Source organism: Molothrus ater, chromosome 7 (assembly GCF_012460135.2).
Source record: "Molothrus ater isolate BHLD 08-10-18 breed brown headed cowbird chromosome 7, BPBGC_Mater_1.1, whole genome shotgun sequence".
NCBI lineage: Eukaryota > Metazoa > Chordata > Aves > Passeriformes > Icteridae > Molothrus > Molothrus ater.
This window is the reverse complement of record NC_050484.2, coordinates 18,903,834-18,967,704: the sequence shown is the minus strand read 5'-3', so window position 1 is coordinate 18,967,704 and position 63,871 is coordinate 18,903,834. Positions and strand designations below refer to the sequence as shown.

The window sequence follows — 63,871 nt, the reverse complement described above, 5'->3', positions numbered from 1 at the left end:
AAAATAAGTTCACTTTCTATGTCTCTTGGTTCATTTATTTCAGAAGCACCAGTGCTATCACAGACAAGTCGAATTTGATTGGGGGAGTACCACTAAATCTAACAGAGAAATAGGCAAGCTATGCACATGTTTGCAAAATACTGCAAAACAGAGTTTTCATTATTCTCCCTCAAAGACATCAGCTATTATGATTTTGTCCTTGCACGGTTCCTAAACCATGTCTTCACTACAAAAACATGTTATACTGCACTGAAGGTGTCACAAAGCTCTTGTGAATACTTAAGCATTAAAAAACCCAGCCTCTTTCTCTCAGCTTCACGCTGCAGACTATACTCCCTCACTCCTGCACAGTATTTTATGGCTATCTCAGATGCTTAAGCAACTTTCTAAGTCATCTGCAATAGGAACCAGGTCTGTCCTTCAGAAAGCCACTAGCCATTTATTGTCTCCACTCCTGGAAAAACATTCCTCTCAGCTTAATTGGACTTCAGCCTTCCGAGTTCAGGAGGCTGGCTGGACGCAGAGACGCCGCAGCACTTTCAGCCCTCCGTACTGCCAGCAGCAGCTGGCAATCAATCAAACGCTGCCTCTGAGCAGCCGCAGCCACCGAGGCACGGCCGGCACAGCCCGCGCGTCCCGGCAGCGCGGCCGGTCCCCACCGCGGGGCCGCCTACTCGCCTCGCTCGGCAGCTCCACCGCAATTCAGCTCCCACCGAGCGTCATTTTAGCACCCACGTATCTTAAAGCGCCTTCTTAACCACCTTCTGCTAAAAAGAATAATTCAGCAGGCTTGGTGCTACACATATTTAAGTATAAAGATGATTAAACACTGCCTACTGCCATCAGTTATACCTGTGCAATTACATTCAGTAATAATTGCATGTCTTTAAGCTCTTAGCTCACCAAACCATACTGCAGACTGCCTCAGCTAATGCGTGCCTACACAGAAAAACCGACTGTGCTACAGGTGCACCAAAAGGAAAGAGTTATTTGAACACCACAAAAATTAATAGATAAGATTTCACCCTAACACAACTCCACAAAAATGTGTTTACATTCTACAAGTTTTCATTTAGAAATCATACAATAGTTTGCATTGGAAAGGACCTTTAAAAGTCCCCTAGTCCAACCCCCCTGCAGTGCAAAGGGATACCTTCAACCAGATCAGGTTGTTCAAAACTCCATCCAACCTCCTTTGAATGTCTCCCGGCATGATATCTCTACCACCTCTCTGAACAATCTGGCCCAGTGTTTTATCATCCTCATTGCAAAGAACATCTTCCTTATAGCTAATCTAACCTCTTTTAGTCTAAAACCATTACCCCTTGGCCCATTCCAACAAGCCCTGCTAAAAAGTCTATGCCCATTTTCCTCATAGGCCCTCTCAAGTACTGGAAGGCCACCATGAGGTCTCCCTTGAGCCTGCTGTTCTCCAGACTGAACAACCTCAACTCTCTCAGCCTTTAAACATATACTTACACATACCTTTTTTAAAAGCTCTGAATGAGGTAGAGGTTTACTAGTTTATGAGTGTGAAGACCTACCTCTGTCTCCACTAGCACAGCATTTCACCACAAGCAAATGTTGCTAAATAGGGCTGATATTTCACTGAGGGCTCTCTGAGGGGTTTGTGAAGAGCTGTAGATACCCACCAGCACTCATGATGACCTGTAAATAATGGCACCAATTCTGTCAGGAACAGCAGAACAGCTGCATCCCCAGGGCAGGGAGAATTGGGAGTTCCAAATGGGACAGCAGAGCTGGGCTTCTAATCCCACTGCCCACAGCAAGGGACATGGGCTGGGAGCAGCCCCTAGCCCAGGCTATCAGGCACCAATATAGGACAGGGCAGTATGGGACACCAGCATACCCAGACAAGGCTGTGGCAGAGCCAGTGACCCACCTGCCCTCACACCACTATGGGCAAGGTGGATGGCCTCAGGCTGAGCTGAAATGGTGCCGGGGTGGGGGTGTCAGCTGAGGCTGGTCAGGATCACTAAAGGCTCTGAGAGCTAGTTTACAAGCACAATTACTGCTCTGAGCTCAGAGGCTAATGTGTATTACAAGCAGTTTAAAAATAGGTCAAAAGAACTAATTCTAACATTTATGCAAGTTTAGAGTTATATTGACAGTGGTTGTAAGATAAATGCGTGACTCTTTACAACACTATAAATAATCACCTCTCTGAAAATCTGTTCCCAGCATGAAAAGGATCACAACTTTAGAACTGTATAGAACGTGACTTTTTCTACCAAAACTCTGTCATTTGCTAATATGGTGTACCACATACAGCAACATGCTTTAACTACCTGATTATGTTTCCAGCAGAGTTATTCCACTTAAAATTATTGGAAAAGATCTCAAAATGTGCTAGGTGAGATTAATGCATCTGTTATTTATTGCACCTTCCTTAAAAACATGAGTTTCTACTCCTTAAAAATGAAATTATTGTATTTTAAAAAGAGTTTTGCATTGCTAATTACAGTTACCAACATGAAAATCAGGCAGGTGGAAGATAATTATGCAAATTGTACTGTACAATAAGAAGTAACTGGCGCGTAACAGCAAATTCAAAATAATTTTTGAATTTTTGAATATTTGTCAAATACATTTTCATTGGCACCAATGTAGCAAATCAAATTAAATCTTTAAGAAATAATGTTTTTAAAAGTATTCTTGATCTAGTTAAATGTTCATGTTTGTACCATCAAATTTTAAGTCAAATATTTTGTATGTTAAAACTGTAGCTGTACTATTTTATTAGCATGCTTTCATTCTCTTGTTAGGCTAAATGCTTCAAATATGTTTGAAAATAACTTGCTTATGTATAGATATGCTTACATACTTAGGCTGTAAGATGAAAAATATCTCTTGGTGAGGGAAACTGAAAATGAAAGGAGAATTATTAAAATAAAAGCAGAAATAAATAAATACCTTAAAAACAGAACAAAAGTTTTGATATTGATTGATGCTGCATGCAGACTATGAGTATTTAATTACCACTAAAATGCTCAAAGTGACTTTTTGCCTATATTGTCTCTAGATAAAAAAGAAAAATACTGAAGACAGCCTCCTCCCTTTTATGCCTTGTTAGAGTCTTTTTCTTGCCACACCTCCTGAAAAAACATTGCAGAAGAGCAGTACTTAAAAAGAGGAAAATGGAGAGCCACATTCATACCAGCTGCAAAAGAAAAAGACATGTTGACTACTCCAGTCTCAATCACTAAAATCTGTTGGGAACTATACAAAGAGTAAGTCTCTGCCATCAAAGCCTTTGCTTACAGCATTTTCTGTGTCAGTGGGGTCAGAGAAAAACAGCTGATTTGCTTTGACAAACCATTTGCATTTGCAGAATGTAAGTCCATATTTTAAAAAAAATTTAAACTGTAGCCTCAAGAGTCGACAAACAGAAGTCAATTTGTCAAGACTTAACCATGATTAACTGACTGCTGAGTTGAATCCTGGGCTGTCAAATTCACTAGAACACATTTCACTAGTAGTCAAAAGGTGAAATACAAGTTTTTATCTTTCTTGACATATAATCCTATGTAAAGTTCTAATTTTTAAAAATTTTCTTGTTCAATTACTTCAAGTATTTGAACTTTCAAACTATTTTTCCCAAAATTTGCCTATGTGATACAACTTACAGGACTGTGAATTCTTTATAACATTCTTCTTTAGTAACAGGATACAAAATGTTGTAAATTATGTGCTTTCATTATTTTACAAGTTCAAGTCAGGTAGGTTTTTGTTTCTTCTGGACACTTTGGTCATGTACTAACATGTATAATATAATGAAATAAATACACTTGAAATACCATTACACCATGATGCAGTCAGGTTAAATGGTCAAGACTTTCTTGAGGCCATGAAACACCAGAAGAAGTTTGTGTGAAGTGTGTGTATTTTTAACAGTTGATAGCAAACTTGATATGTGAATTATTCACACTGAAGTAGCAAAAAAGTGCAAACATATTTCAGGTACATCATGTCAAACTCTTTGGGACAAAAAAATTACCATCAGAGCAGAGAAAAATCAAAGGCATGGTTTGTCTGCTTCATGCTACTCCCACAAACTGGCCTCCCTGGTGGTTCAGTATTCCTTTAGCACGTGGAAATATTCAGATGGTATTTTGCCAGCTAAGCTGGCTCATGATTACTCCATATCCAGTGATGTTGCAGGCTTGTAGGGACAGCTGAAGGGCTAGTCAGGACTTTATCACATTCTTGTGACATGATATCATGCTAGAAGACATTAGTTACTCTATCTTAAGAGAAATTACTCAAGGCTTCTCAATAATGTATTGAATTTTGTTAAACAGTGGATGAAGGAGTCACAATTGAGCCAGACCAGGCTCAAGAGTCTGTGTAAAGGAGGTACCCACAGACAGATGGGAGGGGCAGACAAAGAAGAGAGCCCTGGGGAAGAAGTTTTGAACTGTCAGGCTTGCTGCTTCTTCTGCCCATTAGGAAGCAATAGTGAGGGCTGCTGCTGACACAGGAGGTCATGCTACACCACAGCAAGTGGCATCTGAGCCCCAATTCTTCATTCAGTGTCCCTTCAAAGTGCCCTTGCAACCTCATGCAGCTCTGAAGCTGTCATCACCTTGCAATGGTAATGCCACCAACAAAAGGGTATAAATATCACCTTTTTTTTTTTCCTTTCCTAAAAGTGCTTAAACACTCTCACTTGCAAAAAGGTCTTGCAGATCTTTCTTCACTATGCCTTTCCTCATGGTTCTAAAATGATAAGGAATTCCTTTTGATTGAGTATAACCTACTTAGATGTGATTTTAATTAGCTCTCATATACCCCTCTATTCTTTGAAAAAAAGTGTTAGACCTCATTTCAAAGATTTGAAATACTGGGATCAGACAGCTGAGAACTCTTGGATTTCAAACAGTGATGGAAAAAATTCAGAGATCTGAATATGCAGCTATATCTGTGATCTCAGCTTCACTTGGTGCAACCATAACATAGCCTTATATTCATGTCAGTCTTTGACTCCTGCAAAGAGCACCAGTCTTAATGTAGGAAGCATATATGAGGTAAGATAGCTGGGCCCAACTTAGTCAACTAAGTACAGAAGTCTGTAGTGTCACCTCCCAGAGATGTAAAAGATACTTAAAAATATTTCAATATGAGTGGAATGGAAATGCAATTAATTGTGTGCAGAAGCATCCAATGTCTTGATTCCTCAAGAAAAAATACAACACTTTTTTACTCCTTTACCAAAAAAAATTAAAATTCAGTAATAAATTTATAACACTTAAATGACAGCATGAATGTTCCTTAGCATAGGTTTTAAGGCATTTATTTTATTTTAAAAATACGTACAGAATAATGCCATTAAAATATTAAATAAGCACTTAGTAAAGTTTGTTGTGCATGAGGCAAGAAATCTTGCTGTTAATTTTTAGTTTTAAGAGTTATTTCAGATGTATCAGAGCATACATATTTTACATTGGTATCATTCAGGTTTTGATAAGCTGTCACTATAAGAATAGTGTAGGTATTGAGAACTTCCAAGTTCAGCAGACTGGAAGTCTAGAAGTGTGCTTTGTTATGTCACATAGCTGGAATTTGGACAGAATAATACCATGCAAACAGATTTAAAAATGTGGAGGCCTCACTAAGCTTTTAAACTAGCACCTGGCCAAGATAAAAAGATAAAAACATGTCCCGAAGGTAAACATTATTCACCAATAAAAGGAAATAGCCTGAAGCCAGGAACTTGCCACTAAACATGCAAGCAGAATAGTTATTTAATTAAGAAAATATTTGCCAGCTATGTTTTGAGGTAGGAATTAGAAGTGAAAATGAAAGAAGTTCAATTTTTTGCTTATGGGAAGCATATAATCCCAACCGTAAATAACATGCTTTTTCTTGCTAAAATTAGAATTTTTTTCTCATTAAGATTTAGGGGCTAGGGGAGATTTATTATACCTATTTCAGTTAAACACCATATAATTTGTGTTCCTAAATGGGAAGATATTGCCTTTTCGTTCCTTGCCTTAATCAAAATCTGATTATGACAGTCTAAGCACAGAAAAATCTAAGTGGCTGGAGAGAAATAAACATAAATTCATTCCAGTCCTGAAAGAAGATTCTTTCTTACCTGTAATTGTGGCACAAATAGCTGTAGCTAAGTTAGTTTCAGCTTAGGTAAGGATAAGCAGCCATACAATATGTAGAGTTGCATTCAGCCATCCTAGTTCACCAGTTTTGGACTAACTACTGGCAAATAGAGAAAGCAGAAGATGGGGTTAGAACCATGGCAAATGGCTTCAGCATCCAGCTGCATTGTCCTGCCAGTGTCTCTCATGTATCTAAACTGGAGCCAAAGCTGCACTCTTTCTCCACAATCTCCTCAGCTGCCTTGGCTGTGCCTGTGATAAGTGGGCTGAGTTGGCTGGACACTGAAGATGGAAAGGAGGACAGCAGTTAGCACTGGGTCCTCTTTGTGTGCCTGTTGATGGAAAATTATGAGTCCACAGTAAAAGAAAAAGGTATTTCTGTGAAAAAAGCTACTTGTTTAATATGTTAATTTGGAATGCAAAGTTTTCAGAGGATCTTTGAGGAATTAGGTGACAAGCTGCAATCGCTGGTAAAAGAGATAGCCTTCAGGATCCTTAGCCACTCAGCTTAGATTTTGAAGGCATCATACTATGTGTCAGTCATTGATCCCTATTACAGTCTTTAAAAGGAGATATGGGACAAAGACAAATCTCCAGAAACTGCAACTGGCTTTCAGATTGGCCTGCCTTATTTGACCACCTCATGCTGGAGAGTTTCACCAGGAACTGAAATTTCAGTTGGCCAAGTTCATGGGACAGTAAATATCTTTTTCATTCAGTAGTAACAGTAATCACTCATTATGAGGAGATCCTTTTAGGTTTGAAAGGGATCCTACAGCCATCAGCTGCTAAGATGATGTTGACAACATGATGCCCACTACAAAAAGCTGCCTAGTCAAACATGAGAGATGTGCAAAGTATGAGGGTAAAGTGTGTATGGTAGTGATGGGAGAAGAGAGTGAACAGCATTGGGCTGGTGTATAGGGAAGCATGCTGGGGTAAGAACAGCCCTCTTCCATTCATGTCCCAGCTACGGATGAGCATTTTCGTGTGTAAACGGCTGTGGGGGCTGAACTCGAATATATACGCATAGCCTCGGGGGGAGCAGAGGAGCGGCTGGCTGCGGAGGAGGGGGAGCCAGGCTTGCTGTTCTCTGCCTTACTCCATTCTGCTGGCCCCTCCTGACATATGACACCGATTCTCACACGAGCTTGCCGCCCGGCTTCTCCCTCCTTTCCTCACAGAGCATCCATCACAGGGAGGGCAACGCAGCTGCCAGCGAGCCCCGAGCAGCATCCTGCATCCCTGCACAGCCTTTGGCTTTGGAGCATTGAGGTAAGGACCCCCTGCCCTCTCTGCCTGTGTCTGTGGGCACAGGAATTCCCACCCTAAACTATCAGAAGCCAAGAAACGCTGCAGTCAAGGCTGTGTTAGGGAATCCTATGAGCCAGGTGACTTACGCTCTGTCCTGGGAGGTTGATCCTTGCCACCAAACTGCCCTTTTGGTATGCACTGTAGCTACCTGGGGAGAGTTTGCAGGGAGATGGCCATGAAACCAAAGTGCAGTAGGAATGATTTATCAGACCCTGAGCAGGCTGTGAGCTACTCTGGGTGTGCATGTGAGGGCAGGACAAACAGTTATAATCCCTTCTGAAGGAAAAAGTCCTATCAGTAGGTAGCTGTTGAGCCTAGGCTCTGCACTCCAGGCACATCCCCAGGATTGCACAGCAGGTACATTCATGCCTTGATAGCACCCTCAGGCCATGACTGTTCTCCATAGGACTGTCGAGGCCAGGGGACTGAGATAGCAGGAAGAAATGTGCAGTTCTTAAGTAAAGAGAGCAGAGAAAAACTAAGGTTTGCCTCAGTACCTCCTTCTCTCCATGTCAGCCATGGAAAAAGCCGGTTTAGAAAAAAACACCTCTGTGAATTACACTTGGGGTTCACAGTGCATCCACACAGGTACAGCCATGGATTGTACAAACAATACCAGGCAATGAGAGAGAACTGAAGTGTGTTTGTAAAAGTCTGTCTCCAGTGTAGAGAGATGTATGTGCTAGAACGATATGTACTATGCTTGAAAAAATTCCAGTATGTCTCCATTTATTATTTATTGTGTGGTTTTGAAAGGATTTTACCCAAAGAAAGCAATATCAGCTTGTTTTTTGGGATGGTAGTCTAAAATACAAGACTGCTAAGCAACCTGTTGAAGCAAAATCGAATCATGTTTTATCATCCTTGTGCTGCTGTGCTTCTGTATTTTTGTTGTTTAGGAAACAAACAAATGATGTTCCTCAGATTCTGGTGGCTTTTGTGGATACTTGAACACCATGAGATTTTAGCAGAAAATCTCAGGGAAGAGAAGATATATGGATTGAGAAGATTAAAACCTAAACACATTCTGTCAAATATTGTAGAAAAATATCCCAGCTCAAGTGATCAAGGTGAATATTGTAATTCTAAAACAGGTGTGATTTTAAACATCCTGATTTATTTGGATTCTGGACTATATAGTTAACTTGCCTTCCAGATGCTTATAATCAGCCAGGTTTGCCTCATCCTACATTTGCACATGCCTAATTTTGGCACTTTTATCTTTTTACTCTCATCTTTTCTCTCCCTTTTTGTGTATTTGAGAAAAGGAGACAGCATCTGTGTTTTGTTATGATGTGGCTGAGAGCCTCTTACTGTCATAAGAATAATAGCCCATATAACTCTATTTTCATAGAATTAATGTCATTAGTAGTTCAGAAAATTAATTCAGATCCTGGTTTTGGAAATTTTTGTCACTGGATGCAAGTGTTAGTACTAGGGACAGTACTAACACTCACTCAAAATCCAGCTCTGTCAAATCACATTCCAGTGTCTTGTTCAGTAAGCCTCATTTTCTTATACATGACTTCCAGCTATGTTGGTAGGGACAGTGAAGTACCAGGCAAGATGACAAAATGAAATTTAAAAACCACTACAACATTTCTCATTTCATACTACATGACATCAACACACCTTCAGGTTTTTATTCCTTGGGGCATCTGTTTTGGAGCAAATCCCTCAGCCTCTATCAGCTCTATCTTCATGAAGGGCTCACACTTGTGAACACAGATGTCATCAAAAGTTTCCACAATTCCAATGCCATTCTTCAATCCTAAAATACATGTAAGGGTAGAATGAGATTTAGTATGTAGTCACTCCACTCACCTACATACCTATTTATTCTAGATGAAGATTGCATTCTGGAAATTGCTTTTTTACTGGACAGCTCTGAAAGTGCTAAGGACTATAACCATGAACAACAGAAAAGATTTGTGCTGCAAACAGTAGACAGAATGAAAAGTCTACAGCTTAGTTCTGGACGTACCCTGCGCTGGAGGATGGCCTTACTTCAGTACAGCAGCACTGTTTTCATTGAGCAGACTTTCCATGACTGGAAAGGTCCTGAAGCATTCAAATCCCACATTGCTCCCATCACCCACATAGGTCATGGCACCTACACAACTTATGCTATAACTAATCTTACCCAGCTCTACATGTCTGAAGGGACTTTGGGTAGTGTCAAAGTAGCCGTGCTTTTCACTGATGGAGTGGATCATCCAAGAAACCCAGACATTTTTGCAGCTGCAGCTGATGCTAAACACCAAGGAATTGTATTTTTCACAATGGGAATGACCAGAGTGGCTGAGGAGGTTAGCAATGCTGCCAAGCTCCGGCTCCTGGCCAGTGTCCCAGCATCCAGATTCGTTTTCAACCTCCAGGAGAAAGGAACTGTGGAGAAGGTTCTCAAAGAAATGGTATGTATGAGAAAGAATTTGAAATAGTGTTAGGAACGTGTGTAAATCTTATATCCAATATTTTGAAAATACATTTCTTCAATATACCATTGAAGAAACTTGTACATTTTACATGTTAAAGTAGCACAATTATTAATGAGATCACTGTGCCGAAATACAGGTTTCCTTTCTCTTCCCACCATTCAGGTCTTGTCATCCAAAGGATTTGACATTGCAAACTGAATTAGATTTTAAAATTATTTTTATCTTTGTTTTTCCTCCTAAGAAAGGTATTTCAAATCTCTTGTCTTAAAAAACACTTTTTTTTTTTACATCCTAGTGCTTTATTCTGTAGCAAGTAGGAAAGTGAAGCTGCCTTTTGTATCAGAAAAAGATGCAGCTCTTGTAGAAGTGAAAATAAATTTGCAGACCATGGAGATAGCTCAATTTAGACAAAATTTGAACTTGGTGATAGACATCTCTAAATTTCCATGGAAAATCTACCACATAATCAAGAGGAAATATGTAAATTGAGCTTGAAGCTTTGTTTGGATGCCTTTCTTCTCCATTTAAACTTTATATATAAAAACATTCCCTGCCAAGTATGGAGAATAGAGCCATATTCTAGCCTATAACCCTGGTGACACAAGCTGTGGATGGAGTCCTTATCTGAGCATGCACAGAGATATAAACTAGAATTATGAATAACAACCAGGAGACTTCTGCAATGAAATGGACACCAAAGTGATCTCACACAGGCCTTGAAATTGCACCTGTGTTGGTTTGCCTGTCTCCCTGTCCTTCACTTTGTTTGCACTGGTTCCCTGAAGAGCGCACTTCCCATCTTCTCTGGTACTATCCCTTTTTCCTGTGTCACAGTAACCACCTCTCAAGGAACAAAACACACTTTATTTTACTTCTTCTAAACAGGCAGTCATCCTCAGGTGCTGTCTTTCAATAGCACGGCTGCTGTTTGGCTTTGTCATAACTATACGCGCATGCATGAAAATTTTAGAGATCTGTATTGCACTGCTGCTCATCAACACATTTATGTCCTCTCAAGAGACTGCATTAGTTGTGGAAAATGGGAGGAATGCATTGCATGTGGGTGTCTCAGCTCTACAGATCTTCTCAAAAATAACAGCTAAATCAATGATGATAACTTTATGTGATCATTGGCAAAGTCAAATCTTTTCTAGGGTGTACTTCCTGTTCTCATTTTGTGTGTGCTTAACAGTATGAATACAAGAGCTTCTGATTTTACAAGTGTAGAACATTCATCCTTCACTCCTACTAAAGAGCTGCTGCTATTCAGCAGTTTGTAAACAATGCAATTTGTGGGTGCATTGTTCCCATATATCTAGCTAACCTGTTTACTATTGTAATTTTAGAAAATTATGGCTGAATATGAAGAGTCAGTGATTTCAGTCAACAATCTATAAAAACAATTGAAAATCTTGAGATTTTTTTTTGAGTGGAGAGATTGCTAGAATGTTTCTTAGAAATTAAAATTTAATTGTTATTCAATATATTAATTGTATAATTTAATTAGCTAGTTGGTGAATCTATTTATTGTCACATCTTGCAGTGTCTTTTCTGCAGAGTTGGATTAAGACTTTAAGTTTCTAATGTTGTTTTCAATATCTGTCTTTACAGAAAGACCTGTCTGAGGAGGAGGTAAATCTTTTAAGTTTTTGGTTTTTCTTTTCCTCTGTAGACTTACTGCTTAATATATATATTTACAATTATATGGAAACATAATTCAGGAAAACTGATAGCTCAGGAAGCTGGTTAAATGCTGAGTCTAATGGAATTGTCTTCAAGTTAAACATGTTTTTGAATTTGCAGGACAGAGCTTTAATTTGCTATCCTAAGGTAATTTACTAACGTATTTAGTAATTAATAATTTGTTAATTTCCTAACTACAAATGTAATTTGCTAACCTAAAGTATTTTCAAAAAAAAAGAAACAATGTGTGAGTATTCAGGCTAGCTGCTACATCTTGACATATCCTCTGACAGACTCAGTGAAAAAGAAAACATGATGCAGAGCTGAAGACAGGGCAGTTCTAGCCCTTAACCCTCTTCCTATGTGAGAGGGTTTGAAAAGGGTAAGATCTCAAAACTCTACCACTGAGTTCTTCCACTTTGTCCATGCTGTGTCACCCTGACTGCAGGCATTGACAGGTCTGGCTGGCATTTTGTGGGGAATAAAGTTAGTTTTCCTTTTAAAGATGTTAATGATATTTAAGGCACAGTTATCAGACAAAAAATGTTCTCCTAAGCAGCTCAGGCAAACTGCTAAATAGTGTGAGTGTTCATAAAACTTTGAAAGATTTCCTTTTTTACTAATTTCCACTGACATGTTGATTTTTCTCTATCTATATAGAAGTAGTAAGACAGTCAATGTTAGCCTTGGAAAACATATTGTGACTAATTTGGATATTCAGATAAGAATGATTTTTGAACCCCTCAGTTCTAGACATCTTCAAGATGAGCAGAGATTTAATAAATAACTAAACAAAAAATTAAAATTACATTCCTTATCCTTCCTTCAAAAATAACTCCAGTATCTATGATAGCTCTGTCATGATCTTAAAGATTCAAGAAGATCTTAAAAATCACATAAATACATACCATAATGAGGTTTGACTGCAACACCTGATGGCAGAGATAACAGAAGAGAAAGAAAGATTATAAAGTATTATAATGAGTTGCATTAACAAAAAGTATACATCCATTCATATTTTGTTTATAGATCTAGCTAGAGCTAAACTATGAACTATCCTGCATACAATGGAATTAAGTAAAGGGATGTAAGATGCTTTTTTACTCCATCTTCCTGACTATCTCTACCGTGCCTAGTAATGAAAACAAAACAGACACAGCATACCCATAAACTGACCTTGTGAAGAGTTTGGAGGTAAAGCCATTATCAAGATGATTGAAATTTTAGGAGTAGGAATGATACACAATTTTGGATGGAGTGTAGGAGGTCACATTCCAGATGAGTAGTAAACTGATAGTTAAAAGATTTCTGTAAAACATTTAAATATAATTTCTGGTCATTCCAGGTGTAAAATTTAAACTAGCCATACAGTAACTTATGCAAATGTCTGTGTGTTTTCTATCTCTTCCATTAAAATGTGCTGATTTGTACTATTTTCATCCAAAGTGTCCCCCGGTTGACACATGTAACTGTGAGAAGGGGGAAAGAGGCCTTCCTGGTCCTGCTGTAAGTAGCTGTCACTCAAATAACTGATCTACAGTAGAAGTTAAAATGTAATTCACTGTTAAAATTTTAAAAGAAATTGTTTGAACCCAAATCCTGAGATCACAGAAGTTCAAGGGTCAATACACACTCCTCCATGAAGATGCCCCAGCAGCAGGAAGTGCACAGAGTCCTGAGAATGCCATGAGACACATCCTCGGTGTGGGGACAGACAGGAGGATGAACAGCAACGTGTAGTGAGGCTCTCCTGTGTGCCACAGCAGTATGAAAGGCTGAAAGGAACACATTTCCTGTTCAATCAGACAAGGCCAGCTGGATCTAACTAGCCTCAAATCAAACATTAATATCCAAAAAGCTCTTTGAAAGCAAGAGAGAGAGCAAAATACCGAAGCATCAGGAACAACTGAGACAAGAATAAAGTGGGCTGGACTTCTTTCAGAATAGTCTAGGGGGTTGCTTCATACAAGGCTTGGTGATCTAAACTGCAGGGCTTGCATTTCAAAAACAACTGAATGATCTGCTATTTTATCCCTGACATTGAACTAGAAGCACTATAGTACCCTATAGCCCTTGCTCAAGGTGAAGGGACAGTCTCAGAGTTTGAAAGAGAACCCTAGATTTGCCCATCCTCATCCTTTTGACCTGAACATCCTACACATACACAAACAGAAAGACACCCTGGTTTATGCAGCACAGTACAATGCACTTTAACTGAAAACGTACCCTCTACTGTGTGCAAACAGTAGTTTAATATCTGCTGTTTTCACTTGGAAAGTGCAGCTATTGCTTACACAGAAGCATACACCCCAAAGAGTTGAGAAGAAAACTAAACATCCACTTAGCAAGCTGGGTAGTTACAAAAACAGCTGATTACCTCTTCAGAGAGAACTGAACAAACTAGTTCTGTTTATAACAAAGTCAAAGGAGAAACATGACTGCCTATTGAGTTGGTCCTGCTGTTCCCACATATTAAATTTCAATGATATTAAAATTCAGAGATTTTGAGAAATAAATCTATAGGAAGCAAATATTTTAAGTTTGAGAAAAACAGCATATGTATTGTAAAACCAAATTATGTTTACTAACATATATCATAAGAATTGTATTTTGTTGTTTCTAGGGAAAAAAGGGTCGCACTGGGGACGATGGAGCTCCAGGCCTGAAAGGAGCAAAGGTGATTGGTTTTTCACATTTAGGAGAAAGATCTGTCTTGTCTTTACTTCACTGATCTTGATGTTGAATTATGCATAGGGGGACCCAGGTCTTAATGGAACCCCAGGACGAGATGGAATAGAGGTAAAAAAATACTTTTTTTCCCCCTTCTTCTCCAGCGAGCAGTGCTCCTTTAAGGCAAAATAGCACCTTTTTTTTATTGTTATAAGAGCAAATTTCAATTCTGGTTTACCATCTAATGATTCATTAACATAAGAAGAACTGAAAACATTCTCATTGCTTAATGAAAAGGAATCATTCCTTCGTATATGTGTAATCTAGAAAATACTCTCCAATAATACATAGTGCCTCCAAAACATTGAAATGCTCTGATGTGATAATCTAAGAACATTACAGAAATTGACACTCTGCCTGCATCATTCTGGGCTTATTTAAATTTGACAAATAAAGGACCCCGTGTATAACAGCAGTGAAAAATTTGAATGAAATACATATAGGAAGTAAGTGTAGGACCAGTCTCTTAGTGTGTAATTCTGAATGCATTCACATATGAATCCCTCTGCTTTTGCTTTCTTATTTATTCAGTACATCCTCTTTAATTAGTATCTTTTTCTTGTTTTCTTATTTTAGCATGTTTTTCACTAAGCTGGAAATATCAAATCTATTTGATCTGCTTTTACAACACCAGAATCCCAGTCTAAAATGATACATTCATACAATTTATTTACCCATACAACAGCATCTACCATGACTAAAAGGCACAGTACTTCGAATCATATTGCCATTTATCAGTCATCTTTTCTATTTGAAATGCTATTTTTCTGAAGAGAGTAGAATATTAAGGAAGCCAATACTCATGTTCCTACTTTTGGGTTATGTATTGTCACAACCTGCTTTGCTTTTTTGTTTTCCCAGGGGAAATCTGGATATAAAGGAGAAAAGGTATGTCTTTTAGTCAGAATTGATTCCTATATCTTTGTGGTTATTTATTATATATAGTCCTGTATTTCACTTAAATACTGGTAAGGAACAATAACATCATCTTAGCAGCTGCTCCACAAGCTGTAATAGAAGATGTAACTGTTCCTTAATGAACTTGCAGCAAAATTGCTATAATATGTCCTGAATAGAATAACATTTAGGTTTTCAACTAAAGCACCTAGAGAATAAGGATGATATGCCAATGTAACTCATAAGTATTTATTCTATTCCTTTCCAGGGTGAAAGAGGTGAATGTGGAATCCCAGGAATAAAAGGAGAAAGAGTAAGTAGCTACAAAGTTATGTTTCCAAGAAACACAGTTAAACCACAAAAAAAATTTCCCTGAATAACAACCATGATGATAGATTTAAGGCATATATTAGTTCTAAGGCTGAGGGAAATTGACATCTGACAGTTTTGAAATATGTAGTGAGCAAGGACACCATTTTTACTAATTTTCTGAGCTCTTTCTACATTTTCGTATGATTCCTCTTATGGCCCAAGGCTGAGCCTGTTTAAAACAATGGTAAAACTCTACTTTAACAGAGGCAGAAGAAATAGTAAGAAAAGACATAAATGAGACATAAAAATGAAAATAAGGTTTCTTACTCTAATCTTTAAGATTTGGTGCATAATTGCTTTAAATATTTCAAATAGAGCAAATAGAGTTTAATCCTGGATTACTGGTCCTTGATAATGAACTCTGTTCATCATCATGCTGTATTTTGATTATCAGTCAATTTTAAAATATTTATCTAATACTTTGTGGCTGCTGAGCTTCTCTTAAATCTAGTTTTGATTTTTAATGTAAAGATATCTAAACAAGATACCTTAGTAAAAAGTTACCTAAAAGTGGTTTTGACAAAATCTAAAAATACAGCAATATATCATTTTTTTCACTTATCTTTCAGGGCCCTGAAGGTCCAGTAGGCCCCAGAGGAGTAAGAGGGATACAGGTAAAAGAAAAAGAAAAACTAACTATGAAAACAACAATACCTGGTTCCCTGGGATTCAATGATCTGAAATAATATCATACCCCTACTGACATGGAATCTTTGAGTTGCTGAGTTCAAGGCACCCAAAACCTATCTTCTTATATAGCAAAATTAATAAGAATTTGGAGAAGCAATCTAGACAAATAAATCATCCTTATAATTCATTCAGTCTCAAAGACCACAGCAAATACATTTCCATAAAAACCAAAATCATTCATTTCTCTTTCAGTGTCTTAACTATTTCATTTCCTCAAGAAGTACATGAAGAATATTTAGTCTCTTGTCATCCCGATACTCTCAGTCTAATGGGCAAGAAGCTTAGCCCATCGTAGGTGTTTCAGTACATCTTGACTGTAGATTACCTTTAATTGTATTCAAAAAAAGGGAGAGCAAATTTCTCTCCCCAAATACCAGAACCAGCTCCAACTGGATTGAGTAACTAAAAATGTACACGCATCAGAAAACAAAGCTTCAGTTCTGCTGTGTTTAAAACTCTTATTTTCATGCAGACTTCATCAGATAATAAATTGTTTTTCAAGATGTCATTTTTTATGAAAGCTTGAAAAATCTCATTGAAACCACTCCTATTTTAACAGGGTCTGCCAGGGCAATCTGGAGATCAGGGGCCTGAAGGCCTGCAAGGATCAAAGGCAAGAACTGCTCTATTTCTTCTCTTAATTAATGTTAAAATGTATTACTATAACCTCACAGCAATTATGATTTTATCCTTATATTCTATACCCTTCTTAGAGTGGATGGTTTAACTTGACACAGATAGAAAATTGTGTACTTTTTGTATTCTACAAGGTTCTTAAGAAAGGTATTTATTACTTTGCTCTTTGTATTGAATTCAGGTCCAAATCACACTCCCATCCTTATTAATCAACAGTTAAAATATGGTTGAGTCACAGAATACTACTTAGCATTGAACTTCCTCAGTTTTCAATTTAAAACTTTTTTTTTCCTTAAGTGCCAAATTCTGTTTGTCATCTCAATCAAGCCTTTTCTAGAAACAGAACATTCTCAAGAGAATTCTGTAGTTCAAAAGGAATATTGTCCTGAAAAAAAACTTGAAAATAAGCATATAAGGGACATTATTTCTTATCTCTCTTGATATCTTCTTTGCACCAGCTGGCCAACAGTGATACACAGAACAGCTGAGTGTCCAAACTTATATGATATGAAACATTTTTCCTTTTATTTAATCTCATCTTTGTACAAGATAAATTATTACCAGGGAATTGTAAAGCTTTGAAAGGATGAACAGATGAAGTACTGTGTGAGACAATTCCAATGGGCTGAAATTCAGGATGCACTAAAAATTAATCTACAATGTGAGTTTAACTGATTTTCCTAGACACCAATTTATAAGCAAAGTTGTTTTCTTTTCATTCTTTTAAAGGGTGAAAGAGGTCTCCCTGGGCCACCTGGCTTGCCTGGAGAGACTGGAGTAGGACTGCCAGGCCCAAAGGTACAAAAATCTCATCTTCTGAATTGCATGTATTGTAGCATAAGGATCAAGACAGCTGAGCTAACAGACTTACTGATTCACAAGAAAATTCAAGACCATAAATGCTGGTTTTGTGGTACTGGAAAGGTATTTTGTATGTTATCAAAACTGTTTACAAACTGTTGCAAACAAAAGGTACATTTTAAGTATATACTTTAAAGGATTTTTTTACAGTAATTGTTATGCTTGACATAAACTCAACCCAAGAAGAGTATGATTAGATAAAAACAAATTCATAGTCTTAAACAGAAATTAATCTGTGCAAAACAGGCTTGTTGGTTTAGATGACTGGCATAAAAAGAACAGAAAATGCATGATAGAAATACTGACTTCTTGGGAAAGGACAGTAAGAGATACATGACTGGGTGCATGAAGGGAATAATGAATCTTTTAGACTTTTTAGACTCAACATTGTCTTCTGTCAAATGCAGAACTGACCTCTCCCCTAAAGCTGTGACACTGCCCCAGTTCAAAGCCTGCTGGGCCTTGTGTGGTGGATGACTCTGAGGACACAGATTGTCTCTGCAGTTCCTGTATTCTCCTACATCCAATTTTTCCAGCACAGAATGCCTGATGAGTTGTTATATGCTGCACACGTAAAAATTCCTAAATCAGGTGTATTCAAAGTACATCTTTCTTTGAAGGGTGACACTGGTTTGACAGGAAGACCGGGCCCTGTGGGCCCACCTGGAGTTGGTGAGCCAGGATTTATGGTATGTCTGTTTTTTATTTGGTGAGAGGAAAGCAGGACAAAAAGCAAAAATTCTCCATGCTTTCCCATAAAAATGTGTGCTAAGTTATACCATCTCTTTTCTTTCTTCTACCATTTCTCACTCTTACACATATTACATTGTCTGACTCTCATTTCCCCCAATAAACTGGAAATGTTTCTAATTTCTTAACTTTTCTAATTATCATATCTCCAAAACGGGTATGAAAATATAACAGCTGATGCAAAACCACACAAATATATAAATAAATCTGTCCCCTGATAGATTTAATAGTGTCAAGTCCCTATGTGATAACTTTGAAGTTGACTGCTTTTCACTATCACTAGAACCTTAACATCAGCATGGCTTTGAGGCTTTGAGGAGGAGACTTTCAGAATTTACAGTAGGTTTGGCTCTGAAGTCTCTTCCTGCTTTTCCTTCCCTTCCTCTTCCTGGCCATTGTAAATGCCATCTCTTTGTGGCAATTCAGAAAACCACCAGGTCAATTTTATGGTCCTTTTTTTCCAAATATCAGGCAGGACCTTTTTAGAAGCTATTTACAATACAGCAGACTTAAATTCATTCCTCTTCACCTGGATGAAAGATTTCTAGTGCAACCACAAGGCAAATTTTGTTCAGTTTTTTTACAAGTACCTTTTTCCCATTGACAAGGCAAAATTTGGAATAAACATTTCATAAGAGGTGGTCCCATGAAAAAGGGAATCATCGTTTGGTAGGTGAACTGACTGATTTCAAACCTGCTTGAAAATACACAACTGGAGAGCAATGAGTTCTTGCTGAGAGCCCAAGGAGAAGAGCATTACAAATAAGGCTGGTGGTGGCCATCAGTCCAAGCAGAGCAGTAACACTTCCAGTCCCTTCAGTAACACCACAGAGCTAAGACCCACTCTGTAGGGGAAGAGGTCCCTGTGATGTGAATCTTTCCGAGGCAAAAAAATATTGCTATAACAAGAGATTCTGATTTTTTTAAAAAATATTCTAAATATGCTTCTTTTATTTATTTTAAAGTTTATTGGCTTCGAAAGAAATTCATTTTAATGGCTTGAGTCCAAATATCTATACCTTATGAATAACTCTAAAGCTCTGTGCAGGAGAAGCATATTTAGGTTATGCAGAGACAAATCTACCAGCATTCTGTGATGTATGTGTAACCCCAAGCAATAAATCTGAGAAAAGATCTTTAAAAAACAGATACAAGAAAACACTGTGAAGTAGGCTTAATATGCACAGGTGTTGGACATGCTTTTTTTTTTGTTATTTCCCCCTTGTGCTTCTATCAGATCTTTTTTCAAAAAGAGAAGGGTATGCTATTTCTCTCTTTGCCAATTACAGTCAAATCTTTCTACAGCATTGTTTCTTTCAGCATTACTCTGCGTGGGCTTTAATCTGGCTCTGTCTCTCATGATTATACTGATACATTATTAAGGATTAGCAAGAATTTGTAAAATGGAAATTTAGGGAGTGAAGATTTCCAAAATGTAAGGAATAGAAATTTCATCTATATAATCTGTGATTCCTTAGTAACGAGAAGGGTATTGTTACTGCTACAGGCCAGAATGCTCATCACTTATTCACTGGGAATGCTGTGTTACTGCATTATCTGTAACAGATTATAACTACACCAACGTCTGAAGACATGCTTATAACAATGACATAGAATACACTGCTGTTCATCTGAGTGATTAATACATTTTCTAGGTAATTTTAAACTTCTGTTAACAGGGGCCTCAAGGACCACAAGGTGTTCAAGGAGAAAGAGGTTCACCAGGAGAAGGGCTTCCAGGAGCAAAGGTACAACAGTCAAAGGGTTCTAAGACCAGAGCATCACCATTAAATGAGTGCATGCCAAAACAAGTTCATAGAAGGCACAGGAATCCGAGAAATTTTACCTTGTAAATTAATATTAAGATTTTCCATCAAACAATCCAATATATTTTGATGGAATTCACTTGGTTCAAACATGACTTGTAGGCATAGCTAGCCTTTGGGGCCTGTAAAGCCAATATTTAATTTACCTGATGCTTGATTTGTGGGATCTAAGCCTGGAATGAATTCCATAATTTTAAAACAGCCTAAAGCATTTGACTCTAAATAAAATACCATTAAAAGGTTCCTAGATGAAAAATTTAGCATTTTGTTCTTGGGTTTTTTCTTAATCCTTATATAGAGATCTTTACTGTCACTATAAAGACAGGCTAAGCTTCTTACATACCTCAGCCACTGGCTTATGCATTTTAGCAGAAGACTGAATTCAATTTGTTGGAAAAGAAAGGTGCTGTTACTAATGTGCAGATCCAGTGGCAGTAATGAGAGTGGCAGTTGTACCTACATGGATGGACTTAGTAGAAGATTCTTTTGCTGCCCACTGAAAACCAGTTCCTAGGCTGAGTTGTTGCTTTGGCCTTTGGTTACAAATAACAAAGTGACACAGATTGTACATGAACTGAATGAGTAACTAATCAGTTTTCTCATTTTTATGCAAGCACCAATTCTGCTTGAGAAAACAAAAAAAAATGGTTTCACAGATGCAGAGCCCAACTAAAAATCAGATTTTCTCTGAGAGTAGCCCTTTACTAAAAAACTTAGGATTTCTGCTTAGTACAATACTATTGTCAGCTAGGTGGAAATTTAACTGCTGCTAGCAACATAATATCTTCAAACATCCAGTGTGTATTTTTTGATGATGAATTATATACATTATTTAAGCTCATTGTTGATGGCTTGTATCTGCTTAGCAGATCTCATGAATGAAAACTAACAAAAATACAGTTTGAAGAAAATGCATTTCAAAATCACTCAATTGCTGAAATACCAATTCATGTGGGAAGAAAAACTACAACTAATAACTAAAACACAGCAACAGGGCACAGTGGGAACAAGTACAGATGAATGCATAATCTAACCAAAACTATTAAGCAGTTGAGATGGATAGGCAGAATAAAATTATCAAAGTGAAATTCTGTCAGCATTATTGGAACTCTTCATTCTATAAAAAATGTACTACTTTTTATTGCCAAGTCTGACCTGGAGCCAAGCATGTATCAACAGAGTCCAGATGTATCTCTAGTCCAATCTATGGCTGCCAAGCATGTCAGTTCTTTGGTTTTAAAGACATTTTAAACTGGTGATTTGTTAATCTAAGTAAATTTTACAGTTGTTTTCTTCATGACTTTTTACTACAAGCTCACAGTTTAGTAAAAAGGATAATGAAGACAGATGTTCTAAAGCATCAGGAGTAAAGAATGTTATTTTAAATACAAATCCTCATAAGGAATTTCTGTCAAAGTTTAAATTATGGAATTGGTTACTAAGGATAGAAAAGATCTGTCTGGGGTGTAATTTTATTGTTTTGGATGATTTTTTTACTATTTAAACAAGCTAACATCTGCCTCTACGTGTTTTAGTAAGAGAAGTACAGGAAAGCACAATATTTGTACCTTTTTTAGTAGCTGGCACTTTCCCCAAGACCACTATTTTGTAAATGAACATCTAGAAAGACAATGACATTTACAAATAGACTTCTATAACAATACAGTCAACCTGGTCTTCATTCTGGCAAATGCTTAGTGGGAGCCAGAGCCTAATTACCCCACTTCAATGAGATTAACCCACACTTTAATGAGATTAACCCATGAAAAAAAATAAGCAGAATTCAGTTTTTAGTTAGTCTCAGTACTCATCCCTGCAGGCCTTTAAATCAGCTGTGGTTTTGCCATTGATTTGAGAGGAAGCAGAACAGGACCTTAAGTAATTGAGGTGGGCAGAAAGATAAAAAAGAAGCTTGTTCAGCTCTTTCATCAGCAATTCAGCAATTTCAAATTGCAGGGCAAACTCTTTTGAAAAGATAATCTCTTCGGTATCCTGGAACACAGATCCAGGAGCAGCTTTCTGGTTCTTTTCATTTTGGTTTTCATTATGACAGAGAAAACAATGTCTCTAGTTACTTCAGAGAGAACAGCTGTGTGTCTCCACAGTTAACAACTTATTATTTTTTCATGTAGGGAGATCGTGGCTTTGATGGACCAAAAGGCCCTCGTGGACTTCCAGGCATCAGCATAAAAGGTGAAAAGGTGAGCAATAAATACACCAGGGGATTAATGGAGTGCAAATAAATCTAATACAGGGAATACAGGGTTGATACTCACTACAGAAGGTACAATGAGGCAAGGAACCCATAAAAGACACTGGATAATGTGGTATTTAGCTGAGATTTATGCCCAATAAATTCTCCCAACCCTCATATTAAAATAGAGGATGTTAGAAAAAGCATCTGATTCTGTGTGAAAGTTAAGGTTTAAAAAGGGGAAAAGGGACTAGAGGTTGTTTGCAACTGAACCAGTGGGGAATAAATGCATGTGTGAAAGATAAAAGGTCAGATCCCCAGCTTTACTGACTTCAGAAGTCAGCATGTACTGACTAGCAAGGGAGTTGTCCCAGATTGTTAATGTATCTTTGCACAACTAAGCTACTGTACTTTGTTTGCCAGGGTGAGTGTGGTCCCCCTGGTTTACCAGGATCAGTTGGATTACCTGGAATTGGAATTCAAGGAGAAAAGGTACAATTTTCCCCTCACCCCACACTTCAGTGTATAGTAACAGAGACTATTTTATTTTTTAATAATCACTTAACTACTCTTCTCAGGGAGTGGAGGGCCCAAAAGGACCACCTGGCTCTAGAGGGCTACCAGGACAGGGGATACCTGGACCAAAGGTCAGGGAATTTTCTGAAGTAAAAGCTACTGTGCTGCTTTTATCATTATGCTTCATGATCAAGAAATGGTCTATCTCTGTAAATATTTACATTAAACTGGATTGCTGAAAACCAATCTAAGTATTGACATAGATGCAGGAAAATATTTTCTTTATTGATATTATAAACCATACAGCAGATCCTACTCCACTGAAAAGCCTTGGTAAACTAAAGCCATGGTTACTTATTTAGGTTTTTGTTTGACTCACACAGAGGCTTTCAGGTACCACATACCAGACAGTGAGCTGCACTTTGCCTGAAACACTTCCACTGAGAGGGTTGTCTGCCTTGAGCTTGTGGTTTCTTCATGGCACATGGAGTTGCAGTAAACCTGTTACAAAAACTAGTTGCCCTTAAAAGAGAGAACTATCTCAATTTCCATATCATCTTTTATTCTCACTGTTCGGTTTCCATTCCAGCAAAATACCTACATAGATACATTAGAGATTGACTGCCTTCCTTGCAACTTCTTCTACCTATTGTCTCACCTGAATTTGTGTACCTACGTATCTGGACATAAAAAATGGTCCATGGTGCAAGGAAGACTACTTTTTCAGAAGAAAATCTCTCAGAATAATTTAGCCTTAACTGATTCACAAAATACAGAACTGTTAATGAAAGACATCACCCTAGAGGTGTTTGGAATGGAGATTTAAAGTAATTTTCTGAAAGATGTGACCAAGTTCTGAATGACTGAAGGCTATTAAAGCATGGTATAAAGGAACTAGAGGTATAAGTGGGTCAAGTGTCCATGACAAGTAAAGAACTTTGCAGAATCAAGTATCACCTCTTACACTTTAAGTGACTGTGCAGGGATATGATTACCACTACTTAAAAGTTAAAAAACCATTTGTCTTTGGATGTCATATATGCTCCTGAAATACCAGCTCTTTGGCAGGAAGGATTCCCAGGGACATACAAGTGTAGATTTACAGCAGTAATAATTTCCACTAACAGCTCCTTGGTGACAGCTCAAAACATGTGGCAAATTGCCAATCTTTGTGACCAAGGGTTTAACACTTCTTACTACAGACAAGATTACACTAATCTTTCTTAAAATTTATGCAATGAACCATATGCTCTTATATTTTTCATAATAATGCTGTTAAAAACTAATATCTGTTTAAGGGTGAGCAAGGTTTGCCAGGAGAGACTGGAGTGCCAGGAGAAAGAGGTATTGGAGAACCTGGTTCTAAGGTACATTGTTAATAGAGGAATTATTCAATCTATTTATTTATTTGGATTATAAATTTATATTTCCTGAGTATGCTTTATGAAGCCACATAAAAACAGGCTTAGAAATAACTTTTAGGTTCTTAGTATTTTGAATTTTTAACACAGACTTTCAATAACCTCAATAAAGGCAGCATTTTAAATACCCCCGTTCTGTAAAAAATAGTAAGACTTATAGTGACTGGAAACTTCCACCTGCCTGGCTCATGTTCAAGTCATCATTGCACAGAGCTCACCTACAGCTCTGTGCAGAAAACCATCCAGAATATTAAACAGCTGCCAGAACTTGCAGCCCCAAGTGTAAGCTAAGCTGTAGCCAGAGAGGCGAAAAAAAGCCCTGAACAGTGGTTATTGTGCTCCCTTTCCACACAGAATAGGGTGGAAACAGAGCAGCTGCTACATCCTCACACCTTCGTAGGAGAAACCAGCTGTGCTGGGGACAGAAAGAACAGTTAAGTTGCTAAGAGGAGAGGAAGCTGTAGCCAGATTATTTTAGTGCTGAAGTGCCCAACCAGTAACCAGTCCCTATGGCATTAACAGCCAGATTAACATAGGATAGGGGAATCAATGAAAAAGTACTTTTGTGACAGTGGAAAGGCACAAGGCTATCCTGGTTTTGGTCTTGTTTGTTAGGGATTTGTGACAGGGGCTGGAAAAGAAAATAAATTATTCAATGTCTCTCTTTAATTTCACAAAATACAGTAATGCTGATTGAACCCATTTGACCCCAAATTCATCTAAAACCAGGTCAGGCTCCTGAATCTTACATAATAGGGCCATGGTAATTCCACTAACATTAATTGATTTGCATTGCTATTCATCAGCAAGATGTCAGTCATTGTGCCACAGTCAGTTATATCTGATATTTCCTTCAATATTGCCACTTAATGAAATGATTGCATTATTTTTTAAGACTAAGTTGAATCATTAACAGCTAATAATTTTAATTGCATAGATAAAATGCACGCTTCAGAACAATCAGACAGTAGGATAGTACAAAGTAATGAGAACTGTCATCATAAAAAAAGACAGGACTTCATATGCATAAATGTTTTCTACAAATATATTTAAAGTTCAAAACAATTAAATTGATTTCCTTAATTCAGAGAAGGAATAGTACTGAGTCTGCATTTAACAGAAGAACTTACTTTTTACTGATGTCAGGGTGATCCAGGGCCTTCAGGACTGGCAGGGCTGCCTGGTCTTCCAGGAGAAGATGGAGCCCCTGGACAAAAGGTTGGTTCATCTGTCTCTGCAGTCCATCTACTTCACCCCAAGCATTGCTATTCTCCCTCTGCTGACACCCAAACCTAGAAGAGAGAGTGTTCCTGGACAAGGGGAAAAGTACCATTTTTTTTTCAGAAAAAAAAATCTCTTTTGAATATACTTTTTTAGGAAAAACTTCACTTTTTCTAATTTTTTGGGGTGGGACATTGCCTTATCTTGTTTACTCTTGTGTGCTTTGTGTAACTCATTAAATGCCCTGCAGCTCAGGAGGGAAACCACTAAAATGGCTATGGGCAAGCTTTCATGGCCTTCTGACTGCATTTTTTAATAGATTCAGAATTTAAGGTTATATACTCAGTGTTCAGCTGTCTCTAAGGAAATGTGCTACTTCTCATATTCCACATGGAGTTGTATAGTGCTTGCTTCTGAATATGGGAAAGAGCCCCTGGACACACCTGACATCAGTGGGAGTTTTGTCATTGATTCTGAAAGGTCTATGGTTTTCATGAACTTATTCAAGGGAATACCAAGTTTGTCTTGCACCATGTCCATGCAGAGCTCTGTGACACCCCTTTGATTTTTCTATTCAAGGGTGAACCAGGGTTGCCTGGTCTTAGAGGTCCTGAAGGTGCTCCAGGGATTGGAATACAGGGGGAAAAGGTGAGGATTTCTTACTAAAGGTGTCACTCAAAATTGGAATGTTCCAGGAATAGTTTTGGCAAAGACTTCTCTTTTTTTTGTCCAATATAAGTAACAAAAAAATATTATTCTGGACTCATAGTTGTTTCATTTTTTGTTGTAATTATTACAGCCCAGTAATCTGCTTGAACAGCAATTTTCTCTTGAGAAATTTACAATATTCTTAGTTTTTCTTTGTGATTAATTAATTTGCCCTATTTGCCTTCAAATTAAAAAAAGAACCAAGTACTAGCAGCCGGATTATATTTTCCTGTTTTGATTATTTTTCTTATTTTTTTTATGTAATTACTTAACTTGCTTTTCAGCTGCAATTATTCAACCTTTAAGATTCCTTTTGGCTTTTATTTTCTTCACAGTATTCTGTGGTAAACTGATTTATTTAATTTCAGATGAAATCTATATCTTTTTAATTGTACAAATCCAACACTGGACAATTTCTGAGCAGAATTAACTGACTTGCCAGTGAAGGCAATAGGAACAGCTCATGCACCCACCTACAAATAGATGTTTGCTATCTTTCACTGACATTTACAATTGATTTCAGTTAATACATTCTTAAATTATTTGACATGTGTGACATGTCTTTTCCATTTTTGTAGGGAGATCAAGGACAGAGAGGAATACGTGGATTAACAGGACCAACAGGAATGCCTGGACCTGTTGGAGCTAAAGTGAGTTTATTACAGTGTTATATGTGTAAAATACTCTCCCAAAGTTGTACATTGTTCCAGATCTCAGAAACAACTGCTCTAGAATGAACTCACTTTATAAAAAAATAATTTCAAAAAAGTTCAGCAAAGGCTTCTCTCAGCAAGAATCACCATGATCCCTACCAACAACTAGCAGTGTTTTTTAAAAACCTTTGCATTTACCATATTGCTTCCCTGTTGGTTTGGAAAAAGTAAAGCTATATACTGGTATTTTTATACTGAAATATTTGAGAAGATAGTATGGTGTATGGCATATAAATACATGACAGGACTTTATTTTCCCTTACACTGACTCATGGCTGATATTCTTTTATGCATTTGGAGTTTCTGTTAAAATTCTCAGTACTTAATGAAAGCTACTCCAGGTTTATCCTCCAGTTCCTTATTCTTTTGCTATATATACACACAAGAGTATTTCCCCAAAAATGAAAAAGAGGCAAAAAAGTAAACTGAAAGATACATTTTAAAAAATCTACTCTAACAGAAATGTATAAATGTTTTCAGTATACAGTCCCAGCTGGGCAGGGAGTCTTGAGCACTGTATGTGGTGGATCAAGCCTTGAATACACTAAGAAAGGGACTTCTAAAAACATGTTTGTTTAGTGACTGAGAAGAATCTCATTTCCATGGAGAAAACAGAATATGGTAGTTATCAGTTCTCCAAATAGTTAGATTGATCTCTGAATAGAATAGGTTATTAGAAATTCTAATCAAATTTTAATGGAATTAAATGTAAGTTGTTGCATAAATGTTTTCTCTGTGTGATTGTCACACTCACTTTCAGAAAAATCCATTGTTTTTTCTCTCCTACCTTCACTGCAGGGGGAGCCTGGTGCACCAGGACGTCTTGGAATGCCAGGCCCTCCTGGAAGATCTGTGCCTGGACCAAAGGTACCATCCATGTTCCATCTCCTAGTGCTTAGAAACCCAGGGTGAAAACTGAAGTAGGCTATGTTAATATTTGTGTCAACAATTCCAGCCTTATGAGGTCAACTAAAACATTTTCTGGACTGCATCCAGTCTAGCTACCACTGTGCCCTGGTATTAATTGTATGCCAGCTTGAGGTGTGGCCTACCTTTGTTCATTTCTTTATTTTGAATAACTTTGGATATCAAAGCACATTTGTTTATTCTTTGTATTTTTTCTATTTACTCTTTCATTTTTATTTATGCTTTTGGTGTTTTTAATGTTTGCAATAGCAATAAATAAAATGAGCTATTATGTTCATTATATATGAATTTATATAAAGGAAACCCACAGCCTGTGGTGTTTAATAAGATATGTAAGCAGAGGATTTATTTTCTTCATTGCAGGGTGACATTGGGTTACCTGGTATTGCTGGACCAATTGGAGAACCAGGTTTTGGGCTTCCTGGGGCAAAGGTAGTTTCTAAATTGTTAAACTGATTTCTGATATAACTGTAAAATAAGGCAGGAGGATTTCAGTGAAGCAGCAACAAACCTCCCAGGATGGCCACAGTGTTCCACTGAAATGTTCCACAGTTAATGTGTGCGTCCTACAACTCTGGCAGAGTACAAGGATTTGCAGAGCTGGAAAACCATGGATGATCAATCCTCCATAGTCTGTAACTGTAACCTTTCAGATGGCAGGGAACCAGGAGAGGAATGACCGTTTCTAACTGATGTGAAGTGAATTCAGAGAGAACACCCCATTAACCCTGCTTACAAGAGCCTACATGTTAATTAGCAAGAAGCTGATTTTTCTCAGCCAGGCTCCTTTGCTTCCTTCATAACTTCAGGGTTAATTTCATAACATTCATAACACAGGGTTCTAGTGTAAGAAGAACATGAATATGTAGCTAATCTCGAATGGCTTCTGTGTACCACTGCCTCAGTGGTACCTAGATTCAACTTTCATAAGCCACTCTTCATTTCAGGAAAGATTTTGTCTGGAGACCAACAAACTCAGGACATATAAACCTGTGTTTCTCCAAATATACTGGATCTTGCCTGCCCCTCCACCACCTTTTTTTCTTAGAGAGTTTGACAGTATTTTTGAATACATCCCTAATCCCTTGTACTTGGAGTGAACTGACCAGAGTAACAGAAGCATGAGAAACAGATGACCATCTCTATCTCTTTTTGATCAGTCAGTGGTTTTCAAGATTTTTACATTTATTTTCATCAGGAGGAGATTATGCTGATGGAATCACATAATTTTTTGGTATAGAACAGTCAATTCAGAGAACTTCATGTTGTCCCATTTCTGGGGATCTAACAGGAATCAATCAACTGGAAACATATCCTTTGCTCAGAGTTGCAAGTCTCTCTCCCTCAACCTTGAGCCCCCCAAAGCTCTTTCAATTGGGCAATACTGCATGTTTCTGTGACTACATTCTTCACTTCTTGCTGTCTTTGTCAGCATTTGTGGTTCTGCTTTTGTTTAGTTCTTAGATACACAACCATACAGAGTAAAGCCACAGAGGGTAAAGCTTTTTACAGCCTAATTTTTTTAAGTTATTTTTGCATGGGTCTTTTTTTTGCCACTGTTTTAAATGCCCATATTTTGGGTAGCTACAGGAACAAATGCAATCTTGATCATCCATTCTATAGCAACTGAGCAACTCGCTGCACACCCCAGTGTGGCTGGGAGGGTTAAGGTCCTCTGAGTTTTCTTGGTAAATCTGTTCCTGAGATACTCCAGCTGTCTGGATCCATGAAAGGAGTTTAGTTGTATATTTCCCGTAGGAAGATCCTGTTATACTCAAAAGGTTTAATGAGGTTCCACAGCATTACAGGAAAATAGAATTCTAGAACAAATTATGATAAATATATGAGAAATACAACTAAAGTAATTTCTTCTTATATGTAGGCCACAAATGACAACAGACAGAGGTCTTGAAAAATATTAAAATTAGTGACCCAGGAGTGTAGATCATGAGCACTATTAAATGTCACTGTCATCCTAGTCCAGGATTAAATAAACCTAAAATAATAATTTACATAGTAAAATACATTAGCCGATAGACAGATAAAATCAAATTATATATATTTGCCAAGTGAGTTTCATGGATAATTTCCTGCTAGCAATTGTCTTGGCATTCACTCAGGTGTTTCTCCTGCCTTCATCAGGGTGACCAAGGCCTTCCAGGACCCCCTGGGCCCTTTGGGCAAAAAGGAGATGGTTATCCCGGCCCACCTGTAAGTTTATAGATTCTTCTTTTATGTGAATTGGGAAGAAATAAGTGCTACACCTAAGGGATTATCCTACATGTCTGACATGCTAGGAAAGATTTTCTGGTCTAAAAGCCTAAAAGGCTAAAATTCCTCAACTGTGGAAATGCACTTCAACACATAATAAAATGAAATGTCTCTCTGAAATAGCACAAGATCATCCCTGTCCTTTTCTCTTGATACACCCTGTAACATATTCCAGGTGGGTTCTTTTTGCCAAAGTATCACTGATGTTTCAATCAGGTCCCTCAAAATCTTCCTGCAGGGTCCTGTCTTCTGCCCAACCATACAAAATTTATTCCCAACCAGGAAAATACAATCTAGCTAAGCAGCTGGATCCATATACATCCCAGAACCACTGAAAAAGCAACTGGTGTGCAAAGAGCCAGAACTAATGTTTACAGAGGCCTTTATTGGTAGATATAACCAATCCCTTCAAAGAGATGCAAAGAGAAAAGGCTTCTTCTTCTCCCTTCCCTGCACGTGTGCAATGCTGAGGTCACATATCCAGTCTGCTCTCAGCGTGCTCCACCAGCCCTGGCAGTTACCTGCCTGTGCAGTGAGGAAGTCTCAGAAAGATTGCTGGCTACAGGCAGGGAGTTTGGACCACACATACTTGCATTTGCCTGTGCTAAAGACAACAGCAAAATTGCTTGCATTTGCCACACTGAGGAACCAAAATTAACAAATGTAACGTGGAAATTGGAAATTGATTTATAATACTTTCTGCTATTTCTATGCAACCCAATGAAGAACTGCTTCTGCAACTGCCTCTCCATATTAGACCCCTCTACCTTCAAACACATTCAAGCCCCTGAATGACATGCAATACGTGTAAATGCTACTGATACTACTTCTGGCATATCAGAGTAAAGTTTAACCAGTTGTAGATCACAGTGATCCCATTAAGAGACAATATAGTTAAAATACTACCATGAAAATATTAACAAATGCATGTAGTCAATGCAGCTGTAAATTAAATTTATATTTTGTCTGTGCATACAATTTCAGGGCTTGCCAGGCCTCCCTGGGATTCCCGGTGAACAAGGCCCAGATGGAGTTGGACTACCAGGACCTAAGGTACAGGCTTCAAGTTCTAGAAAAGCAAATGCATGTGTATACTCTACTTCATAGAGACACAATTCCTACCTATAGGTCATAGTCAGAATACCTATTTAATCCAGCTTTAACTTTCTTCTCAGTATATAAAAGGTAGATATTTTTTGGTTTAGGTTTGTTGAGTTTTTTTTTTTTTTTTGTTTGGAGAATCTGGAATTCATTTTATAATATAGGAATTGTAATTCCTGTGTAACTGTGGATAATTGACTTGAATACATTTAGACCACCAGCCACTGTATATCCCCAATAACTTCCTTGCCCTGCCAGCAATATCCTTGGGTTAGCATTGTTTGGACTTGCACAGTGCAGTTCAATAGTTCTCTTCTCTTTGTCCCATTTGGGTGTAACAGATGCTTGGAGTTCTAGAGATACATTAAACTTTGGTATTCACTACTTATTTCTTAAACTATTGGCTTTCAGGGTGATCCTGGTAGTAGAGGACCAGCTGGCCCTGTTGGTCCCCCAGGAAAAGGCTTGCCAGGACCAAAAGTAAGAGATTTAAACAACTATGTTTCTCTTTGTCTAATTTCTAAAATGGGGGGGGAAGTATACTATAAAAATGTGTGATTATGTATAGACATCTGCATGTTTTCTGTCTTCACTGGAAACAACTAATCCAACAAATAATCTTTATTTTATAGAAAATCAAAAATATTTATGGTGACGAGCCATAAGCCATAGCCTCCTTGTGGCTGCATATGATAAATGATAAGGTGATAACCAAGAAGTGAAGATCAGTGACAAAACATTTAGCTCCTGCAGACATTAGCTGCAACAGAGTGGCAAAAATTTCTTCAGATCTAGCATTGGTCAGAATTAAGGGCCGGGCAAGCACTTACTATGTCTTGCCTACACTACTGTTACAGCTATAGGCACTACTGATGAGTTCTTCTGGGATTAATTCCTCTTTTTTATTGTATAAATCAAAGAATCATCTAATAGCCAGGATGTTGCAGGATTGATCCCTGCAAAAAGGATTATATTTGTAATTATTTTGTAACCATGACAAAGGCCTAAAAATAACTGTAACTATAAAAAGCAATTTTCATGGTGAAACCTCCCAAACTGGAAATTCTCATGCTTCTACAGCTGTTTTAGAAGTCTAATGAATACAAAAGAAATTGTTTGAATGTAAATTTAAAGGAACTCAACAATGTCAAATGCAAAGATTATGCAACATAATAAGGAGTTACCTGCACACTGTGACTTAGAGGTTCCTGAGATCCAGTTCCCATTGCAGGAAGGCGGGGTCCAGAGAAAAGCAGTGGTGAAGCACCTTCTCAGGCAGCACTAGTACCAAGAGACAGCATGTCCATGGGATCCTCACAAATGAGGAAATTGAGAATTTCATGCAGGTTACTAGAATAGCAGTACAGACATAAAATTAATATGTACTGTGTGGGTTTTGATTGCTTCCTATGAGTTACATGGAATGGGAACATTTTTCCTAGAGTTCTATTGAAAACTAGCTTATAAATTAGCAACAAGTGTTTATTTGCAATGCCACATTAGTATGTATATGTATAGGTCTTGGTGTGTAAAGGTGGTAAAAGTTAAAAAACAGTAATAATCTTCTCTTAAATTTTAATTGAGTCCCCAATGTGGCACCAATAAAATCCATCCTTCAATGCAGCATATATCTCTATCAGCAAGGTGATTCATGTTCACTAAGTATTAAGCCAAGTGACTCCTTCAAAGTATAAACTGGATTATTAAAATCTGATAAAGGCCAAAAAGAGTATTTCTCAGCTAGAGCAAACCAGCCTTATTCCCACTACTTATAAAAGACATGTTTGAGGGTAGAGGAAGGACAAGAAATTACACAGTGGTATAACAACTTCTTGCGTATTTTTATTATGAACATTCTCTAGGGAAGCATAGGACGCCCAGGGCCACCTGGCTCTCTGGGACCTCCTGGTGAAGGTATTCAAGGAACTAAGGTAAAACAACTCAGTGTCTTCAATATTTAACCTGTGCTGAGTGGTCAATCTGACCATCACGGTGTTAAGGAGATTTCACATTGCTTCTTATATGAAGAGAGCCTCAGGCTAGAAAATGAGAAGGATAATGTGAGCACCTGCAAAGTATGTTCTGTCTACTGCTGCAAACTAGCCCAAGCATGTGTGTGTTGAGGAAAGAAGAATAAACTTTTATCAGTTAAAGATACCTTTACGAAATTAAAAGTACCACTCCCTCTTCCTCAACTCTCATGCCCACAGAAACAGTCTGAATTAGTTATGTGTACTACCACTCTATTCAGTAGAGAAAAAGCCTCCATCCTGAATGTGAGTACTATTAATTTTGCCTTGTAATATGCACTTTTACCCAAAGCATCAGTCAGATGAGACAGACTCAAAAGATAGAAATAAAGGCAAAATGAGAAGGTATAAAATGGGATGGAAAGAGGGGAAAAAATAAAATTGCAATCAAATCAAAATTAAATCCAATAACGATCATATGTGTTTTCAATATTGTATATCTTTATACTGGAGAAGTATTTGAGAAATATAAGTTAGCCACTACATTGTCTTGAGTGTTAAAATGCAGTTTAAAGAAGTTTCTCTTTGAACATTTTAAATGACAGTGTGATGAATGATTACGAAGGGTTAATATCACTACCTGTTTTATCATTAGGGGGAACAAGGCATTCAAGGAATGCCAGGACCACGAGGCCCCCCTGGAGATGGGCTTCTGGGAGAGAAGGTATGATGTCTAAATCAGAGATAATAGTGAGATAATGTCCTAGATGGAAGCCAACACACTCAAAATGATCTTTTACAGTCAGTTCTCATTGAAGGCATGTGAATTCTGTGTAAAAGGAGCCCTAGACACCAGAAGATTATATTATTGTTGGAAGTTATATTGTCACAAGAAGTTATATTATTCTTTTATTATTAAAACAAGTATTATATTTAATATTAATTTCTTTCACCTATCTGCTATGCAAAATATTTTAACTAAATCAATGTTAAGAAAAAGAGAACGGTGGGCTGGAATCAGTTTTTAGATGTGATCACAATGGCTCAGAAAGGCTGTACTAAGTCCCATAGTCTACTAAAAATCAAACCAAGGTACACTAATACACCTGTTTGCTATGCCAAACACCTTTTTTGGGCCAAAAGGTTTCTCACAGTGATATTCCCTTTATTCATTCTAACGACACCCTTGGATTTCTTTTCTATTTCTCTAGTGTCATCTTATTTTTCTAAGGCACAGATAATAATTTCCATCATGAAATAGCCCATAAAACTCCTCAGTCTGCATGTAGTTGTTTGAGATGCTTCATTGTTCAAACCACTTCAGGTTATCTATTCCCATAAAAATGCTTAGCCAACACTACAAGTTATTAATAAAATTAACAAAGTACCAATTTATTTAAATTATCTCTAACAAAGATGTCTAACTCATGTCACAACATTAATGTGCATTCCACAAAGCCTATGAGAGAGAAATTTGAAAAGTGTAACAAAAACTGACTTACAATTTCTGTCTGCCTACCACCATGGTTTTAAAGGGAGATCGAGGAGCTACAGGTGACAAGGGGAAAAAAGGAGAAAAAGGTGATGTGGGTGACCCTGGTTTATCTGGAGAACCCGTGAGTAACTCAGGTTTATCGCAGATGTTATCATAAACCACTCAGAAACAAAGCTGAGTTGTGTGTTCTTCTTTCTCTTTAATTACATATAATCTGAAACATTTAAGAAACTGAAACTATTAAAAACTTTAAAAACACAAAGAAGACATTTACTTGATTTATACCCCACTTCCCACATGGATGCGGTTTCTTCCTTAAGGCAGTTGTCATGAACTCAAGCAGCAATTAAATACGACACAGCCACTCAGTCATCTACCCCCCAACACTGGTATGATGGGGAGGAAAATCAGAAGAAAAAAAAGTAAAAAAAACCATCTAACAAGCAGAAGACTCATGGATGGATATAAACCAGTCTAATAATTGAACCTATAATAATAATAGTCTATAATAATAATCATAGTCATAATCATAAAAAAGCCAGGTGAAGCCCAATAAGATTGCTGCCCACCCTGTGATGGATGCCCAGCCCACCCCCGAGCAGTGATGGGCCCCTCCCAGCCGACTCCCTCAGTTTCTGTGCTGGGTGTGCCCTCCGTGCTGTGGAACATCCCTTTGGCCTGGCCAGGTCAGCTGTCCTGGCCATGCTCCCCCCAGCTCCTTGTGGAGCTTCTCACTGACAGGGCATGGGACACTGAAAAGTCCTTGACTCTGGGTAAACACCACTTAGCAACAACCAAAACAGCAGTGTGTTATCAACATGATTCCCATGGTAAATCCAAACCACAGCATTGAAACAGCTACTAAGAAAATGAACTCTATCCCAGCCAAAACCAGGACAGCAGTGAAAGACAACTGACAGTCAGTGACCCAGTGGGAGACTTGAGGTCATCCACTTCCCATAAACCACCTTAGGACGTTGCAGGCACTACATGCACGAGGCAGTGCATGTGCATTAGAAGCACTAGGTTTTCTAGTTTAACTTTCTATTGGAAAAATATTATTCTAATAATGGTATTGATGAAGTCGTATTCTGAATTACAATGTTACTATCTAATTGCAATAACTTAATTAGCAATCACTGTTACAGGGCAAAACCGGACCAAAGGGAGACCAAGGCCTAACAGTAAGCAAATTCCATTATTTAAATCCCATTACAGCAAGATATAAACAACACTATCAGATGAAACGTAGCCTTTTAATTATTTTGGAAAGAGCTTTCTTATTAGAAGCCAACTCAGCAATAATATAGAAAGAAACCAACTCAAAGATTTCTGATTTTTTCTTATCTACTTTATGCTGAAATGGAATTAAAAGTTCCTGGTGACTTCAGGTACTGTGCTGCTATATGTTCTTTTATAGCTAGTGTTAGATCACTCAGGTGTGTACTTGCTGCAGGAAGGTTTTTTTGCAAGTATTTAAGAGTATAAAGAGCAAAGATCTTCAAACTTATCATGGTTTATCATGCTATGAACTTATTTATATTTCTGCTAAGCCTGTACCACATTTGAGTCAAATTCAGTAAAGTATGTCAGTGAGTATATAAATATTACTACAGTTTATGATGAAAGCTGAGAAGCAGTAGCAAAAGGTTGTATTTGAAAGACTGATTCAATGCCAGATGAGTCCTGTCATGCACTTCAAAATATGTAACAAATGATTGCTTTGAGAAACACTTTGTTCACATGTCACAGAAGCTCTCATTGTTCTGAACAGACAGCTCTGAAGGCAGCAGTGTGCTGATGAAGGCTGGGTAATTGTGGGCCAGGTACATCAGGGCTGACAACTCCCATTCTGTATTGGTGCTCTGGCACATGTCAGCTCGCTACAAGCAATCCTATGCTTCCTAAAGTTGGGTCTATTTCTCTGCTCCCACAACATTTAAAAGGGATATCATATTATGCAGATGCTAAAATATATATGCCTTTCAGTTTAAATGAGAATCAATTAATCACAAAACATTTTTTTAAATAACAGTTGTCAAGTTATTGATTCTTGTATGCATATGAAATAGTTTATTGTAACATGTGGAACTCATTCCCAAGTTCAGAAGTTAAAGAGTAAGATTTTTCTCTGTAGGACACGAGACCTACAGTGTAAGTCACTGTAGGACACAAATATTGATTATAAACAAAATATTGGTTAGTGTTAATATTATAGCTCATTTGAAAGAGGTAAATTGTAAAATATTTTAATATTTAATTTTTTTCACATCTAGAGAGAAGATATCATTAAATTAATCAAAGAGATATGTGGTAAGGACTCAGGAAATCTTTATGTTCAAATTCTGTATTTCCTTCATTACATTTGCATTCTTCTCTTTTCCTAAAACATGCCAAATCAAGTCATTGTGATCTGGGTTTCTTTTATTTTTCCTTTGTAGGTTGCAGTATTAAATGTAAGGAAATTCCTATGGAGCTTGTGTTTGTGATTGACAGCTCTGAGAGTGTGGGACCAGAAAATTTTGAGATTATCAAAGACTTTGTAACTGCTTTAGTAGACAGAGTAACTGTAGGCAGAAACGCTACCAGAATTGGCCTGGTGTTATACAGTTTAGAAGTTCGGCTAGAATTTGGTCTCAACAAGTATCCCACCCGCCAGGATGTTAAGCGAGCAGTTAGAAAAATGCAATACATGGGAGAAGGCACTCACACAGGAACTGCTATCCGCAAAGCAACCCAGGAAGGATTTGCTGGTGCTCGAGCAGGGGTGAGGAAAGTAGCTCTTGTGCTAACAGATGGCCAAACAGACAAGAGGGAAGCTGTAAAACTAGAGCTTGTTGTTCGAGAGGCCCACGCAGCAAACATCGAAATGTACGCAATAGGAATAGTAAATACTTCAGATCCAACACAGGCTGAGTTTGTGCAGGAGCTAAATGTGATTGCTTCAGACCCAGACGGAGAGCACATGTATCTCATTGATGACTTTAACACCCTCCCAGGTATGTTCAGAGACATTTTATTCTGCCGTGTATCGGATGCTTCTCACAGGGGGGCAGGCTGGGAGAGAAGCATTATCTTTGTGGGTATGTTTTGAAGCTGCAAAGTAATAGGAATCTAGAGATACAGATCCCCCTTGTTTATGGTGTCACATTATGGGGCAACGTGCCAATGGGGGAATGTCAGTCACCCAGTATATAGGAAAACAGCTGCTTAAACAAGTTTTCTAAGATGAGTAAGTGCTCATGCACTGAAAATCTGACTGTAAATCAGAATGAAGCCCATTGTCGTAAATGCTACTTGTTCGCTCCCCTGGGGAAATAACCCGTTTTCATGTGGTTATTCACAGCAGCAAGATAAGCAGTTATTTTCCCATTACCAACTAGTAGTTATTACTAAGCTTAGATGAACACCCTTACCGAAGATCCCTGTATTTTCTACCATGTAGAGGACTTACATGCTGGCAAATTTGTGACCAAAAAGAACATACTCCAAAGAGTCTGGAATAATCTTCTTAGATGTGTGTAAACAATCTGAAGGAGTTCTGGATTACATGCTTATTAGTGACATATATAAGTAATCCAAATTTTAAGAATACATTGAATTTCTCAGTATGATAAGTTTTCTACTTTTTTTTAACAGCTCTGGAGTCCAAATTAGTCAATCAATTTTGTGAAGATGAACATAGCACCTTACTATACAACCATAATGAAAATGGTGCAAGTATAAGTGGGCAATCCTTCCAGTCAGTATCTCCAAGTTCTTTACATTACATACTTCAGAAGAACAATGTTAACAGACAATCACTTTCAGCACAGACACTTAGAGTATCTACAGTAGAAAGTCCTCTGAGTCCTGGCCATCTTCCTCGACCATCAGCTCCGGTATGAAAATTCAGCAGAAGTTTAAAGTAGATATCTTTCTGTGCCACCTAACGTAATTTGTACCATTTCCCTTAATTTTCTGCAGGACAGGTACTTTAACTTGGTGTGCTCAGAGCTGGTTGTTCTGAGTAAGAGCTCTGATGTTGCATGCAGGCAATTAACTAATAGCTATAACTTATTCCTGATACTGTTACAAGGATTCCTTTGTTAAATACAGTAATAGTTGTGCCACAGTGTGATTCATAACAATATTAAAAGCAATTACACTGTTATAATTAAGTCTAAGAACAGTAATTGAACTCAATTGTAGATTATAATTTTAAGTGTATAAATAAACTTCCATAAAGCTTAACTAAAAAAATATTTATCCAACATTTAGATATGACAGCTTTCCTGGTAAACCAACCAGGAGAAGTTGAAATTCTGGTTCTTAACACTGAAGTCAGGGTAAATGCAAAGGAAAAACACTAGCAAATCTCTAAGTCATGGAGCGCTTGTTCACTTTGGAACACTTCACAGTATCTGGAAAGAAAAAAAATCAAATGCTTATTTCAGACCAACGTACCTTCTGTAGTCTATGACGCCTACGAAGAGGAACAAGATGAAGAACAACAGCCAACCCTGCTGACAGGAAACACTAGAGGTATTTCTGTTGTCATTCATTTCTTCACTTTCATTTTTGGCTGAAGAAAAATCAATGTCCTATTCTCATTCTTTTCACCTGCAGCTATGTTACCATTATTTTCATCTAAACAACCACCATCCAATAAAGGGATAACATCATCTCTCTCAACTGCAGGCCCCACACCAAGACCCGGTGGGTAACAGATCATTTTTCATTTTGTTACCTCTTTGCCTGGTACTAACTTTTAATAAGGCTTTAAATCAGAGTAATTTTGTTCCATTCTCCAAAGACTTTGTGAGTCCGTGATGTAGAAGAGAAGTCGTTTCAAGATTTTATAACAGATCTAGTTGCAGTTCTTGTCTTTCCAAGTTCTGGATCCCACTGCTCCACTTAAAGCAAAAGGAAGGTTGTCTACAGCCTGAGAGGGAGCTCCTAAGGGGCATCAAAAGGAGAACACAATGCTCCCTGAGGGTGGGCCAGTCAGCAGGTCATTCATCAGCCAAGGAGGGGCAGTCTACAGAGGGGGAGACTTCATTAAAGGCAAAGACAATGATTTCAGAATTGGACAGAAAGAATGTTTGTCTCTTTCAGAGGAGTAATAGGAAAAAAGCAGTGTTTAGTCATTTTAAGTATAATAAATAGCTGAGTACTTAAAGGGTTGATTCTTTTTATATGAAATGTCCAAATGTATTTTGTTCATCATTTGGAGCATTTTCAGTTTCAGTAATAGTGTATTTTGATGGGAGCAACAGAAGAGAGCGATAGAAACATGTTCCCAATGGTTCCTGGGAACAGTGGCATGACTTATTCAGTCTCTGGCACTAACGTTTTTTTCAAAAAAAGTGACAAGATACCAGTTGCAAAAGACAAAACATTAGTCACAACATTAAACTTCACAGAAAACTGTTTTCTATCTCATGATGTTATTAAGGTGAGTGAGACTAAATTAGTATGTTACAGTCCTCTAATCCATATTTGTAGGAGTTTTAAATTCAAAACTTATGTACATGATTCCTACCATTTTATTGGATAAGTAGCACAAATATCATACAAAAGCAAGACAAGAGTTTTATATTCTTCTGAGTATTTAATGTCCCTTCTTCCACACCAGAAGGAAAATTAATGTACTGCAGAAGGATGCAGCAGATGCAAAAAAAAAGCAGATGCAACTAGTTTACAGCTCTTTGGCTTAAAATTTCAGTTTGCTCACAAGACTGGTTGAATGTAATCAGATTTCAAAAAAATATATTTTAAAATTCTCATATTCATATAGTTCACTCTTTTCGTATGTGGAGCCATAACACTTATTTCTGGAATTACTAGAATCATGCCAGTAAAGGAACAGTTTATTTGACTACCAAGATGCACCTATAACTTGTCTTCAATATTAACATCTTTAGAACTAAAAGTCAATCTTAAACTATTGTGTAAGACTAGGAGGATAAAAAAAAAAAACCAAAGTAAGAGTTTTAAAGGTAAAATCTATGAAATATAATTAACTTTTACAAACGAATGGTTTCTATTCCTCTTTTTGTTTTCATTTTAGAAAGTACTGTGGACCTGCGTTGCAAGCTGAGGCTGGACCAAGGGCCGTGCCGTGTTTACACAATCAGATGGTATTATGACAAACAAGCCAATGCCTGTGCTCAGTTTTGGTATGGTGGCTGCCATGGAAATGCCAACCGCTTTGAGTCTGAGCAGGAATGCAGGCAGGCTTGTGTATTTTTTTCTGGAGGTAGCAATTAGTCTCTACAATAAAAATGATAAGGTTGAAGCTATTGATTGTTTGGCTTTTTTTATCAAGTATCCAGCGTAGTATCTAAAATCAAACCAAATAATTTATAAAATGCTAACATTATGAAGTCACATGCCCACTAACTATGAAAAGTCTACCTATGCAAGCATACTTAAATACTTTTAGTATTTATTCTATGGCATAGGGGTTATAACAAAATAGCAAATTTTCAACATTTTCAAGAGTACAAAATTTCCTTTTTTACTCAGCTATAGTTAGACCAGTGTAGCATTTGTCATAGCAGTTGCTCTTCCTTCACCTAGATCTTTAAATACTAGCATTGTACAATCACTAACTAGACCTTATTTTAAACTACATATATTGCTTTGGAAACGAATCCTTGGTCATTATGTAAGTTCTTTTCCCTTTGTAATGGAAATCTAATATTTGGCATGGATTCTGCAATGAAAGCTTCACTTCTTTTAAATGAAACTATTCTCACAAATAGTATTTTACTATCTAAAGCACAAAACATCAACTTCCAAGTGACATGCAGAGTACTACATAATACAGATAAATACAACAAATGCATCAACTTGTGGCTTACGTGCTCTCTGGGTCCCGAGAGACCAGTACAACCAAGCTGAAGGGGAGGTGGTTCAGTTACCCACCTTCCCCAAGCACATCACAGGTACATTTCATCCTTCTCATTTTCAGTAAACTCTCCTCAGTTTTTATTAGCTAGCCAAGATCCAGAACAATTACAGTTAAAACACATTGACAGATTTCTATGAGTGAATATACCAATAACTGGCATTACTGTGTTGGGTTAGTTCATGTCTAAAATGGTTCTTCCAATGTGTTTCTCTTCTGAAAGCCAAGTCTAATTTTTAAATGCATTTTAATATTTTCATCTTCCTTAGTTAACTATTTAAACTTATGTTTAAAACATTAAACGGCACAGTTTATTGTCTGCCACTGTGATATTACTTTTTACATTTATATCTGCTTGTATATGTTGAATTTCCTGTTATTTAATATACTTTAAAGCTTATTTCTAATAAAACATTTTTGGTTTTACTGCCAGGCCAGAAAATGGATTATGGTACATTTACAGGACTAAAAACTTACCTCACAGCTAAATGACATTCACTCTGTCATGTGCTTCTCACAACATAACCAGATTTCTGCCACAGCCCTTATCAAGGCCAAACATCTCAGATTATGCACTCATTGATCATTTTTAGTTGGATTTGTGTGGTTTGTTTGGCTTTTTTTCCTGAGCAAATGGTAACGTCAAGCATTTCAACAAAAAGCGGAGTTTGGCCTCAACTCAAACACCCTCCCTCCTTTGTGCTCTCAGAACCCTCAGCTCCTCTCCTCACGGAGGGAGGTCGGGGCATTTTCCGCCCGCTGCTTAATTTCATCCAGCGGGTGTCCATTTCCGAATGGGTGCAACGGGCTCCTCGCCAACCCAGGGACAAGCTTTAGGGGAAGAACTAACAAAGGACAAATTTTTTTCTTATGAATCTTATTTGCAATTTGCTGGGGTTTTTTAAATTTTAAAGTGGCAGGGCACTGCAGTTAAAATTTGGATACAGTTTTCAAGTCATTCCAAATTAAAAATGACACACCTCATCAATTTTAAAATAAACCCAAAACCACCAAAGAAACACCCAGTCCCGCACATCCCCAGGACTCAAGGCTGCACCACCGAGAACGCCAGGATCCCACAGCTTTTGTGTTTGAGCCCCTCAGCCGAGCCGGGGGAGGAGCCAGGGCGGGCGCGAGTGCGCGCGCGCTCCCCGCGTGCGGCGCCGCAGCCAATCCCGGCCGCCGCGGGAGAGCGAGACTCCACCCACCTCCACCCCCCCCACGCCGTTGCCAGGGCGGCGCGCGGACTCGTCGGGGCGGGTGGCGGCCATGAGCGGGGTGCTGGACGTGCTGTGGGAGGACAGGGATGTCCGCTTCGACATCTCCCCGCAGTGAGTGTCCGTGTCCGTGTCCCGGCCCCGCCCTGCCCTCACAGCGCCGCTCTTGGGCCCGCCCGGCGCCGACAGGCGGCTGGCTGAGCGCTGCCTCCGCGGCTGAGGCCGACCACTGGTGTGGGCGCGGTGCACGGCGGGAGCGCCCCAGCGTGTGCCGGGAGCGCCCCGGTGTGGCGGCGGCGGAGCAAGGGCGGCTTCACCTGGCCGGGCGGGGCCGGATGGCACGGGGCGGTCTGTGCTTGCTGGGTGGGGTCCACGCACCGTTTCCAGTCTATAAAAAGAAAATAAAACCAAACGAAAGATTGGACGCTGGAGGACTGAGGGAAGGGCGCATACTTTTCCCAGCTGAGCTTCTCTAGCACTGAGAAGAACAACCAAGCTGAAGGCGTGTGCCTGCGGGGACGGTGGCACTCATGGGTAGCAGGGCTTGGCAAACGGGGCGGCTGGGCAGTATTCCACGAAAGTCGTGTCTTAATAATACGTTTTGTTTCTGTCATGCCACTCATGGAGAGTTTTTGCCGCTTTTGACAATACGACTAAAGTACAGCAAAAAATCACACTGCATTGGTTGTTACGTAATTAAGTGGTTAGTTAAATAAAGCAAAATAATAATACAAAGAAATAAATAGAAGACCTCACAAAAAAAGCCAAACAAACAAAAAGCCAAACCGCACCCTTTGTGGAAAATTTAGCAGAGCATTTCACATATCCTTATGCATCTGATATTTCTTTTGCTGGAATCTCTTCTTTCCTGAGCCTAGCTCCACTCCTTATGACCTGAATCTACATCAAGAGGCAATAAACTCTGTCCCCTAAAAATTACATGAATACAAGTGGGTTTTTTTTTGCTTTTCCCTCCATTTTCACACACTTTGTCCTTATTTTGGGGTATAGTTTTCATGGTCACACTTGCTACATAATTATTTATTTGCTGTTATATGGTAATCATAAAGATATTCATATTTTTCATCTGTGAATGTAGTGATAATTTCAGATATGTAAAGTTGATTTGTGTGCATGTGTGGATTTTTCATTGCATGATGTACTGAGCAGAAAACAGAGGAAAGCAAAGCAGGGAAATAAAAATGGCCTTAAATTAATTATTTTTCCTTTTTTTAGACAAATGAAAATGAGACCTGGAGAGGTCCTTATAGACTGCTTAGAGTCTGTTGAAGATACCAAAGGAAACAACGGAGACAGAGGTAACTGCATACTCAGGGAAATTGTAAACTTTCTACTCTTTAACCTGTGTAGGTTTATGAAAGCTGTGGAAGGTTCCCATTGCACTCTGTATCAGTGCTCTGTCGCACAGAAGAGATCCTGCCTATTTCTCACATCTGCCTTGGAATGTTTTCTTTAAAGTTGTAGGAAGGTGATTCTTGACTCAGAATTTGCTTAGAATTGAAAGCCTTGTAGGAACAATCCATTTATAAACAGTGTGGTGCTGTTCTGCTGTAATCCTCTTTAATGCTTAGTTTGTCCCAGCCTGTTTTTAACTGAATCTGAAGTAAGGAATTAACTCACTGAAGTAAGGAATACGTAGTGGGCAGGGGCTGAAGCTGCCAGCATGCTGAGATGACCCTTCAAGGGGGTTGGATGTACTGCTCTCCAGGGTCCAGAATGGAATAAATTTGCATATGGCAAGGGGTGAGGTTTTTCATGAACACTGCTGTGATAGTTAACCCACTGCCTTCCCCTTCTCCTCACCAAAGCAGTTCTGCATTAATTGTGTCTACATTTTTCCTATAAGCATCTGGATTGGAATCAGTAACTGCTCTTGGTTTGATTCTGAGGAATGCTGGTATATAATAGAAATTGTTTAATTTGTTCCTTGTTGGATTTTCTCTGCTAGCATTTTAAGCATTTAAGTGTTTAGTGGTTTAGTGATTTTTCTGATGGAGTGTCCTGTGCTTTTTTCTTTTTCCCATCAAGAGGAAGGAATATCCTGTTGTTTCAGAGCATTTCATTTAATGGAATTTATTTAGATTAAAAATAGCTACACTCTTTCTCTCCAGGCAAACTGCTTGTGACAAATTTGCGGATCATTTGGCGCTCACTGTCACTGCCCAGAGTCAACCTCTGTAAGTATTACCTTCTGTTTCCTTTGTGGTGCCTTGCTGTTCCTTCACAAAGTACTGATTTCAGTACAGAATGCTGAAGTATAGCTGTGTTGCTCTGGAAAGTCTGAAACAGTGAACTGTTACTAATGAATCTCTTTATAATATAGGAACTGAGATGATAATTCATGGCAAAATAGTAATACTCAATATTCTATGTTAATTTCTCAGAAAATAAGTTGAACAGTTCTTCAGGCATATTTTTCATTTGGCCAATGTGGGGATTCATGTGGTTTTTTAGAAAAAATATTTGAGCTTCATCATACATTGCTTTACTTGTAGCTCCTGTTGCCACCTGCTTATTCACATTCTGCATTTCTCTATTTATTCCCCACAAGTACCTGCCTTTCCAGTTTTAGTACTGTAAACTCTGGATAAGTTTCTCATTTTAACTGTATGAGTTAAAACTGTACGAGCAGTGAGAGTTTTGCTCATATTTAATTTAAAATGCTTAAACAGGTGCAGGATGCGATTCCTTTGTACACAAATTATTTCCAGTGTTCAGTGTGCAATCCCCTTCTGTGGAAATATTTCTTGAATTGGATAGTACACTGAGCAGCCAGAATTGGTCCTGATTTGAGAAGAGCACTTGACCAAAGAACCTTCCCAGATCCTTTCTAGCTTAAATTAGTCTTCAGGGTTGTGATGAGGACCCAGAGTATTAACCACAAAGTGTAATTCTCACACATAGCATCCAAAGCTGCACTAAAAAATTCAGTAATATTCTTTGTAATTTTGACTGTTATTTTTCTTGTTCTCAAAACAATGTTTTTTTATCCCTTGACTTTTAAGCTGTCGGTTACAACTGCGTTATAAATATAACTACAAGAACTGCCAACTCAGTAAGTTCCAAAAAATACTTTTAAAAATAATAAAAGAAACTGTAACTAGTTGCTTATGTTTGCTGCACTGTATCAACAGTAATCTGAAAGTTTACTTGCAAGAACAGTAAAGAATAGTAACGAAAGTTTTGTTTTAAAAGTGGAGAGCTCTCAAATACAAGGCCTGAATGGAATTGCATGCAACTGTGAAGCTGTTTGTTTGACCTGCCACAAAGAACTAGCAGGTAGATGATGTAGATTCCTGGGCAACCATATGATAACAGAACCAAAAATACAGTTTCAGTCATATTACTGCAAATGTAGAGCAGGCAGGCTGCATTAGTTTTACTGTTGATGGAACTGCTAGTTGATCAAAAAGAAAAATAAGTTCAGTTGAAGACAGCGGTAGATTAATGGTAGAATCAGGATTGCACCTCCATAAACACTGTTTAAAACAATAACTTAGACAACATCTGAAGATTATTTATTATTTGTACAATCAAGCTACTATATTGCCAAAATGTAAAAATTCATTTTTTCCTTACAGAAATTACGAGGGCAGACAGAAGCTCTGTATATATTGACTAAATGTAACAATACTCGCTTTGAGTTCATATTTACCAATGTTGTTCCTGGCAGTCCCAGACTCTTCACTTCAGTTATTGCTGTGCACAGGTAGTGTACTTAAAATAGTGTTTGATCAAGGACTCAAATATGGGTGATTACAACTGCTGATAGACACAATATATGTCCATATTCAACATTCAGAAAACTTTCCCTAAAGAGAACAATCTCTGGAAGGAAGGAGGAGTGTGATCACAAATTTTAGTAGAAAGCTGCACATAATGAAAATTAATGTGTATTTCGCTAGTTATTGATCACAATTTATACACTTCGTGTGTATAAACTATCTGAACAAATAAGAGTATGATGGAGCTAATTTCAGTGTGTATTTTCTAGCTATAATTTGTGTCTGCAATAATTTCCTGTAATTTCAGACCATGTAAAGGAAATGAAGAGTTAAATCCTGGTCCAAACTCTTCATTGACTACAAAACACTACATGCTTCCCATCTAAAGACAAGTCATCTGAATGAATGTGTGCAGAATACATTGCCATGGGTGTCTATTTAAGAGCTATGGAATACTGACATATGTATTGGATGTGTGTGATTTAACTGGCACTGAAAAATAAAGGATTGTTAATGTCCATGCTATGTGTAGCATAGGACCCAGAGAACTTATGCTTTGTAATAGAGGCTGGGTGATGACTGACTTAAGGAAAAGGAAAAAAAAGTATAGACATGAACAGTACAGGAGATCAAAAAGTTGTCAAAAACCTGTCTTAAGTTTAAAGATAATTTCATTAAGGAAAGCTGGAATATACTTAATTATGTTGAAAAATTTGTAATAATACTCTCACTTTTGTGCAATGTGGTGATAAAAAAAGCTGAAAATACACATTTCATATCTGTATTGAAACAAAAGGTAAAGATAGTAGAAAAACAGAACTATGTATAAACTAATACATATTTTATATTTTTTGCAGAGCTTATGAAACTTCCAAAATGTATCGTGATCTGAAGCTGAGAAGTGCATTGATTCAAAACAAGCAACTGAGATTGTTACCACAAGAACAAATATATGATAAAGTCAATGGAGTTTGGAATTTATCAAGTGACCAGGTATAGTAAAGAATCAGAATATGTTGACTACAGAAAAGTGAAAATGTTTCAGCTTTCATCTAGCAATTGTACTCCTGTAGTTTTGTAACCTCCAAGGAATTACCCTAATGCTGTTCATGAGCTGATGCCTGCAGAGAAACTGATCCCATATATTTGCTACTCACTACAACAAAATCTCCTTTTGGTAATCTGAAGTCTGCATGACCTGGCTAATATGCAAGGAACTAGATATACAATTTTTGTTAAAAAGATGTATTTAGGAGTCTAAAGCTCTGTATGATACTGAAAGAAAATCATGTTTCTGAAGTGCTCTGCTGAACATTTGTATATTTACATGCAGCTTTGACTAAACAGTAGTAAGATTATATTGTCTATTGTCTTTTGATTAATGAAAATTGAAAATACTGGCGGGGATTCTGTGTCTTAAAAAAATGAAAAACTTTAAGATAAAAATAGAAAGCATTTATTATTTTACAAGGCACTAGTTGCAAGCATTTCCCGGAGCAGTGAAACAAAACAGGAGCTGATATTTCTGTCTGTGCAATTTTAGTCCAGAATAGAAATATGATCCACTCTGACAAGCTAAAAAGTTCTTTCCTCTACATTCCCTTGGCACACATCTCCTCAATTACCTAAGTTTAACCCACATGCCTTTATACTTACGCTTTCTGCCAATTCCAGATCTGTACAGTTAATAACACTCAGATGCTTCATGTATTCCCATGAGGTTGGCTGGGCTGTGACTTGATCCAGCTTTGCTGCAGTAGTAGGTGCTCACAGCTATTTTCATTACTCAGATTCACATAGCCATTAAAGATAGGATTCTGCTTCCTTGCAATCAATAGAAACATTTCAACTGGGTTTGGTAGGGAAGAATCAGGCTTTTACTGAATAAAATATGAAGCTGTATCTTGCTTATATGTAAATGGGTAGCAGTAATCATCATGTTTGGGAAAAAAAGCTCTGTCCTTAAAGCAATTCTAACATAACTTTTCTTTAATAGGGAAATTTGGGAACATTTTTTATTACTAATGTGAGAATAGTTTGGCATGCAAATATGAATGACAGCTTTAATGTCAGCATACCATATCTACAAATTGTAAGTATCTTACAACAACCATTTTCAAAATGAAACAGCATATGTTCAAGTCCTTGGTTAAAACTCCCAGGTTACCAAAATTTTATTTCATATCTCTCATTCAGAGAGGAACTTAGTTTTTCCAGCATCAACCACAGGGTATATTTTCTTTTCTGTCCAGATTAGTTGGAGGATTTCCTGGGCAGGTTCAGCTGTTGAAAATGGCTTGTATTTCAAACTTTTTAATATTTATTCTGATGCTTCATGCCACCTACATACACTGGGATTCATGATCTGTGAACCTGATGTTCAGAAATTTACTGTTACCACTGTTACCATTTCTAATAAAACACTTTTCCCTGAGGTTTCAGGGGTTCAGATTTGTAATGGTAAATGGGAGGGAATGCTGGTAGCCAAGCTTCCAGAGCCAGTAATTGTAAATATTACACTGTAAAAAAGAAACTGAAATGAGATTTTTACCCAGTAATTACAAAGTTTTTAACAGCGTTATACCTCTTTATCATTAGCGTTCAATAAAAATGAGAGACTCAAAGTTTGGCTTGGCTCTTGTGATAGAGAGTTCTCAGCAGGTAAGAAGCTTTAATAGTCTTTTTCTATTGATTACATTTTTATTATACAAATATACAATATTTCTCTAATTTTGAGATGTCATGGGTCTACTTTTAAGTTACATAGAGCATTTCTTCTGTGAGGCCTTCTGAAAACTAAGAAAGTTCTCTGCACTGCTTTAAGTGTATGTTTTGGTCAATATGGCTATTGGGAGTTACAGTTTCTCTAAGCAAAGCAACAATAGGCCAGCATGACTAGCTTATAACTGTCAAATACACTGTCTTCTGACAGATTATCTTTGGGATCTAATTAATTCTGTAGTTAATTAAGACCACTCTTTTAAATCTTTTTCATTATTTCTGTGTATCTGAAAGCTTCTTTAATAACAGCATCAAGACCTAAGAGACTCAGCATTTGCTGAATAGCTGGGAATAAAACATTAATATCACTTCTGAATTTGTCTCACCCTTGTTTGCTTGTGGTTTTCTGTATAAGGAGTTTGTTCCCCTTTTATATGACAGGCTAATGGTTAAAAGTTTATCTACCTCATAGAGAAGCATTGTCATTGTTTTATTTCACCCATGATTCAAGTTTTCTCAGCAAGCTGAAAATTGCTATCATTTAACTGGAAATCACTATCAAGGAGAAAAAAGTGTTTAAAAAGTAAGACTAATAAACAGATGTTGTCTTTTTTCTCTGTTATATAGAGTGGAGGATATGTACTTGGTTTTAAAATAGACCCTGTAGAGAAACTACAGGAGGCAGTGAAAGAAATTAATTCGCTTCACAAAGTTTATTCAGCTAATCCTATATTTGGAGTGGATTATGAGATGGAAGAAAAGGTACTCCATTTATTTATTTTAAATTAGATACAATACTGTGTTAACAATAATAAAAATATATTAAATATATTAGATATGTGAATTTACGTACTACAATGTTACAATTTGCAGCCCCAACCCCTTGAAGACCTAACAGTGGAGCAGGTTCCAGATGATGTGGAAATAGAAGCTGATGAACATACAGATGCTTTTGTGGTAAGGGGCTCCACAAAAAAACCAGAAAAATAGAATCATTCTTGTTTGGTTATTCAGATTTAAGCAATGTACAGCTGTAATCCTCTGTTAAACATAAGCTGCAACTGTACTTTCTATATTTAAAACACATCTACATGCCTTTTATTAAACATCCTGATTATTACAAGAATTTATTCTGTATATGAATTCTTAATTAATTCTTTAAATATATTCTTAATATGAATAATATTTGAATAATAGTTTGTTCTTTAAGAACAAACTATAATTCAAATATTATTCAAAAGAAATATTAGTAGATATTTAAAAGAATTTTTGTATGTAGTTTCTCAACACATTAAAATTGGGAATGGCTTGAAAATCAGCAGTACAATATAATCAGATAATTATATTGAAACAATAATTCACCTTCTCTTAAAGCAGACTAATAGATGGTGATATCTATATGCTCAACATTTATCAAAGATTCAAACTTGGAATATTTTTAGAAAGGCAGCAATAATTTTACATTATTATGTCTCCCAGTATTTTGGGAAAATTTACTTTAAAATGTATTAGGTTGCTTAATTGACCTTCTTTCAACAAATTTCCAAACTTGATGTGCAACCCAGTAACACTTGGTTCCATGATTGACTGCAAGGGTAGATGGCACATGTTTTCAAGTGTTAGCCTTGATGTATTGACCAATCTCTGAAATTAGATAAATTAACAGGCCTAGCATGAGTGTTATTTCCACTCCTTTTAATTTTGCAGCCTCTTACTAACACAGATAAGCTCTTGTTTTTTCCTTTCCCTCTTTCCTAGCTTTTTGGCTTATTTCTTTTCATTTTTGCACATTTTTATTCAATCTTCAGCACAGTTGAAGACGTACCTTCTCCTTAAATGGAGATCTGTTTGCTTTGTTGGTGCCTTTATCACCTGAACTAAATAACTGTGCTTTGTATATTCTCAAACAAAAACTGGAAGCTGAAAATGGTTAGAAGTTTGTTGCTGGAGAGGCTCAGGTTGCCCAGGACCCAAGGAGCAGCTACACACCAATATTCCACAATACTTGATGCCGCAGGAAAGTGCTTTCTTTGCTGCCCCTCACCAGTCCACAGGGGCAGCTGAAGCAAGACTGGGCTCATTTTTGGAAATAACATCTAGAACCTGCTGGTCCAGAGCTTTCTAGAGTGTGGATATTTTTGGAGATCTGATATCCCTAAAAGTTTGAGCCTTAATTTCCACCCACACAGAATAGGAAAGATGGTATCTCTTTCCCACGTCCCTGTTTATGGAGTTGTTCTATTACTCTATGTTCTTTTCTTAGATTGAGTATGATGTCAACTGAATTTTGATATTATACATTTTAAGCTAGTTTTTGATGTTGAATAGTAAAAGCTGCTGCACATGAGGCAAAAAAATACCAGGATGCTGTCAGTTTGTCTTCATATTAATATTCCCTATAAAGTGTTTGTCAGTGTAACAAATGTAATACAAAAATGTTGCCATTTAAAAAGCCTTTCTTTATTATGATGGAAATTTCAAAGGTTGGTATTTAATTAAAAATACCATAATCCAGTGGTATCTAATCTATAATCCAAAACAGAAAATCCTGTTTGAACCCTTCTGTAAATTATTTTAACATAGAAGTAAAACCCATGTAGACTGCATTCTTGTGGAAGACCTACTCAATACAGTTTTGACCCCAAGGAATTGTTAGCAGATGTGGTTTTTAGACTCTGTTTTCATAGTTCTCTTTTGTTTTCCTTTGCAGGCTTATTTTGCTGATGAAAACAAGGTAAGGAGATACTTTTTCATACTATCAAATTCCTGTTGATAAAATGGGATAATGAAATTAAAAAGTGCCTTCTGCTTTATTTTATTTTCTCTTATATGTCATGTATTCAAAAAGCAACATGATCGGGAGCCTGTGTTTTCAGAAGAACTGGGACTCGCAATAGAGAAGCTAAAGGATGGATTCACACTCCAGGGACTCTGGGAAGTAATGACCTGATTTAGATTGGCACGTTTGTTTCTTAAGCAGGGAAAAACTCTGTTCTCGCTGGATTTAGATCTGTAGAAGATAATTTAGAAATATCGGAGTAGTAGAGAAAGAACATGCCAAAGCTAAAGAGCAGGCAAATATTATATAATAAGCCCTCAGGCTATGTCATAAAAGAAAGGTTACTCAAAAACCTTGTACGCTTAAGCGGTGCATTTCCTGTGTTGCCTGTGTAAGCAGTGGGAGGAGAGCCCCTCTGAGGCTGCTGCGGGAAGCGCTGCCCCCTGCAGGCCGCTCGGTCCCCGCTGTAGGGACCATTCCCTCTGTCTGTGAGACTGGGAGCGCCTGGGGGTCCCTCCACACCACCTACAAATGGCGTGGCAGCGCCATTGACACACTTGTAACCTCCGCTGTTTTCAGGATTGCCCTCTGTCTCCCTCCCCTGACAGTGCAAATTCGGCCATGGTGTTTCAGACACCATTTTATGGCGGGTAGCCACCATTTTTTTATAACTTCATGGCTTCTTTGTTTATGTATTGCCCTTTGGCTGCCAGGACCAGGCACTGCTTGCTATTTTACACAGCACTATGTCAGAAAAAGGAGCCTCCTCTTTTTCTGAACATGGAGACCACTGCTTGAGACAGGGCAGTGTGAGGTATGCAGTTTGATGCTCAATTTCAAGTATTCATGTATTTATACAGAGTGATGTATTTTCCCAAAATGATTGTTTGAATTACATTTCCATAACTTGTTTAATGATATGCAACACAGAAATACCATCATACAGGGAACATTTTGTATGTAGGCATATTGGCTGTGTTATTGATAGCTTTAAGCAAAAGCAATCCTGTTCCAAATAATAGCTTTCATATTTCATAATTTTGCTAAATGTTCAGCATGTATTATTCCAAGTTTTAATTGTAATCCAGATATCCTCATACAGTTGTTGTTTGTTTGTTGGTTTTTGCCAGAGCACTTTTTGAAGCAATGATCTAGAAAACAGGGCACATGCAAATAGCTTCTGTGAGTCATTAGACCTTTTATGATGTTATGTGTTAATGAGTCATTTATTGTTTAAAGGAAGACACAGCTGTTACGTTTTCTAGTGAGATAAAACCTCTGTGCTGTTTTCTATAAATGGAAAAAGTCAAATGAGCTGTCCCCTCAGCTGTTGTTTCAGCAGCTGACTGTTAAAGTAGCTGTGGTGCGAATGTAATACTGGTGTTTGTAGAAAATCTTTCAAAGTATATACTTTAATGAAATACAACCTATATTGAAAAGCAGTCATTACTTCAATAAACTTTGATATTATTATATATTGTTGTAAATCTTGCATTCAAGTAGTTGTATTTTGTATTTTGATCCTGTTTCCATTACATTCAAAGAACATTTTACCATATGGGTGGAGATTCAATTTGAATTATTTTGGAAAGCAAAACTTTACCTGAAATAACACATATTTTATGTCTAAACAGTAGTGTTTGGTTTAAAACCAAATGGATATTAAGAAGCAGCCCAAAATTTTGAAACCTGAATATCTGAAGAAATTGTATATGTGATATGGTTGTGTATAAAAATTATCTTAAAACAAGAGTGATCAATACAAAGTTATAGAGTTTTTTAGTATCTTTATGACTGCAGCAATGAGCTGTATTAAGCAACTCTGAAAAAGTGAGCAGTAGTTAAAACTGACTACTCGATTAATAATATTTCTATTTCAGAATATTTAGTAACATATATCTGTACAATCTTGCTCATAGCTGTCTCACTGAGGATCAGATTCTGCTGTCCTTACTCATGTCAAATAATTTATTACATTGCACATAATCTTACTGATTCAATGTGGAGAATGATGGCAAAACCTGACCATAGTGACTAAGAGCAACAGTTGCTTCTTTCAGTCTTTGACAGCTGCAAGAGCAACTCTGTTTTTCCAAACCGTCCATCCCAAATTCCGACCTGTAAGAGTATGTACCTATATTTAGCTAGTGAGATTAAATTGCAGAGGCTTCAAGCAGGGCAAAAAGCACATTGGTCTGCCTTTTTTACAGACAAACCCTTGGGGAGACAACAGCTAAAGCTTTCTACTCCCTCCCCTTTCCCAAGTGTTTGCGAAATGGATTCCCAAAGGGAACTCACTGAAGAGCTCAGACTTTACCAATCCACCCTCCTTCAGGATGGCCTCAAGGAACTCCTTGAAGAGAAAAAGTTTGTAGATTGTTCTCTAAAAGCTGGTGACAGAAGCCTGCCCTGCCACAGACTGATTCTGTCGGCATGTAGCCCTTATTTTCGTGAGTATTTCTTATCTGAGCAAAATGAAGAGAAAAAGAAGGAAGTAGTTCTAGATAATGTTGACCCCAACATCCTGGATATGATTGTCAAATACCTTTATTCAGCAAGTATTGATCTCAATGATTCTAATGTGCAAGATATTTTTGCTTTGGCCAGCCGCTTTCAGATCCCTTCTGTATTCACTGTGTGTGTCTCCTACCTTCAGAAGAGGCTTGCTGTTGGTAACTGTCTGGCCATCCTTCGGTTAGGTGTTCTGCTTGACTGCCCGAGACTTGCATTTTCTGCCCGTGATTTTGTTTCAGATCATTTTGTGCAGATCTGCAAAGAAGAGGACTTCATGCAGCTTGCCCCTCATGAACTTATCTCAGTTATTTCACCTGACAGTTTAAACGTAGAGAAGGAAGAACTGGTATTTGAAGCAGTAATGAGATGGGTCCGAACAGACAAGGAGAACAGAGTAAAGAGCCTGGGGGAAATTTTTGACTGCATACGTTTTCGTCTAATGCCAGAAAAATATTTCAAAGAACAGGTTGAGAAGGATGATATAATTAAAAGCAACTCAGACCTTCAGAAAAAAGTTAAGATTATTAAGGATGCTTTTGCTGGAAAACTGCCTGACTCTAGCAAAAGCACAGAAAAGTCAGCCAAAGGGGAGGTGAATGGTGATGTAGGAGATGAAGACTTACTGCCTGGCTACCTAAATGACCTTCCCAGGCATGGCATGTTTGTCAAAGACCTGATTCTTCTGGTTAATGACACTGCTGCAGTAGCTTATGATCCTCTTGAAAATGAATGCTACCTAGCAGCCCTCGCAGAACAGATTCCCAGAAATCATTCCAGTATAGTCACCAAACAAAATCAGGTCTATATTGTTGGAGGACTCTATGTGGAAGAGGAGAACAAGGATCAGCCTTTCCAGTCATACTTCTTCCAGGTACAAACTTTATATTTGTTGGTATAATAATAGGTGCTTATGAGGGTTACTGAAGAGTGTTCTGTCTGCAAGTGGGTTGTCTAGTGTCTTTGTATGGTGATGGAGAGAAGTATCTAGAGAGAGTTATTTTTGTCTCAGAGACAGAAAGGAAACTGAGGGCCTTGCATCTTCTTTTTCAAGATTAACTGCTGGTGACATCTCAGAAAATATTAAAAAGATTAGTATATTCTGTCTAGGCACTGCTTTTCATTAAGGCTCAGATTTTTCATGGTGCAGATGTCTAAATTTAGGTCTAATAATATTTTTGTAAAATACTTTTCGTGTATTTTTGTTAACTCTGATGAAAGTTGGAGTGCTTTAGCTGGTTAGATCTGATGAGATGTCTTTCTTTTTTGGATCTAAAATACTTTCATGACAGCAGTAATGTGTGTATTTTAAGTGCAATTTCTGCTACTAAATTGCAAAAGTCCTTTTTGTCATATCTACATTTAAAAGCCTAAGGGCCATATAAATAGGTAATTTAGAGGCAGAAGGTTTTTTCCTTGGCAAACTGTCAGTGTCAGTACACTAAATACCATGTTTCAACTGAGTGTAATTGTATATCTTTGTAAATCTGTATAATACAAGGCTGATTAGTGCTAACTGTAACTCCAAAATATATTTCAGGAAAATTAGCAAAAATGCAGTTTGTCATGCTTATACCATAAACTAAGTCTGTTGTGTTTTTAGCTACATGCTTTGGTGTATATTTAAACTATTTTGTGCTGAATTATGCAATATGCTGCTGGCCACGTCCTCTCTTTAGGCACACTGGTGGCCTAAAAGAGTAAAAGTAAGTCCTGTTTAAATATGAAATAAAGCACAGTTATAAACAGTGATAAAATTTTGAAGCCTTCAGATATTAAAAAATGCAAATATTGTTTAAAGGCTCGCTCATTTCACACACAGTAAAAGACTTGGTTTCAGACACTTGTTACATCAATGAGAGGGAAGTCTTAGTTTGAGGGGGAGGGACTAACACTGTTTCATTTCCTTATGTAGGTGTAAAACACTAATCACTGAAGTGAAAAAACTTGTTACAAAAATATTCTTCCAATAGAAATAACACATTGATGTAGTAATGTGTATTTAGTCCAGAACTGATTAAGTCTCAGGCTACTAGAAAGGGGCCTCTGAGAAATGAAACCTCAAGACTGATCCTAAAAATAGATGAAGTTTTCAAAATTCTACTTTAAATGTCAACATCCATTTCCTGAAATCATGTTTGTTTGCTTGTCATCTTTAAGCTTGCTTACTGCTGCTGTTCCCTAAAGTTACAATACTTATCTGCATTACCCATGTGGCTGTTGTTCTCTCCAAAATATTAATGCAGTGCCAAACCAATTCTCACTTGCTGATCTTCCTTTTTCTACCAGTGAAGCATTGCATTTGGTAGCTTGCAACCTGGGAGAAAACAAGGCTGCCACTGGCTCGAAAATGCATGACAAGTTGATGCCCTATCAGCAGTAAATATGTCATCTTGAAGACTTGGGAAGTAAGCTGTGATCTCTGTGATCTTCTCATTGCCCTATCCAGATCCAGCTACTGGGGAAATCCATGTCCACAACATACATTTCACTGTTGCAATAAAACTTTCTCTCCAACAGGGGTGGTCTGTCAAATTTGGGAGATGCACTTAGCATGGAAACCTTGACTGTGGAACGTACTCCTGGAAGAAGAATGTCACCAAGCTAAATTCTGAACTTTATTTTGACTGAACTTTGTTTTACTTTCTATCCAATGCCTTTACACCCACACAAACTTCTTGCCCTCCCTTCCTATACTAATTCCAGCAAATCTATATGCAGTAGGTCTGAGAAAATAGTTCTTTTTCAACGTTAGAGGTAATTCAGGTTCAATCACAAATTCTCAGATCAAAACAAAAAATAAGTACCACAGGTACTTATTCTAGGAAAATCCTGGTTTATTTTGTCGTCTGTCCTCCTGCTGCTACTTCTCCTTAGCTGTTTTCAGCATACTGGATGCTAACTCATTGAGAGAGTCCTGAGAGTACTACAGTAGAAATGACATCAATATTGTTGCCAAGGGAGCTGCAGTGAGTTCCTATTTTGCTTAAGAGTGGTTTTTGTGTCTTCAGTGATCTCATGAACTTTTGAGGGCATTTGTGATGAAACACACATCTGTTGCCCTAGGGATTGCAAAAGAAACATCTGTGCCCTTTGCCATGTGATGTTTCCTGATCGGTAAGAACTGTGTAAGCATGTCTGGCACCTCACTGTAGCGATGAGCACACCAGCTAAACACACAGGTGTGCAACTGCAGGAGTGGCTGCTCCCTCGGGCAGGAAGAAGAACCACCGGTTCTTTCCAGCATGATAGGGAACTGAGAGTGAGGGACCTTTGTGTAAGGAAGAAGAGCTTAATAAGGAGGCAAGGAAACAGTGAGGGTGAGCAGACACAAAGAGAGTTGTATGGCATTGACTCTGCTAGATCTCAGCACAAATAAGCATGGGTGGGTAGAAGACATCATTCATTAGCTGCACTGAGGGAAGGGCAGGTTGTTCAGATTTGCTGGTGAGGGACACTGAGTGCCAATAGATTAATTCTGTGGAATAGTATTCATTGTGTGGATTTTTTACTCTTGGCCTTTCCTAACCCTTGCTGTTCTGATGCTCTTTCAGCTGGATAGCATTGCTGGTGAGTGGGTTGCCCTTCCTCCACTGCCATCAGCCAGGTGTCTCTTCGGGCTGGGAGAGTCAGACAACAAGATCTATGTCATAGCAGGCAAGGACCTTCGCACCGAGGAGTCGCTAGATTCAGTATTGTGCTATGACCCTGTGTATGTTCCAAATTCAATTATGCCCTCTGAGGACATATGTAGATGGCCCATTGTTAGTTGAAAAAACCTAACAGTGATCTTCTTGTTCCAGGGCAATGAAATGGGGTGAGATCAAAAAACTGCCCATCAAAGTATATGGCCATGCAACTATCTCAAACAATGGACTGATATATTGTCTTGGTGGAAAAACTGATGATAAGTGAGTTTCTAAGTCTTTTTATGACAATAACATTATCTTCTTGGTCCTTAATAAATAATATGTCTCACACTCAGAAATTAGGTTTTCCCTTTGCTGCATCTCTGATATAAGGTTGCTAATAGTCTGGCAGAGGGGAACACATTATGGTATGAAGGATCTATTTTTTGGTGATAAGGTAAATTACATATAAATTGTAATCCAACTTGCTATTTTAATAACCATACTTATTTCCAAGGCAAATTTTACTTACACTGCAGACAAATTAATAATACATAGCTATGAGACCTTCACTGAAAGTACTCTTTCCTTTCAGATAGAAATACCTAGGTGCCCTGGATTTACAGTCTGTTTTTCCAATTTTCTTGCCTATGATACCTGTTATACTTTATTGGGTATGACATTAGGAAAATAAAAGCTTTCACTCACACTGAACAGGGGGTGGTAATTTTTAAGTGTTTTATAGGAGATATTTAAGATAAAAGTTTGTAATATCAGCCAAAACTTCATCATAAACTTTCCTTTACATAACCTTTGCTATATTCCTCCACAAATCCATCTGAATACAATATGCTGGGAAAGGACGTTGTCTTTCTCCTCAAAAGTACAGTGAAATGGCAGCCTTGTGTAATGTAAACCACATCTGATTTAGTCCTATGGATGTGAGTAATGCTTTGTAGACATTGCAAGGATTCTCAGGTTAGATACAATAAAGGATTCTCCAGGATAAGAAAGAGGTGGTATAGATAAACCTGTACAGTCTACCTCAATTAGATCTACTTGCAACAAGTCAAAAGTTCATTAGAAATGATCACCAATTTTCTTTTTGCTCCCCAGGAAATGCACTAATAGATTATTTGTGTACAATCCCAAGAAAGGAGACTGGAGAGACCTGGCTCCAATGAAAGTGCCTCGCTCGATGTTTGGAACAGCCATCCATAAGGGCAAGATTGTCATTGCAGGTGGTGTCACTGAGGAAGGCCTTACTGCATCTGTTGAAGCTTTTGATCTGACCACCAATAAGTGAGTGCAATATTCAAGCTACTTTAATCAAGTGTTTTATCATCTAGGCTTTTAGGAGCCCTGAGGTAAGAGTCTCAAAGCTGTTCAGGTACCTATACTCCCACTGAGACATTTGGTCTGCAGTCACATGTTCAGCAGTTTACAGAGCAGGTCTGTAGATGTTTTTCCTGCACCTGCACACACTCCAATTATTATGCTAATGCCATTTTCTATGAAGCATATTACTGAATCAGGGAATCTGTAAGAAGTTGTCCCTGAGATGTCTTAACAATGTAATTGTGTAATTTAAGAGCTGCAGAAGTCCCTGAGGGGATGGAGACATTGGAACATACTGCTGATAGATCTCAGAATTTTTTCATTTTATTAAACCATGGTCTTGGTACCTGAATTTGTTGCTCAGAGAAGTGTTTTAGTGCATTCAGTTTACAATATTTCTTTTGTGTTTAACTTGACTTTTTCTTTTGATCCTTAGATGGGAGATAATGCCTGAATTTCCCCAAGAGAGAAGTTCCATTAGTTTAGTCACTTTAAGTGGAGCTTTGTATGCTATTGGAGGCTTTGCAATGATTCAGCTTGAATCTAAAGAATTTGCACCTAGTGAAGTCACTGACATATGGAAGTAAGTTTCATTTTAGTCACTCTTTCCTGGTCAAAGGTCTTATCTAAAATTGAGGTTTGTAGACACTGGAGGCTAATGCTATTTTTCTGTTTGACTCTGAATATGATCCATAGCACAGGCTGTAAAGCATTTGTTGACAGATAAAAAAGTTTGTCAGAAAGTAACAAATAAACATGAGACCCGGATCTAATGACTACTTCCACCTACTAATGATTTGACCAGTCCATGTCACAATCTTCAGCTTCTTTAGAAGAGTAAATTGCCATCTCTTGGCATTTTTAGCCTTGCCAATAAAAACATTCTTTTGTGGCACTGTGATGCAGAAAAGCACGTATATACAGAGGCCTGTACATACTGATGTGTTGATGGTCAAATGAGTAATGTTCCAAGAGAATGAGAAGTCCCTATCTCCTAGGGGTTTTTGAGCTAATCACAGCAGCAGTTATGAGACATCATATAAGAGTTGCTGCGACTCTTAGTTGCCTGTGTAAATTCAGAAGCTTTAGTTGGCAGTAGGAAGGAAAATTCCCCAACTTTATATGCAAGAATCTGAAGAAATTCAGAAGGGATGCTTAAGGAGGAAGCTTTTTTAAAGCATGACACAGGTCAGCAACAAGCTTTAGGGACCAGGAAAAGAATAGCTTGTGTGCAAGAACATCTTTCTGTTCTGGAGTAGAGGACAAAAGCAGCCTTTCTTGGCACCCTTGAGCACACAGTCGCTACAAGCCTTTGCAACAGGTGGACTATCCTCCTTTTCATGTATGTGTGCTGAAGCATCAAACTCAAATTTAAAGAAGCTATTTTCTAACTGTTTTTAAAATGCAGGTATGATGATGAGAAGAAAGAATGGGTTGGCATACTGAAAGAGATCCGATATGCTACTGGAGCCTCCTGCCTGGCCACACGCTTAAACCTCTTCAAGTTATCAAAACTGTAAACAAAATGCGGGACATGTGATATGGTGAGGGAGTTCTGACAGGCTCTTCTGGTTTTGTTGCATGAAAATGTCCCCAAATTGTACAGTTTTATAGCAGCATACTCATCATACTGGGAACTGTTAAATAGTTCATTTGTCTGTCCAGTTCTTAAGATACTTTCTAGCTAACCAGCAACCACAGAATTTTTGCCAGTGTTTAAATTTCTAAAGGGTTATAATTAATGTTGATTAGATTAAGATTTTGGCAATAACTCAATTTTCCACTCTGTGAAACTGCAAACAACACTAGTTAGCCTTCCTTGCACTCAATACAATCTAGTTATTGGTGGCTTGTCCTCCAAACAATGTGCATGAATTAATTGTTAAGTTAAATACAACTAATAGGTAGCTAATATTATTCTAACTGGCTGTTTGTAAGGTCAGATTTCCCCTCTTAGTAACGTATGTAAATCCTTCACTCTTCAGCGATATCTTGGAAATACTCTCATCCCAGACCTCAAAAAAAATTTAGCTTGGAATTGAAATGAATGTTTTAAACAAAAGTGGCTTAATATTATGTGGCCTAAAAAAAAACCAGTTTCAGCCAAAGCTATACTAGTAGACAGAGGAGAGGGTAGAGAGAGAAGTTCATAAGGTTAGTAGCTCTACTGTTTTACCTACTGTGTTTAGACTTCTGATAACAAGGATTTTCCACTTTTTTAATGCTTTTATATTTATTTCCAAAGCAAATATTTTATGGAAGTTTTTCTCAGAGATCTGAGGGCAATAGCAAGCATTAATGAAAAAGTCCTAAAAGAGCTATCTTTAGCAAATACCTGTGACAGAGAGGACTTTTTCATTTACTATAGAGTTGATGCATTTTGATGTTGAAACTTTTAACAATTAAACTTTGTTTTTAAAACTATAAAAGTATCACTTGATGGCATCTTTTTTGAGTGATTAGCTCATCATCACTATCATATTGACAGGACACAGATCTCTTAGTACAGCCTTTGCCCAAAATAAAGCACTCAGTTTTCTTCTTCTTCAGAACTTGCTTACCATTTTTTTGTCAAGTAGCTCTTCAAAGGATTTCTCCATTGCATAAAGAGGCTGTCATCAATCTAAAGGATTTCATAAATTTAAATTAAATTGGAAAAGAAGGCCACCACACCTGATTGAGTAGCAATGCCAGCTATCAAATGACCTCTTGCATTGCCTTCCTATGAGACAGAAGTAAACATATGCAGAGGCACAGCCATCATAGTTCATTTCAGTATGTTACTGACCACTAGTACTTAATCTGGGGGCATCTTCCCTTTAGTACCCAAATCCACAGCTGTGCTTAGCACCTATATTTATTGGCTCCAGTTAGATCACTGGTTTACACCACTCTCTATCTGCTCTAACATTTGCTGATTTAATATAGAAAGAATGAGTGCAAAGAATCAAGAACAACACTTTTTACTGAATTGCTTTTTTTTTTTTGCTTTTCTTCAATGCCCTTTCTGGACCACTCATAACAAGTTTTAATCCTCTTCCCATTGTGCATATTCCTAACTTTATCCATACATAACTTGAAGAAAACTGCCTTGGTACAGTGATTGGTACTGCTAGAACCCTGAAAAGCAGGGTTCAGCTCAAACATGACCACCCTGACTGGTAACTTCAGCCACTGACACTCCAAGGCTGCTGCTTGAAGGCTGTCTGTACAGAAACACAGTCATGCGAGAGTCTTTGACAGGTAGTCCACCTTCTGAAATACTAACCTATATTTATGATTGTTTTCTCCATTTTATACAAAATATAATGCACACAGAATCTTTCTATGTGCTGTGCCTTCAATGACATTTCCTCCAAGCAGTCATTACATCTTGGAGCCTTTGTCCATTTGATAACCCTAAGTGTCTAGACTACTAGTTTTGTCAGTCATCCCACAAACATGAGGGCTGCCTCAGGAGGAAAGTACCTTACAGCTTAAATCAGTTCTGTTGGTTTTTCCTGACTTTCCATTCCTGTCCTGCCTTGTATTCAGTTAATAAAACATTTTTCTTCTGCTACTGAATAGTAGAAAAAAAGGTGACAGCCAGATGCATAATGGCCAATTCAGATAGGCAGTTGCTTATCTCTGCCAGGTTTCAGGTGAAGTGATAAAAGAATGTGTTCTGTTTCTACTAAATAAGCAAGAAAACATCTCCTCTTGCACATGTGAGAAAACAGGCACAGCTGGCAGTCACCCTAAGGTGATGGCATCTGTAGGCACAATGTGGCTGCCTCTGGAAATGGGATGATTTGCCAAGCATGACACCCCTGCAGTTACTGCTCCACAATGAACATTCTCCTGGCTATTCCACTTCTTCCTTCTACATCTCAGTATCTTACACCTCCTGCACAAACCCTGGCTGGATTTTCCAGTATGTGAAGGTGTTCCAGAAGGCTCAGCCATTCTTCTGCATATACCAGATCTAAGGGTAGGAGAAGCAGCTGGAGGTTCCTCACCACACAACACTCTCCCCACAGTACCTCTGTTCTGAGAATGGAAACTGAATGGCTCTAAAAGCAGCCTTATTCTTAGAAAATCTGCATTTCAGATACTGTTTGATTCCTAGCTGCTCATTCTGTCACATAGTGGAGGATAGACATAGTTTCCAGTAGGGTTCCAGTA

General features: G+C 37.8%; 3 protein-coding genes across 3 annotated transcripts; all 3 read left to right on the top strand.

Annotated features, from left to right (window-relative positions):
- The first annotated feature begins 8,361 nt into the window (after positions 1 to 8,361).
- Positions 8,362 to 41,123, top strand: LOC118688964 (collagen alpha-1(XXVIII) chain-like). Its single transcript, XM_036386944.1, has 35 exons — positions 8,362 to 8,521; positions 9,297 to 9,865; positions 11,501 to 11,521; positions 13,019 to 13,078; positions 14,196 to 14,249; positions 14,327 to 14,371; positions 15,164 to 15,190; positions 15,468 to 15,512; positions 16,141 to 16,185; positions 16,821 to 16,874; positions 17,627 to 17,695; positions 18,379 to 18,447; positions 20,188 to 20,256; positions 22,467 to 22,535; positions 22,952 to 23,020; positions 23,107 to 23,175; positions 24,343 to 24,411; positions 25,612 to 25,683; positions 26,266 to 26,334; positions 26,973 to 27,044; positions 27,906 to 27,974; positions 28,398 to 28,466; positions 30,177 to 30,245; positions 31,290 to 31,358; positions 31,818 to 31,886; positions 33,269 to 33,337; positions 34,032 to 34,100; positions 34,912 to 34,992; positions 36,020 to 36,055; positions 37,148 to 37,184; positions 37,313 to 37,870; positions 38,511 to 38,752; positions 39,308 to 39,395; positions 39,480 to 39,569; positions 40,924 to 41,123. The coding sequence occupies exons 1-35, from the start codon at positions 8,362 to 8,364 to the stop codon at positions 41,121 to 41,123; spliced, it is 3,591 nt and encodes a 1,196-aa protein (XP_036242837.1).
- A 1,872-nt stretch (positions 41,124 to 42,995) lies between these two features.
- Positions 42,996 to 53,716, top strand: BBS5 (Bardet-Biedl syndrome 5). The gene is made up of 12 exons (XM_036386360.2): positions 42,996 to 43,097; positions 44,220 to 44,302; positions 45,116 to 45,181; positions 46,010 to 46,059; positions 46,586 to 46,713; positions 47,587 to 47,722; positions 48,726 to 48,821; positions 49,328 to 49,390; positions 50,078 to 50,212; positions 50,324 to 50,407; positions 52,161 to 52,184; positions 52,299 to 53,716. The coding sequence occupies exons 1-12, from the start codon at positions 43,036 to 43,038 to the stop codon at positions 52,398 to 52,400; spliced, it is 1,029 nt and encodes a 342-aa protein (XP_036242253.1). The 5' UTR covers positions 42,996 to 43,035; the 3' UTR covers positions 52,401 to 53,716.
- Positions 53,717 to 54,094: 378 nt separating this feature from the next.
- On the top strand, positions 54,095 to 62,206 carry KLHL41 (kelch like family member 41). Its single transcript, XM_036386359.2, has 6 exons — positions 54,095 to 55,614; positions 58,295 to 58,452; positions 58,544 to 58,651; positions 59,486 to 59,671; positions 60,144 to 60,290; positions 61,116 to 62,206. The coding sequence occupies exons 1-6, from the start codon at positions 54,358 to 54,360 to the stop codon at positions 61,225 to 61,227; spliced, it is 1,968 nt and encodes a 655-aa protein (XP_036242252.1). The 5' UTR covers positions 54,095 to 54,357; the 3' UTR covers positions 61,228 to 62,206.
- The last annotated feature ends 1,665 nt before the right edge of the window (positions 62,207 to 63,871 follow it).

What these genes read in the sequence shown, in the direction of transcription:
- LOC118688964 (XM_036386944.1), top strand. Translation starts at nt 8,362, where the DNA reads ATGATGTTCCTCAGATTCTGGTGGCTTTTGTGGATACTTGAACACCAT. An exon ending in AAGGGCTTCCAGGAGCAAAG is followed by an intron (nt 20,257 to 22,466) that starts GTACAACAGTCA and finishes TTTTTCATGTAG; the next exon opens with GGAGATCGTGGCTTTGATGG. An exon ending in TTGGACTACCAGGACCTAAG is followed by an intron (nt 31,359 to 31,817) that starts GTACAGGCTTCA and finishes ATTGGCTTTCAG; the next exon opens with GGTGATCCTGGTAGTAGAGG.
- BBS5 (XM_036386360.2), top strand. Translation starts at nt 43,036, where the DNA reads ATGAGCGGGGTGCTGGACGTGCTGTGGGAGGACAGGGATGTCCGCTTC. An exon ending in TCAGTTATTGCTGTGCACAG is followed by an intron (nt 46,714 to 47,586) that starts GTAGTGTACTTA and finishes TATTTTTTGCAG; the next exon opens with AGCTTATGAAACTTCCAAAA. An exon ending in ATTTTGCTGATGAAAACAAG is followed by an intron (nt 52,185 to 52,298) that starts GTAAGGAGATAC and finishes GTATTCAAAAAG; the next exon opens with CAACATGATCGGGAGCCTGT.
- KLHL41 (XM_036386359.2), top strand. Translation starts at nt 54,358, where the DNA reads ATGTACCTATATTTAGCTAGTGAGATTAAATTGCAGAGGCTTCAAGCA. An exon ending in TTTGATCTGACCACCAATAA is followed by an intron (nt 59,672 to 60,143) that starts GTGAGTGCAATA and finishes TTTGATCCTTAG; the next exon opens with ATGGGAGATAATGCCTGAAT. An exon ending in GAAGTCACTGACATATGGAA is followed by an intron (nt 60,291 to 61,115) that starts GTAAGTTTCATT and finishes TTTAAAATGCAG; the next exon opens with GTATGATGATGAGAAGAAAG.